Raw genomic sequence first — 69,486 nt, forward strand, 5'->3', positions numbered from 1 at the left:
AAACGGAACCCCCTGTAAAACATTAAGGCCTAGATTTAGAGTTCGGCGGTAGCCGTCAAAACCAGCGTTAGAGGCTCCTAACGCTGGTTTTGGGCGCCCGCTGGTATTTGGAGTCAGTGATTAAAGGGTCTAACGCTCACTTTTCAGCCGCGACTTTTCCATACCGCAGATCCCCCTACGCCATTTGCGTAGCCTATCTTTTCAATGGGATCTTTCTAACGCTGGTATTTAGAGTCGTTTCTGCAGTGAGCGTTAGAGCTCTAACGACAAGATTCCAGCCGCCTGAAAATAGCAGGAGTTAAGAGCTTTCTGGCTAACGCCGGTTTATAAAGCTCTTAACTACTGTACCCTAAAGTACACTAACACCCATAAACTACCTATGTACCCCTAAACCGAGGTCCCCCCACATCGCCGCCACTCGATTAAAATTTTTAACCCCTAATCTGCCGACCGCCACCTACGTTATACTTATGTACCCCTAATCTGCTGCCCCTAACACCGCCGACCCCTGTATTATATCTATTAACCCCTAACTTGCCCCCCACAACGTCGCCGCAAGCTACTTAAAATAATTAACCCCTAATCTTCCGACCGCAAATCGCCGCCACCTACGTTATCCCTATGTACCCCTAATCTGCTACCCCTAACATCGCCGACCCCTATATTATATTTATTAACCCCTAATCTGCCCCCCACAACGTCGCCGACACCTACCTACACTTATTAACCCCTAATCTGCCGAGCGGACCTGAGCGCTACTATAATAAAGTTATTAACCCCTAATCCGCCTCACTAACCCTATCATAAATAGTATTAACCCCTAATCTGCCCTCCCTAACATCGCCGACACCTACCTTCAATTATTAACCCCTAATCTTCCGACCGGAGCTCACCGCTATTCTAATAAATGGATTAACCCCTAAAGCTAAGTCTAACCCTAACACTAACACCCCCCTAAGTTAAATATAATTTTTATCTAACGAAATAAATTAACTCTTATTAAATAAATAATTCCTATTTAAAGCTAAATACTTACCTGTAAAATACATCCTAATATAGCTACAATATAAATTATAATTATATTATAGCTATTTTAGGATTAATATTTATTTTACAGGCAACTTTGTAATTATTTTAACCAGGTACAATAGCTATTAAATAGTTAAGAACTATTTAATAGTTACCTAGTTAAAATAATTACAAATTTACCTGTAAAATAAATCCTAACCTAAGATATAATTAAACCTAACACTACCCTATCAATAAAATAATTAAATAAACTACCTACAATTACCTACAATTAACCTAACAATACACTATCAATAAATTAATTAAACACAATTGCTACAAATAAATAAAATTAAATAAACTATCTAAAGTACAAAAAATAAAAAAGAACTAAGTTACAGAAAATAATAAAATATTTACAAACATAAGAAAAATATTACAACAATTTTAAACTAATTACACCTACTCTAAGCCCCCTAATAAAATAACAAAGCCCCCCAAAATAAAAAATTCCCTACCCTATTCTAAAATACAAATATTACAAGCTCTTTTACCTTACCAGCCCTGAACAGGGCCCTTTGCGGGGCATGCCCCAAGAATTTCAGCTCTTTTGCCTGTAAAAAAAAACATACTATACCCCCCCCCCCAACATTACAACCCACCACCCACATACCCCTAATCTAACCCAAACCCCCCTTAAATAAACCTAACACTACCCCCCTGATGATCTTCCTACCTTGTCTTCACCATGCCAGGTTCACCGATCCGTCCTGGCTCCAAGATCTTCATCCAAGCCAAGCGGGGGCTAGACATCCACTGAAGAAGTCCAGAAGAGGGTCCAAAGTCTTCCTCCTATCCGGCAAGAAGAGGACATCCGGACCGGCAAACATCTTCTCCAAGCGGCATCTTCTATCTTCTTCCATCCGATGACGACCGGCTCCATCTTGAAGACCTCCAGCGCGGATCCATCCTCTTCTTCCGACGACTAGACGACGAATGACGGTTCCTTTAAGGGACGTCATCCAAGATGGCGTCCCTCGAATTCCGATTGGCTGATAGGATTCTATCAGCCAATCGGAATTAAGGTAGGAATTTTCTGATTGGCTGATGGAATCAGCCAATCAGAATCAAGTTCAATCCGATTGGCTGATCCAATCAGCCAATCAGATTGAGCTCGCATTCTATTGGCTGATCGGAACAGCCAATAGAATGCGAGCTCAATCTGATTGGCTGATTGGATCAGCCAATCGGATTGAACTATATTCTGATTGGCTGATTCCATCAGCCAATCAGAAAATTCCTACCTTAATTCCGATTGGCTGATAGAATCCTATCAGCCAATCGGAATTCGAGGGACGCCATCTTGGATGACGTCCCTTAAAGGAACCGTCATTCGTCGTCTAGTCGTCGGAAGAAGAGGATGGATCCGCGCTGGAGGTCTTCAAGATGGAGCCGGTCGTCATCGGATGGAAGAAGATAGAAGATGCCGCTTGGAGAAGATGTTTGCCGGTCCGGATGTCCTCTTCTTGCCGGATAGGAGGAAGACTTTGGACCCTCTTCTGGACTTCTTCAGTGGATGTCTAGCCCCCGCTTGGCTTGGATGAAGATCTTGGAGCCAGGACGGATCGGTGAACCTGGCATGGTGAAGACAAGGTAGGAAGATCATCAGGGGGGTAGTGTTAGGTTTATTTAAGGGGGGTTTGGGTTAGATTAGGGGTATGTGGGTGGTGGGTTGTAATGTTGGGGGGGGGTATAGTATGTTTTTTTTTACAGGCAAAAGAGCTGAAATTCTTGGGGCATGCCCCGCAAAGGGCCCTGTTCAGGGCTGGTAAGGTAAAAGAGCTTGTAATATTTGTATTTTAGAATAGGGTAGGGAATTTTTTATTTTGGGGGGCTTTGTTATTTTATTAGGGGGCTTAGAGTAGGTGTAATTAGTTTAAAATTGTTGTAATATTTTTCTTATGTTTGTAAATATTTTATTATTTTCTGTAACTTAGTTCTTTTTTATTTTTTGTACTTTAGATAGTTTATTTAATTTTATTTATTTGTAGCAATTGTGTTTAATTAATTTATTGATAGTGTATTGTTAGGTTAATTGTAGGTAATTGTAGGTAGTTTATTTAATTATTTTATTGATAGGGTAGTGTTAGGTTTAATTATATCTTAGGTTAGGATTTATTTTACAGGTAAATTTGTAATTATTTTAACTAGGTAACTATTAAATAGTTCTTAACTATTTAATAGCTATTGTACCTGGTTAAAATAATTACAAAGTTGCCTGTAAAATAAATATTAATCCTAAAATAGGTATAATATAATTATAATTTATATTGTAGCTATATTAGGATTTATTTTACAGGTAAGTATTTAGCTTTAAATAGGAATTATTTATTTAATAAGAGTTAATTTATTTCGTTAGATAAAAATTATATTTAACTTAGGGGGGTGTTAGTGTTAGGGTTAGACTTAGCTTTAGGGGTTAATACATTTATTAGAATAGCGGTGAGCTCCGGTCGGAAGATTAGGGGTTAATAATTGAAGGTAGGTGTCGGCGATGTTAGGGAGGGCAGATTAGGGGTTAATACTATTTATGATAGGGTTAGTGAGGCGGATTAGGGGTTAATAACTTTATTATAGTAGCGCTCAGGTCCGCTCGGCAGATTAGGGGTTAATAAGTGTAGGTAGGTGTCGGCGACGTTGTGGGGGGCAGATTAGGGGTTAATAAATATAACATAGGGGTCGGCGATGTTAGGGCAGCGATTAGGGGTACATAGGGATAACGTAGGTGGCGGCGGTTTACGGAGCGGCAGATTAGGGGTTAAAAGTGTAATGCAGGGGTCAGCGATAGCGGGGGCGGCAGATTAGGGGTTAATAAGTGTAAGGTTAGGGGTGTTTAGACTCGGGGTACATGTTAGAGTGTTAGGTGCAGACGTAGGAAGTGTTTCCCCATAGGAAACAATGGGGCTGCGTTAGGAGCTGAACGCTGCTTTTTTGCAGGTGTTAGGTTTTTTTTCAGCTCAAACAGCCCCATTGTTTCCTATGGGAGAATCGTGCACGAGCACGTTTTTGATGCCGGCCGCGTCCGTAAGCAACTCTGGTATCGAGAGTTGCATTTGCGGTAAAAATGCTCTACGCTCCTTTTTTGGAGCCTAACGCAGCATTTGTTTGAACTCTCGATACCAGAGTTAAATTTATGGTGCGGCCAGAAAAAAACCCGCGGAGCGTTAACAGCCCTTTTACCGCCGAACTCTAAATCTAGCCGTAAGAACTAAGTTCAAACTCCATGGTGGAGCAACAGTTTTAAACACAGGCTTGATCCTAGCTAAAGCTTGACAAAAAGCTTGAACGTCTGGAACTTCTGACAGACGTTTGTGTAAAAGAATGGACAGAGCTGAAATCTGTCCCTTTAAGGAACTAGCGGATAAACCCTTTTCTAAACCTTCTTGTAGAAAAGACAATATCCTCGGAATCCTAACCTTACTCCATGAGTAACTCTTGGATTCGCACCAATATAAGTATTTGCGCCATATCTTATGGTAAATCTTTCTGGTAACAGGTTTCCTAGCCTGTATTAAGGTATCAATAACTGACTCAGAAAAACCACGTTTTGATAAAATCAAGCGTTCAATTTCCAAGCAGTCAGCTTCAGAGAAATTAGATTTTGATGTTTGAAGGGACCCTGGATCAGAAGGTCCTGTTTCAGAGGTAGCGACCAAGGTGGACAGGATGACATGTCCACTAGATCTGCATACCAAGTCCTGCGTGGCCATGCAGGCGTTATTAGAATCACTGATGCTCTCTCCTGTTTGATTCTGGCAATCAATCGAGGAAGCATCGGGAAGGGTGGAAACACATAAGCCATCCCGAAGGTCCAAGGTGCTGTCAAAGCATCTATCAGAACCGCTCCCGGATCCCTGGATCTGGACCCGTAACGAGGAAGCTTGGCGTTCTGTCGAGACGCCATGAGATCTATCTCTGGTTTGCCCCAACGTCGAAGTATTTGGGCAAAGACCTCCGGATGAAGTTCCCACTCCCCCGGATGAAAAGTCTGACGACTTAAGAAATCCGCCTCCCAGTTCTCCACTCCCGGGATGTGGATTGCTGACAGGTGGCAAGAGTGAGACTCTGCCCAGCGAATTATCTTTGATACTTCCATCATTGCTAGGGAGCTTCTTGTCCCTCCCTGATGGTTGATGTAAGCTACAGTCGTGATGTTGTCCGACTGAAACCTGATGAACCCCCGAGTTGTTAACTGGGGCCAAGCCAGAAGGGCATTGAGAACTGCTCTCAATTCCAGAATGTTTATTGGTAGGAGACTCTCCTCCTGATTCCATTGTCCCTGAGCCTTCAGAGAATTCCAGACAGCGCACCAACCTAGTAGGCTGGCGTCTGTTGTTACAATTGTCCAGTCCGGCCTGCTGAATGGCATCCCCCTGGACAGATGTGGCCGAGAAAGCCACCATAGAAGAGAATTTCTGGTCTCTTGATCCAGATTCAGAGTAGGGGACAAGTCTGAGTAATCCCCATTCCACTGACTTAGCATGCACAATTGCAGCGGTCTGAGATGTAGACGTGCAAAGGGTACTATGTCCATTGCTGCTACCATTAAGCCGATCACCTCCATGCATTGAGCTACTGACGGGTATTGAATGGAATGAAGGACACGGCATGCATTTTGAAGCTTTGTTAACCTGTCTTCTGTCAGGTAAATCTTCATTTCTACAGAATCTATAAGAGTCCCCAAGAAGGGAACTCTTGTGAGTGGAAAGAGAGAACTCTTCTTTTCGTTCACCTTCCATCCATGCGACCTTAGAAATGCCAGTACTAACTCTGTATGAGACTTGGCAGTTTGAAAGCTTGAAGCTTGTATCAGAATGTCGTCTAGGTACGGAGCTACCGCAATTCCTCGCGGTCTTAGTACCGCCAGAAGAGCACCCAGAACCTTTGTGAAGATTCTCGGAGCCGTAGCCAATCCGAATGGAAGAGCTACAAACTGGTAATGCCTGTCTAGAAAGGCAAACCTTAGATACCGGTAATGATCTTTGTGAATCGGTATGTGAAGGTAAGCATCCTTTAAATCCACTGTGGTCATGTACTGACCCTTTTGGATCATGGGTAAAATTGTCCGAATAGTTTCCATTTTGAACGATGGAACTCTTAGGAATTTGTTTAGGATCTTTAAATCCAAGATTGGCCTGAAAGTTCCCTCTTTTTTGGGAACCACAAACAGATTTGAGTAAAACCCTTGTCCTTGTTCCGACCGCGGAACCGGATGGATCACTCCCATTAATAAAAGATCTTGTACGCAGCGTAGAAACGCCTCTTTCTTTATTTGGTTTGTTGACAACCTTGACAGATGAAATCTCCCTCTTGGGGGAGAGAATTTGAAGTCTAGAAGGTATCCCTGAGATATGATCTCTAACACCCAGGGATCCTGGACATCTCTTGCCCAAGCCTGGGCGAAGAGAGAAAGTCTGCCCCCCACTAGATCCGTTCCCGGATCGGGGGCCCTCGATTCATGCTGTCTTAGGGGCAGCAGCAGGTTTCCTGGCCTGCTTGCCCTTGTTCCAGGACTGGTTAGGTCTCCAGCCTTGTCTGTAGCGAGCAACAGCTCCTTCCTGTTTTGGTGCAGAGGAAGTTGATGCTGCTCCTGCTTTGAAATTACGAAAGGAACGAAAATTAGACTGTCTAGCCTTAGGTTTGGCTCTGTCTTGAGGCAGGGCATGGCCTTTACCTCCTGTAATGTCAGCGATAATTTCTTTCAACCCGGGCCCGAATAAGGTCTGCCCTTTGAAAGGTATATTAAGCAATTTAGATTTAGAAGTAACGTCAGCTGACCAGGATTTTAGCCACAGTGCTCTGCGTGCCTGAATGGCGAATCCGGAATTCTTAGCCGTAAGTTTAGTTAAATGTACTACGGCATCTGAAATAAATGAGTTAGCTAACTTAAGGGCTTTAAGCTTGTGTGTAATCTCATCTAATGGAGCTGATTCAAGTGTCTCTTCCAGAGACTCAAACCAAAATGCTGCTGCAGCCGTGACAGGCGCAATGCATGCAAGAGGTTGCAATATAAAACCTTGTTGAACAAACATTTTCTTAAGGTAACCCTCTAACTTTTTATCCATTGGATCTGAAAAGGCACAGCTATCCTCCACCGGGATAGTGGTACGCTTAGCTAAAGTAGAAACTGCTCCCTCCACCTTAGGGACCGTTTGCCATAAGTCCCGTGTGGTGGCGTCTATTGGAAACATCTTTCTAAATATCGGAGGGGGTGAGAACGGCACACCAGGTCTATCCCACTCCTTAGTAACAATTTCAGTAAGTCTCTTAGGTATAGGAAAAACATAATTTATGTAAGAACTTACCTGATAAATTCATTTCTTTCATATTAGCAAGAGTCCATGAGCTAGTGACGTATGGGATATACATTCCTACCAGGAGGGGCAAAGTTTCCCAAACCTCAAAATGCCTATAAATACACCCCTCACCACACCCACAATTCAGTTTAACGAATAGCCAAGAAGTGGGGTGATAAAAAAGTGCGAAAGCATATAAAATAAGGAATTGGAATAATTGTGCTTTATACAAAAATCATAACCACCACAAAAAAAGGGCGGGCCTCATGGACTCTTGCTAATATGAAAGAAATGAATTTATCAGGTAAGTTCTTACATAAATTATGTTTTCTTTCATGTAATTAGCAAGAGTCCATGAGCTAGTGACGTATGGGATAATGACTACCCAAGATGTGGATCTTTCCACACAAGAGTCACTAGAGAGGGAGGGATAAAATAAAGACAGCCAATTCCTGCTGAAAATAATCCACACCCAAAAAATAAAGTTTAACGAAAAACATAAGCAGAAGATTCAAACTGAAACCGCTGCCTGAAGTACTTTTCTACCAAAAACTGCTTCAGAAGAAGAAAATACATCAAAATGATAGAATTTAGTAAAAGTATGCAAAGAGGACCAAGTTGCTGCTTTGCAAATCTGGTCAACCGAAGCTTCATTCCTAAACGCCCAGGAAGTAGAAACTGACCTAGTAGAATGAGCTGTAATTCTTTGAGGCGGAGTTTTACCCGACTCAACATAGGCAAGATGAATTAAAGATTTCAACCAAGATGCCAAAGAAATGGCAGAAGCTTTCTGGCCTTTTCTAGAACCGGAAAAGATAACAAATAAACTAGAAGTCTTACGGAAAGATTTCGTAGCTTCAACATAATATTTCAAAGCTCTAACAACATCCAAAGAATGCAACGATTTCTCCTTAGAATTCTTAGGATTAGGACAAAATGAAGGAACCACAATTTCTCTACTAATGTTGTTGGAATTCACAACTTTAGGTAAAAATTCAAAAGAAGTTCGCAACACCGCCTTATCCTGATGAAAAATCAGAAAAGGAGACTCACAAGAAAGAGCAGATAATTCAGAAACTCTTCTGGCAGAAGAGATGGCCAAAAGGAACAAAACTTTCCAAGAAAGTAATTTAATGTCCAATGAATGCATAGGTTCAAACGGAGGAGCTTGAAGAGCTCCCAAAACCAAATTCAAACTCCAAGGAGGAGAAATTGACTTAATAACAGGTTTTATACGAACCAAAGCTTGTACAAAACAATGAATATCAGGAAGAATAGCAATCTTTCTGTGAAAAAGAACAGAAAGAGCAGAGATTTGTCCTTTCAAAGAACTTGCGGACAAACCCTTATCTAAACCATCCTGAAGAAACTGTAAAATTCTCGGTATTCTAAAAGAATGCCAAGAAAAATGATGAGAAAGACACCAAGAAATATAAGTCTTCCAGACTCTATAATATATCTCTCGAGATACAGATTTACGAGCCTGTAACATAGTATTAATCACAGAGTCAGAGAAACCTCTTTGACCAAGAATCAAGCGTTCAATCTCCATACCTTTAAATTTAAGGATTTCAGATCCTGATGGAAAAAAGGACCTTGTGACAGAAGGTCTGGTCTTAACGGAAGAGTCCACGGTTGGCAAGAGGCCATCCGGACAAGATCCGCATACCAAAACCTGTGAGGCCATGCCGGAGCTACCAGCAGAACAAACGAGCATTCCTTCAGAATCTTGGAGATTACTCTTGGAAGAAGAACTAGAGGCGGAAAGATATAGGCAGGATGATACTTCCAAGGAAGTGATAATGCATCCACTGCCTCCGCCTGAGGATCCCGGGATCTGGACAGATACCTGGGAAGTTTCTTGTTTAGATGGGACGCCATCAGATCTATTTCTGGAAGTTCCCACATTTGAACAATCTGAAGAAATACCTCTGGGTGAAGAGACCATTCGCCCGGATGCAACGTTTGGCGACTGAGATAATCCGCTTCCCAATTGTCGATACCTGGGATATGAACCGCAGAGATTAGACAGGAGCTGGATTCCGCCCAAACCAAAATTCGAGATACTTCTTTCATAGCCAGAGGACTGTGAGTCCCTCCTTGATGATTGATGTATGCCACAGTTGTGACATTGTCTGTTTGAAAACAAATGAACGATTCTCTCTTCAGAAGAGGCCAAAACTGAAGAGCTCTGAAAATTGCACGGAGTTCCAAAATATTGATCGGTAATCTCACCTCCTGAGATTCCCAAACTCCTTGTGCCGTCAGAGATCCCCACACAGCTCCCCAACCTGTGAGACTTGCATCTGTTGAAATTACAGTCCAGGTCGGAAGCACAAAAGAAGCCCCCTGAATTAAACGATGGTGATCTGTCCACCATGTTAGAGAGTGTCGAACAATCGGTTTTAAAGATATTAATTGAGATATCTTCGTGTAATCCTTGCACCATTGCTTCAGCATACAGAGCTGAAGAGGTCGCATGTGAAAACGAGCAAAGGGGATCGCGTCCGATGCAGCAGTCATAAGACCTAGAATTTCCATGCATAAGGCTACCGAAGGGAATGATTGTGACTGAAGGTTTCGACAAGCTGCAATCAATTTTAGACGTCTCTTGTCTGTTAAAGACAGAGTCATGGACACTAAATCCATCTGGAAACCCAGAAAGGTTACCCTTGTCTGAGGAATCAAAGAACTTTTTGGTAAATTGATCCTCCAACCATGATCTTGAAGAAACAACACAAGTCGATTCGTATGAGATTCTGCTAAATGTAAAGACTGAGCAAGTACCAAGATATCGTCCAAATAAGGAAATACCACAATACCCTGTTCTCTGATTACAGACAGAAAGGCACCGAGAACCTTTGTAAAAATTCTTGGAGCTGTAGCTAGGCCAAACGGCAGAGCCATAAACTGGTAATGCTTGTCCAGAAAAGAGAATCTCAGGAACTGATAATGATCTGGATGAATCGGAATATGCAGATATGCATCCTGTAAATCTATTGTGGACATATAATTCCCTTGCTGAACAAAAGGCAAGATAGTCCTTACAGTTACCATATTGAACGTTGGTAGTCTTACATAACGATTCAATATTTTTAGATCCAGAACTGGTCTGAAGGAATTCTCCTTCTTTGGTACAATGAAGAGATTTGAATAAAACCCCATCCCCTGTTCCGGAACTGGAACCGGCATAATTACTCCAGTCAACTCTAGATCTGAAACACATTTCAGAAATGCTTGAGCTTTTACTGGATTTACTGGGACACGGGAAAGAAAAAATCTCTTTGCAGGAGGTCTTATCTTGAAACCAATTCTGTACCCTTCTGAAACAATGCTCTGAATCCAAAGATTGTGAACAGAATTGATCCAAATTTCCTTGAAAAAACGTAACCTGCCCCCTACCAGCTGAGCTGGAATGAGGGCCGCACCTTCATGTGGACTTAGAAGCAGGCTTTGCCTTTCTAGCTGGCTTGGATTTATTCCAGACTGGAGATGGTTTCCAAACTGAAACTGCTCCTGAGGATGAAGGATCAGGCTTTTGTTCTTTGTTGAAACGAAAGGAACGAAAACGATTATTAGCCCTGCTTTTACCTTTAGATTTTTTATCCTGTGGTAAAAAAGTTCCTTTCCCACCAGTAACAGTTGAAATAATGGAATCCAACTGAGAACCAAATAATTTGTTACCCTGGAAAGAAAAAGATTTAGAAGCCATATCAGCATTCCAAGTTTTAAGCCATAAAGCTCTTCTAGCTAAAATAGCTAGAGACATAAACCTGACATCAACTCTGATAATATCAAAAATGGCATCACAGATAAAATTATTAGCATGCTGTAGAAGAATAATAATATCATGAGAATCATGATGTGTTACTTGTTGCGCTAAAGTTTCCAACCAGAAAGTTTAAGCTGCAGCAACATCAGCCAAAGATATTGCAGGTCTAAGAAGATTACCTGAACACAGATAAGCTTTTCTTAGAAAGGATTCAATTTTCCTATCTAAAGGATCCTTAAACGAAGTACCATCTGACGTAGGAATAGTAGTACGTTTAGCAAGGGTAGAAATAGCCCCATCAACTTTAGGGATTTTGTCCCAAAATTCTAATCTGTCAGACGGCACAGGATATAATCGCTTAAAACGTTTAGAAGGAGTAAATGAATTACCCAATTTATCCCATTCTTTGGAAATTACTTCAGAAATAGCATTAGGAACAGGAAAAACTTCTGGAATAACCACAGGAGCTTTAAATACCTTATCCAAACGTTTAGAATTAGTATCAAGAGGACCAGAATCCTCTATTTCTAAAGCAATTAGTACTTCTTTAAGTAAAGAACGAATAAATTCCATTTTAAATAAATATGAAGATTTATCAGCATCAACCTCTGAGACAGAATCCTCTGAACCAGAAGAGTCATCAGAATCAGAATGATGATGTTCATTTAAAAATTCATCTGTAGGGAGAGAAGTTTTAAAAGATTTTTTACGTTTACTAGAAGGAGAAATAACAGACATAGCCTTCTTTATGGATTCTGAAACAAAATCTCTTATATTATCAGGAACATTCTGCACCTTAGATGTTGAAGGAACTGCAACAGGCAATGGTACTTTACTAAAGGAAATATTATCTGCTTTAACAAGTTTGTCATGACAATCAATACAAACAACAGCTGGAGGAATAGCTACCAAAAGTTTACAGCAGATACACTTAGCTTTGGTAGATCCAGCACTAGACAGTGATTTTCCTGTAGTATCTTCTGGCTCAGATGCAACGTGAGACATCTTGCAATATGTAAGAGAAAAAACAACATATATATAAAGCAAAATTGATCAAATTCCTTAAATGACAGTTTCAGGAATGGGAAAAAATGCCAAAGAACAAGCTTCTAGCAACCAGAAGCAATGAAAAATGAGACTTAAATAATGTGGAGACAAAAGCGACGCCCATATTTTTCGCGCCAATAAGACGCCCACATTATTTGGCGCCTAAATGCTTTTTGGCGCCAAAATGACGCCACATCCGGAACGCCGACATTTTTGGCGCAAAATAACGTCAAAAAATGTCGCAACTTCCGGCGACACGTATGACGCCGGAAACGGAAACAAATTTTTTGCGCCAAAAAAGTCCGCGCCAAGAATGACGCAATAAAATGAAGCATTTTCAGCCCCCGCGAGCCTAACAGCCCACAGGGAAGAGTCAAATTTTTGAAGGTAAGAAAAAATGATTAAATCAAATGCATTATCCCAAATATGAAACTGACTGTCTGAAAATAAGGAAAGTTGAACATTCTGGGGGGTAGTTATCAAGCCGTCAACCTCAAATACGCTGCGTATTCCGCAGCGTATTTGTGGCGAGGCTGATACGCCTTAGTTATCAAAGGCTCGAGACCGGCAAAAGTAGAATTTTGTGACGTCAGCTTCGATCCGCCGGACTCAGTCCGACACAGATCGATTCTTACGTCACTCCAGATGTTCCGCACACAAGTGCGGCACATTCTCACTACTTTTGCTAGCTATCAAAAAACTAGCAGGTACGCTCGGCACTTTTACGGCCCAGCGTACCTGGTTTTCAAAGCGCCAGCCTGGAGGCGGCGGATCCCATAGGAATCAATGGGAGTCTGACCATAGCGAAAGTACAAGTTCGCTGCTGACAGACATCCCATTCATTCCTATGGGAGCTGTCTACACCTAACACCCTAACATGTACCCCGAGTCTAAACACCACTAATCTGACCCCCCTACACCGCCGCAACTAAATAAAGTTATTACCCCCTAAACCGCCGCTCCCGGAGCCCACCGCAAGCTACTCTATACATATTAACCCCTAAACCGCCGCTCCCGGAGCCCACCGCAACTATAATAAATGTATTAACCCCTAACCTGCCGCTCCCTGAACCCGCCGCAACCTATATTAAATGTATTAACCCCTATCCTGCCCCCCCTACACCGTCGCCACCTATAATACATTTATTAACCCCTAATCTGCCCCCCCTACACCGTCGCCACCTATAATAAATTTATTAACCCCTATCCTGCCCCCCACTACGCCGCCGCCACTGTAATAAAATGATTAACCCCTAAACCTAAGTCTAACCCTAACCCTAACGCCCCCCTAACTTAAATATTAATTAAATAAATCTAAATAAATTAACTCTTATTAACTAAATGAATCCTATTTAAAACTAAATACTTACCTTTAAAATAAACCCTAATATAGCTACAATATAAATAATAATTATATTCTAGCTATCTTAGGATTTATTTTTATTTTACAGGTACCTTTCAATTTATTTTAACCATGTACAATAGCTATTAAATAGTTATTAACTATTTAATAGCTTACCTAGCTAAAATAAAGAGAAATGTACCTGTGAAATAAATCCTAACCTAAGTTACAATTACACCTAACACTACACTATACTTTAATAAATTATTCCTATTTAAAAATAAATACTTACCTGTAAAATAAACCCTAAGATAGCTACAATGTAATTAATAATTATATTATAGCTATCTTAGGATTTATATTTATTTTACAGGTAACTTTGTATTTATTTTAGCTAGTTAGAATAGTTATTAAATAGTTATTAACTATTTAATAACTACCTAGCTAAAAGAAATACAAAATTACCTGTAAAATAAATCCTAACTTAAGTTACAATTAAACCTAATACTACACTATCATTAAATTAACTAAATAAACTACCTACAAAGAACTACAATGAAATACAATTACATAAACTAACTAAAGTACAAAAAATAAAAAAAGCTAAGTTACAAAAAATAAAAAATTAAGTTACAAACATGTTAAAAATATTACAACAATTTTAAGCTACTTACACCTAATCTAAGCCCCCTAATAAAATAACAAACCCCCCCAAAATCAAAAAAATCCCTACCCTATTCTAAATTACATAAATTTCAAAGCTCTTTTACCTTACCAGCCCTTAAAAGGGCCATTTGTGGGGGCATGCCCCAAAAAGTTCAGCTCTTTTGCCTGTAAAATAAAAATACAACCCCCCCCCAACATTAAAACCCACCACCCACATACCCCTAATCTAACCCAAACCCCCCTTACAAAAACCTAACACTAATCCCCTGAAGATCATCCTACCTTGAGTCGTCTTCACTCAGCCGAGCCACCGATGGAACTGAAGAGGACATCCGGAGCGGAAGAAGTTAATCCTCCAAGCGGCGCTGAAGAAATCTTCCATCCGATGAAGTCATCATCCAGGCGGCGCTGAAGAAGTCTTCGATCTGGCCGATGTCATCTTCAAAGAGGCGCTGAAGAGGTCTTCTATCCGGGCGAAGTCATCTTCCAAGCCGGGTCTTCAATCTTCCTTCCGCCGACGCGGAACCACCTTCTTCACCGACGGACTACGACGAATGACGGCTCCTTTAAGGGACGTCATCCAAGATGGCGTCCCCTCAATTCCGATTGGCTGATAGGATTCTATCAGCCAATCGGAATTAAGGTAGGAAAATCTGATTGGCTGATGGAATCAGCCAATCAGATTCAAGTTCAATCCGATTGGCTGATCCAATCAGCCAATCAGATTGAGCTCGCATTCTATTGGCTGATCGGAACAGCCAATAGAATGCGAGCTCAATCTGATTGGCTGATTCCATCAGCCAATCAGATTTTCCTACCTTAATTCCGATTGGCTGATAGAATCCTATCAGCCAATCGGAATTGAGGGGACGCCATCTTGGATGACGTCCCTTAAAGGAGCCGTCATTCGTCGTAGTCCGTCGGTGAAGAAGGTGGTTCCGCGTCGGCGGAAGGAAGATTGAAGACCCGGCTTGGAAGATGACTTCGCCCGGATAGAAGACCTCTTCAGCGCCTCTTTGAAGATGACATCGGCCGGATCGAAGACTTCTTCAGCGCCGCCTGGATGATGACTTCATCGGATGGAAGATTTCTTCAGCGCCGCTTGGAGGATTAACTTCTTCCGCTCCGGATGTCCTCTTCAGTTCCATCGGTGGCTCGGCTGAGTGAAGACGACTCAAGGTAGGATGATCTTCAGGGGATTAGTGTTAGGTTTTTGTAAGGGGGGTTTGGGTTAGATTAGGGGTATGTGGGTGGTGGGTTTTAATGTTGGGGGGGTTGTATTTTTATTTTACAGGCAAAAGAGCTGAACTTTTTGGGGCATGCCCCCACAAATGGCCCTTTTAAGGGCTGGTAAGGTAAAAGAGCTTTGAAATTTATGTAATTTAGAATAGGGTAGGGATTTTTTTTATTTTGGGGGGGTTTGTTATTTTATTAGGGGGCTTAGATTAGGTGTAAGTAGCTTAAAATTGTTGTAATATTTTTAACATGTTTGTAACTTAATTTTTTATTTTTTGTAACTTAGCTTTTTTTATTTTTTGTACTTTAGTTAGTTTATGTAATTGTATTTCATTGTAGTTCTTTGTAGGTAGTTTATTTAGTTAATTTAATGATAGTGTAGTATTAGGTTTAATTGTAACTTAAGTTAGGATTTATTTTACAGGTAATTTTGTATTTCTTTTAGCTAGGTAGTTATTAAATAGTTAATAACTATTTAATAACTATTCTAACTAGCTAAAATAAATACAAAGTTAACTGTAAAATAAATATAAATCCTAAGATAGCTACAATATAATTATTAATTACATTGTAGCTATATTAGGGTTTATTTTACAGGTAATTTTGTATTTCTTTTAGCTAGGTAGTTATTAAATAGTTAATAACTATTTAATAACTATTCTAACTAGCTAAAATAAATACAAAGTTACCTGTAAAATAAATATAAATCCTAAGATAGCTATAATATAATTATTAATTACATTGTAGCTATCTTAGGGTTTATTTTACAGGTAAGTATTTATTTTTAAATAGGAATAATTTATTAAAGTATAGTGTAGTGTTAGGTGTAATTGTAACTTAGGTTAGGATTTATTTCACAGGTACATTTCTCTTTATTTTAGCTAGGTAAGCTATTAAATAGTTAATAACTATTTAATAGTTATTGTACATGGTTAAAATAAATTGAAAGGTACCTGTAAAATAAAAATAAATCCTAAGATAGCTAGAATATAATTATTATTTATATTGTAGCTATATTAGGGTTTATTTTAAAGGTAAGTATTTAGTTTTAAATAGGATTCATTTAGTTAATAAGAGTTAATTTATTTAGATTTATTTAATTAATATTTAAGTTAGGGGGGCGTTATGGTTAGGGTTAGACTTAGGTTTAGGGGTTAATCATTTTATTACAGTGGCGGCGGCGTAGTGGGGGGCAGGATAGGGGTTAATAAATTTATTATAGGTTGCGGCGGGTTCATGGAGCGGCGGTTTAGGGGTTAAACTATTTATTTAGTTGCGGAGAGGTGCGGGATCAGCAGGATAGGGGTTAATAATTTTATAATAGAGGGCGACGGTATAGGGGGGCAGGATAGGGGTTACTAGGTATAATGTAGGTGGCAGCGGTGTCCGGGAGCGGCGGTTTAGGGGTTAATACATTTATAAGACTTGCGGCGGGGTCTAGGAGCGGCGGTTTAGGGGTTAATACATTTATAAGACTTGCGGCGGGGTCTAGGAGCGGCGGTTTAGGGGTTAGTAACTTTATTTAGTTGCGGGGGGCTCCGGGGGCGCCGGTATAGGGGGTAGAACAGTGCAGTTTAGTGTGAGTGCTTAGTGACAGGCTAGCAATAAAGCTGGGAAAAAGCCGAAGGGCAGCGAGATCGGATGAGTGATAACTGTCACAGTCCGCTGCTCATCGCCCCGCGGCTTTTTGACAGCTTTATTTGATAACTTAGGCGAACGTATTCAAGGTCCGCGGCGGCGAAGGTAGGCGAGCTTAGGCGGACGTATTGGGCCGGCGAAGCCAGAAAAGTAGACGGCTTGATAAGTAGCCCCCTCTGAGTCAAGGCAAATAAATGTTTGAATACATATATTTAGAACTTTATAAATAAAGTGCCCAACCATAGCTTGGAGTGTCACAGAAAATAAGATTTACTTACCCCAGGACACTCATCTACATGTTTGTAGAAAGCCAAACCAGTACTGAAACGAGAATCAGCAGAGGTAATGGTATATATAAGAGTATATCGTCGATCTGAAAAGGGAGGTAAGAGATGAATCTCTACGACCGATAACAGAGAAACTATGAAATAGACCCCGTAGAAGGAGATCACTGCATTCAAATAGGCAATACTCTCCTCACATCCCTCTGACATTCACTGCACGCTGAGAGGAAAACTGGGCTCCAACTTGCTGCGGAGCGCATATCAACGTAGAATCTAGCACAAACTTACTTCACCACCTCCATCGGAGGCAAAGTTTGTAAAAACTGAATTGTGGGTGTGGTGAGGGGTGTATTTATAGGCATTTTGAGGTTTGGGAAACTTTGCCCCTCCTGGTAGGAATGTATATCCCATACGTCACTAGCTCATGGACTCTTGCTAATTACATGAAAGAAAACGTCAGTACTCGCCGGTACCGCAAAATATTTATCCAACCTACACATTTTCTCTGGTATTGCAACTGTGTTACAATCATTCAGAGCCGCTAACACCTCCCCTAGTAATACACGGAGGTTTTCCAGCTTAAATTTAAAATTTGAAATATCTGAATCCAGTTTGTTTGGATCAGAACCGTCACCTGCAGAATGAAGCTCTCCGTCCTCATGTTCTGCAAATTGTGACGCAGTGTCTGACATGGCCCTAATATTATCAGCGCACTCTGTTCTCACCCCAGAGTGATCACGCTTACCTCTTAGTTCTGGTAATTTAGCCAAAACTTCAGTCATAACAGTAGCCATATCCTGTAATGTGATTTGTAATGGCCGCCCAGATGTACTCGGCGCTACAATATCACGCACCTCCCGAGCGGGAGATGCAGGTACTGACACGTGAGGCGAGTTAGTCGGCATAACTCTCCCCTCGTTGTTTGGTGAAATATGTTCAATTTGTACAGATTGACTTTTATTTAAAGTAGCATCAATACAGTTAGTACATAAATTTATATTGGGCTCCACTTTGGTTTTAGCACATATAGCACAGATATCTTCCTCTGAATCAGACATGTTTAACACACTAGCAAATAAACTAGCAACTTGGAAATACTTTTCAAGTAATTTACTATAATATGAAAACGTACTGTGCCTATAAGAAGCACAGAAAAAGTTATGACAGTTGAAAATTAATAAACTGAAAAGTTATAGCATCAAATCTTTGTAAAAAAACACAATTTTAGCAAAGGATTGCTCCCATTAGCAAAGGATAACTAACCCTGATAGCAGAAAAAAATAAAAAAATAAATAAAAAAAAAATACAGAAATAAACGTTTTTTTATCACAGTCAACTACAATCTCACAGCTCTGCTGTGAGTGATTACCTCCCTCAAAACAAGTTTTGAAGACCCCTGAGTTCTGTAGAGATGAACCGGATCATGCAGGGAAGACAATAAACTTCTGACTGAATTTTTTGATGCGTAGCAAAAGCACCAAAAAAGGTCCCTCCCCCTCACACATAACAGTGAGAGAGATCAGTAAACTGTCATAAATTAAATAAAACGACTGCCAAGTGGAAAAAAATAGTGCCCAAAACATTTTTTCACCCAGTACCTCAGAAAATTAAACGATTTTACATGCCAGCAAAAAACGTTTAACATTAATAAATTGAGTGTTATTAAAAAGCCTGTTGCTAGTCCCTGCAAATTAGGCTAAAGTTTTATGCATACAGTATAATTCCAGTGAAGTGCCATTCCCCAGAATACTGAAGTGTAAAATATACATACATGACAGCCTGATACCAGTTGCTGCTACTGCATTTAAGGCTGAGTTTACATTATATCGGTATGGCAGAATTTTCTCATCAATTCCATTGTCAGAAAATAATAAGCTGCTACATACCTCTTTGCAGATTAATCTGCCCGCTGTCCGCTGATCTGAAGTTTACCTCTCCTCAGATGGCCGAGAAACAGCAATATGATCTTAACTACTCCGGCTAAAATCATAGAAAAACTCAGGTAGATTCTTCTTCAAATTCTACCAGAGAAGGAATAACACACTCCGGTGCTATTATAAAATAACAAACTTTTGATTGAAGGTATGAAACTAAGTATAATCACCACAGTCCTCTCACACATCCTATCTATTCGTTGGGTGCAAGAGAATGACTGGTAATGGCAGTTAGGGGAGGAGCTATATAGCAGCTCTGCTGGGTGAATCCTCTTGCACTTCCTGTTGGGGAGGAGTTAATATCCCATAAGTAATGGATGATCCGTGGACTGGATACACTTAACAAGAGAAATGATTATGCTAAAAAAGCTTAAATGAAAATAAAATCAAAGAGCAAACATCATAGCCCTCTAAACAAATGAGAGCAGAGAGCAAGAGAGGGAGAGACTTAATATAACAAATTTTTTGGCACCAATAATGACGCAAAGATGACGCAAATGCAGAGAAAAAAAAACTTTTGGTGCCTAAGTTAACAAGAAATGAAACAATTTGCGTCATAATAAGCGCGACTTCGTGCCAAAAAAATGTGCATTACCAAAGACGCAAGAAATTACATGACTTGCGTCACAACAAACACAACCTTCGCACCAAAAATATTCGCGCCAAGAATGCATTTTGCGCCACCGCAAGCCTAATTTGCCCACGAAAATTTGAAAAAAGAAGTCCGAAGTTACAACTGGCTGGAACCTCAGGTAAGAAATTTTTTTTACTAAATTACTCCCAAAAACATAATTTCTATGCTGAAACTGTTAGGGAAATAAACAAAGACCTGACTAATACCAAATATATGCAATATATATTAAAAGTTTAAAATATAAAGTGCCAAACATAGCTGAGAGTCTTAAAAAAACTAATATACTTACCTATCCACTTATCCACAAATAGCAGACAGCCAAACCAGTACTGAAACATATCAGCAGAGGTAATGGTAGAGGAGTATGATGTCAATCTGTAAAGGGAGGTGGCAGATGAATCCCTACGACCGAATTTACAGAGAGCCATAGAATAGATTTCCCATAGGTGAAAACATGGCATCATTAGGCAAATACTCCCTTCATATCCCTCAGACAAACACTGTACTTTGAGAGGAACTGGGCTTCAAAATGCTTAGAAGCGCCTTTCACAGAAGAAATGAAGCACGACTTGCTTCACCATCCTCCAACGAAAGGCAAAGTTTGTAAAACTGAGGTATGAGTGAGGTGGGAGGTGTATTTATAGGCATTTTGAGGTTTGGGAAACTTTGCCCCCTCCAGGTAGGAATGTATATCCCATACGTCGCTATCTCATGGACTCTTGCCACTTGCATGAAAGAAAGCATTTATGCAATATTTATTTTTACTAAAAGTTTTATGTATTTAGTGTAAATATTTCACATTTCAATGTTTTGCATATAGCAAAATATGTTCTATGTATTTTTAAATAGATATTCCTATATATATATATATAAAATCATATATTTATATAGGTATAGATATATATTTGACCAAAAACATCAGCTATATGAAGAAATATGTATTTATGATCAAATAGAACATATTCTGCTACTGTATGTGCAGAACATTGGAATGTGAAATTCATATCATCATGTCCGGTCAGCACAAATGAGAATATACAATCATGTTCCCTCAAGAGTGGTGTGTTTTTTCCCCCCCATTGACTTCTATGGGGAAATACATGAACGCGCATGCGATTGTGAGGTTAACATGATAGCAAAAACAGTTTACTTTCAACTCTTAATACGAGAGCAAAAATCTTACTTTAACACTTGTAATCTGGCCCTTAATGGGCACACCACCCAGCTGATTTTACTGACCACCTGGCTAAAATGAGCCAATATCATTTTTTTCATTGTTGCATTATCATTACATCAATTAATGTTAAATTTCACAATTAATTGGTGCTTTTGATAACTTATTTAACATTAGACATGTGCGGTTCGTTTCGGATTAATTCGGAAATTCGGTAAATTCGGAGATTCGGATCGATTCGGATTTCCGAATTAAAATACTTCCGAATCTACCGAATGAATCTGAAATAGCTGCCGTATCACCGAATAAATCCGAATTAGCTCGTTAAAATTCGGCATTTCCCCATAGGAAACAATGGGAGTTTCGGCTGAAAAAAAACTAACACCGCAGCCCCATTGTTTCCTATGGGGAAACACTAAGTCTGCACCTAACACCCTAACATGTACCCCGAGTCTCTAAACACCCCTAATCTGACACTTATTAACCCCTAATCTGCCGCCCCCGCTATCGCTGACACCTGCATTATTTTATTAACCCCTAATCTGCCGACCGAATATCGCCGCCGCCTACATTATAACTATTAAAGGGACAGTCTAGGCCAAAATAAACTTTCATGATTCAGATAGAGCATGTAATTTGAAACAATTTTCCAATTTACTTTTATCACCAATTTTGCTTTGTTCTCTTGGTATTCTTAGTTGAAAGCTTAACCTAGGAGGCTCATATGCTAATTTCTTAGACCTTGAAGCCCACCTCTTTCAGATTGCATTTTAACAGTTTTTCACCACTAGAGGGTGTTAGTTCACATATTTCATATAGATAACACTGTGCTCGTGCACGTGAAGTAATCTGGGAGCTGGCACTGATTGGCTAGACTGCAGTCTGTTAAAAGAACTGAAAAGAGGGGCAGTTTGCAGAGGCTTAGATACAAGATAATCACAGAGGTTAAAAGTATATTATTATAACTGTGTTGGTTATGCAAAACGGGGAAATGGGTAATAAAGGGATTATCTATCTTTTAAAACAATACAAATTCTGGTGTAGACTGTCCCTTTAACCCCTAATCTGCTGTCCCTAACACCGCCGACCCCTACATTATAGTTATTAACCCCTAATCTGCCTCCCCCAACGTCGCCGCAATCTAACTACAAGTATTAACCCCTAATCTGCCGACCGAATATCGCCGCCGCCTACATTATAGCTATTAACCCCTAATCTGCTGTCCCTAACACCGCCGACCCCTACATTATAGTTATTAACCCCTGATCTGCCCCCCCCAACGTCGCCGCAATCTAACTACAAGTATTAACCCCTAATCTGCCGACCCGATATCGCCGCCGCCTACATTATAGCTATTAACCCCTAATCTGCTGTCCCTAACACCGCCGACCCCTACATTATAGTTATTAACCCCTGATCTGCCCCCCCCAACGTCGCCGCAATCTAACTACAAGTATTAACCCCTAATCTGCCGACCCGATATCGCCGCCGCCTACATTATAGCTATTAACCCCTAATCTGCTGTCCCTAACACCGCCGACCCCTACATTATAGTTATTAACCCCTAATCTGCCTCCCCCCAACGTCGCCACAATCTAACTACAAGTATTAACCCCTAATCTGCCGACCACAAATCGCCGCAACTATAATAAATGTATTAACCCCTAAACCGCCGCACTCCCGCCTCGCAAACACTATAATACATTTTATTAACCCCTAATCTGCCCTCCCTAACATCGCCGCCACCTACCTACAATTATTAACCCCTAATCTCCCGCCCCCAACGTCGCCGCTACTATAATAAGGTTATTAACCCCTAAACCTAAGTCTAACCCTAACACTAACACCCCCTAACTTAAATATAATTTAAATAAAACGAAATAAATTTACTATAGTTAAATAAATGAATCCTATTTAAAACTAAATACTTACCTGTAAAATAAACCCTAAGATAGCTGCAATATAACTAATAGTTACATTGTAGCTATTTTAGCATTTATATTTATTTTACAGGCAACTTTGTATTTATTTTAACTAGGTACAATAGCTATTAAATAGTTATTGACTAATTAATAGCTACCTAGTTAAAATAATTACAAAATTACCTGTAAAATAAATCCTAACCTAAGTTACAATAAAACCTAACACTACACTATCATTAAATAAATTAACTACAAGTACCTACAATTATCTACAATTAAATAAACTAAAGTACAAAACCCCCCCACTAAATTACAAAAAATAAAAAAATATTACAAGAATTTTAAACTAATTACACCTAATCTAAGCCCCCTAATAAAATAACAAAGCCCCCCAAAATAAAAAAAAATGCCCTACCCTATACTAAATTACAAAAGTTAACAGCTCTATTACCTTACCAGCCCTGAACAGGGCCCTTTGCGGGGCATGCCCCAAAGAAAACAGCTCTTTTGCCTGTAAAAAAAAAAACCACAACCCCCCCCCCCCCACATTACAACCCACCACCCACATACCCCTACTCTAACCCAAACCCCCCTTAAATAAACCTAACACTACCCCCCTGAAGATCTCTCTACCGTGTCTTCACCCAGCGGGCCGAAGTCTTCATCCAAAACGAATTTATTCAAATTTTGCCGAATCCGATTCGATCCGAAACAAAATTCGAAAAGTCCGAATCGATCCGAACCGAATTTTTTAGCCGTGCACATGTCTATTTAACATTTATAAATAACATAAAATGCTATGTTATAATGTTGCAAAGTATTACACTGACCCCCAGCCGGGTAATTCATAATGGCACCCCGCTGGCAGCCTTTACTTTGGAGAACACTGTACTTCTGCAATATCTGCTTTAACCCTAAACTGCGGGAGCAGGAATCACGTACCAAGGTTTCATTGGATTTAATTAAATTTACACTTTGTAGCAAGGATAAGATTTAGAATCGTGCAATGCAGCAAGAAGTTATTTAGCAAAACTAGCACCAAAAATCTGTTCAATAGATATCGTAGTTTAAACATTTTTTTTTTTTTATCTCAGAAATGCACACTGCTTAAGGCTACCTCTGCTACATAGCTTTCCCTATTTGGTCGTTTTAACTGGTAACTACTACAAAACAATGCACTCAATACTAACATTATGATCATGGCTACCCTTGTTGTCTGCAGACTCAAGCCTGGATTGGTGCCTCCAAATAAGGCAAGTGGTGGGTGGAGTTTAGTTATTAAAAAACTATTGTAGCAAATAAGAAGTTAGTTTTAAGTCTATATAGCTCCTCCCTTAGCTCCACCCCCCAGGCATTCGACCGAAGGTACGGGAAGGAAAAGGAGAAACTAAAAGGTGCAGAGGTGACTGAAGTTTAAATAAAAAAAATATAATCTGTCTTAAAATGACAAGGCGGGCCATGGACTCGTCATACATAGAAGAAATTAATTTATCAGGTAAGCATTAATTTACTTTTCTTCTATAAGGTACGACGAGTCCACAGATTCATCCTTTACTTGTGGAATACCAAAGCTATAGGACACGGATGAATGGGAGGGACAAGACAGAAGCCTAAACAGAAGGCACCACTGCTTTAAGAACTTTTCTCCCAAAAATAGCCTCCGAAGAAGCAAAAGTATCAAATTTGGAAAAGGTATGAAGTGAAGACCAAGTCAAAGCCTTACAAATCTGTTCAACAGAAGCATCATTTTTTAAAAGCCCATGTGGAATACACCGCTCTAGTAGAGTGAGCTGTAATTATTTCAGGAGGCTGCTGTCCAGTAGTCTCATATGTCAAACGGATGATGCTATTCAGCCAAAAAGAAAGAGGTAGCCATAGCTTTTTGACCTCTACGCTTTCCAGAATAGACAACAAACAGCGAAGATGTTTGACGGAAATCTTTGGTCGCTTGCAAGTAAAACTTCAAAGCACGAACCACGTCCAAGTTGTGCAACAGACGCTCCTTCTTAGAGGAAGGATTAGGACACAGGGAAAGAACAACAATTTCCTGAATTAATATTCTTATTAGTAACAACCTTAGGAAGAAATCCAGGTTTGGTACGCAAAACCACCTTATCAGAATGAAAAGCAAGATAAGGCGAGTCGCATTGCAATGCAGATAGTTCAGAAACTCTTCGAGTCGAAGAGATAGCAACTAAAATCAGAACTTTCCAAGATAGAAGCTTAATATCTATGGAATACATAGGTTCGAACGGAACCCCTTAAAGAACTAAATTCAAACTCCATGGTGGAGCCACAGGTTTAAACACAGACTTGATTCTAACTAAAGCCTGACAAAAAGACTGAACATCTGGAACATCTGCCAGACGCTTGTGCAGTAAAACTCACAAAGCAGATATCTGTCCCTTTAGGGAACTAGCTGATAACCCTTTCTCCAATCCTTCTTGGAGAAAGGACAAAATCCTAGGAATCCTGATCTTACTCCATGAGTAGCCTTTGGATTCGCACCAATAAAGATATTTACGCCACATATTATGATAAATTTTCCTAGTGACAGGCTTTCGAGCCTGAATCAAGGTATCTATGACCGACTAAGAGAATCCCCGCTTGGATAAAATCAAGCGTTCAATCTCCAGGTAGTCAGCCGCAGAGAAACTAGATTTGGATGCTAGAACGGACCATGAATGAGAAGGTCCTGTCTCAGTGGCAGTGTCCACGGTGGTAGAGATGACATGTCCACCAGGTCTGCATACCAAGTCCTGCGTGGCCACGCATGTGCTATCAAAATCACTGAAGCTCTCTCCTGTTTGATTCTGGCAATCAGACCAAGGAGAGGGAATGGTGGGAACACATAAGCCAGGTTGAACGACCAAGGTACTGCTAGAGCATCTATCAGTACTGCTTGAGGGTCCCTTGATCTGGACCCGTAACAAGGAAGTATGGCATTCTGACGAGATGCCATCAGCAGATCCAATTCTGGTGTGCCCCATTGATGAATCAATTGTGCAAACACCTCCGGATAGAGTTCTCACTCCCCCGGATTAAAAGTCTGACGGACTTAGAAAATCCGCTTCCCAGTTCTACACTCCTGGGATATAGATTGCTGATAGATGGCAAGAGTGAGTCTCTGCCCATCAAATTATTTTGGAGACCTCTATCATCGCTAGAGAACTCTTTGTTCCCCCCTGATGATTGATATATGCTACAGTCGTGATATTGTCCGACTCGAATCTTATGAATCTGGCCGAAGCCAGCTGAGGCCACGCCTGAAGCGCGTTGAATATCGCTCTAAGTTCTAAAATATTTATCGGGAGGAGAGCCTCCTCCTAAGTGCACACACTCTGTGCTTTCAGGGAATTCCAGACTGCACCCCAGCCCAATAGGCTGGCGTCCGTCGTCACTATGACCCATGCTGGCCTGCGGAAACACATTCCCTGGGACAGATGATCCTGTGACAACCACCAAAGAAGAGAGTCTCTGGTCTCTTGATCCAGATTTATCCGAGGAGATAAATTTGCATAATCCCCATTCCACTGTTCGAGAATGCATAGTTGCAGTGGTCTGAGATGCAAGCGAGCAAATATAACTATGTCCATTGCCGCTACCATTAATCTGATTACCTCCATACACTGAGCCACTGACGGCCGAGGAATGGAATGAAGAGCTTGGCAGGTGGTTAAAATCTTTGATTTCCTGACCTCCGTCAGAAAAATTTTCATGTCTACCGAATCTATCAGAGTTCCCAGGAAAGGAACTCTTGTGAGAGGGGTAAGTGAACTCTTTTACGTTCACCTTCCACCCGTGACAACTTAGAAAAGCCAACACAATGCCCGTGTGAGATTTGGCTAGTTGGTAAGATTGACGCCTGAATTAAGATATCGTCCAGATAAGGCGCCACTGCTATGCCCCGCGGCCTTAGGACCGCCAGAGGGGACCCTAGAACCTTTGTGAAAATTCTGGGAGCTGTGGCCAACCCGAAAGGAAGAGCCACAAACTGGTAATGCTTGTCCAGAAAGGCAAACCTGAGAAACTGATGATGATATTTGTGGATAGGGATGTGCAGATACGCATCCTTTAAATCCACAGAGGTCATATATTGACCCTCCTGGATCATTGGTAAAATTGTCCGAATGGTCTCCATCTTGAAGGATGGGACCCTGAGGAATTTGTTTAGGATCTTGAGATCCAAAATTGGTCTGAAGGTTCCCTCTTTTTTGGGAACCACAAACAGATTGGAGTAGAACCCTTGCCCCTGTTCTGTTTTCGGAACTGGGCAGATCACTCCCATGGTATATAGGTCTTCTACACAGCGTAAGGACGCCTCTCTTTTTGTCTGGTTTACAATTGAGAAAGATGGAAGCTCCCCCTTGGGGGAGAATCTTTGAAATCTAGAAGATACCCCTGGGTTACTATTTCTAAAGCCCAGGAGTCCTGAACGTCTCTTGCCCAAGCCTGAGCAAAGAGAGAAAGTCTGCCCCCTACTAGATCCGTTCCCGGATGGGGGGCTACCCCTTCATGCTGTCTTGGTGGCAGCAGCGGGCTTCTTGGCCTGTTTACCCTTGTTCCAAGTCTGGTTAGGTCTCCACACTGACTTGGATTGAGCAAAATTCCCCTCTTGCTTTGCGGCAGGGGAAGAGGTAGAGGGACCACCTTTGAAGTTCTGAAAGGAACGAAAATAATTTTGTTTGGTCCTCATCTTATTCGTCTTATCCTAAGGAAGGGCATGGCCTTTCCCTCCAGTGATGTTTGAAATGATCTCTTTCAGTTCAGACCCGAATAGGGTCTTACCCTTGAAAGGGATGGCTAAAAGCTTAGCTTTTGATGACACATCATCAGACCAGGATTTAAGCCATAACGCTCTATGCGCTAAAATGGCAAAACCTGAATTCTTTGCCGCTAATTTAGCCAATTGAAAAGCGGCATCTGTAATGAAAGAATTAGCTAGCTTGAGAGCCCTAATTCTATCCAGAATATCATCTAATGGGGTCTCAACCTGAAGAGCCTTGAACCAAAAGGACGCTGCAGTAGTTACAGGAACAATGCACGCTATAGGTTGGAGAAGAAAACCTTGGTGAACAAATATTTTCTTCAGACGAACCTCAAATTTTTTATCCATAGGATCTTTGAAAGCACAACTGTCCTCGATAGGTATAGTTGTACGCTTAGCCAGAGGAGAAATAGCTCCCTCCACCTTAGGGGGCGTCTGCCACGAGTCCCGCACAGTGTCAGATATGGGAAACATTTTCTTAAAAGTAGGAGGGGGAGCGAACGGAATACTTGGTCTATCCCACTCCTTAGTAACAATTTCCGAAATCCTCTTAGGGACCGGAAAAAACAGTGTAGGCAGGAACCTCTAGGAATCTGTCCATTTTACACAATTTCTCTGGAACTACAATAGGGTCACAATCATCCAGAGTCGCTAAAACCTCCCTGAGCAATAAGCGGAGGTGTTCTAATTTAAATGTAAAAGCCGTCATATCTGAATCTGTCTGAGGGAACATATTTCCTGAATCAGAAATCCCTCCCTCAGCCAGCAAATCCCTCACTTCAGAACATTGTGAGGGTACATCGGATATGGCTAATAAAGCGTCAGAGGGCTCAGCGTTTGTTCTCACACCAGACCTACTGCGCTTCCCCTACAACCCAGGCAGCTTAGATAAAACCTCTGTGAGGGTAGTATTCATAACTGCGGCCATATCTTGCAGGGTCAAAGAATTAGACACACTAGAAGTACTTGGCGTCGCTTGTGCAGGCGTTAATGGTTGTGACACTTGGGGAGAATTAGATGGCAAAACCTGATTCTCTTCTGAATGAGAATCATCCTGCAACATACTTTTAGTAGCTAAAATATGTTCTTTACAATTTATTGACCTTTCAGTGCATGAGGGACACATTCTAAGTGGATGTTCTAAACATATTGAACATTGACTTTCCTCAATGTCAGACATGTTTAACAGGCTAGTAATGACTACAAACAAGCATGAAAACACTTTATTTAGTGAAAAAAATAATCTTAAAAAACGGTACTGCGCCTTTAAGAGAAAAAAAAGCATACACGTTCTGCAAAACAGCCTAAACATGCACCAAATTTTTCAAAATTTTGTATGTAGACACAATATAGGTAGTTAATATTGCAAAACAAAAATTTTTAACGATTAACCCCTTAATTTGCAAACCGGATCGAAAATAGGCCCAGATCCGGAAAAAAAAACAATTTATGCTTACCTGATAAATTTATTTCTCTTGTGGTGTATCCAGTCCACGGATCATCCATTACTTGTGGGATATTCTCATTCCCAACAGGAAGTTGCAAGAGGACACCCACAGCAGAGCTGTAATATAGCTCCTCCCCTAACTGTCATAGCCAGTCATTCGACCGAAAACAAGCCGAGAAAGGAGGAACCATAGGGTGTAGTGGTTACTGTAGTTTAAATTTAAAAATGACCTGCCTTAAAATGACAGGGCGGGCCGTGGACTGGATACACCACAAGAGAAATAAATTTATCAGGTAAGCATAAATTGTGTTTTCTCTTGTAAAGTGTATCCAGTCCACGGATCATCCATTACTTGTGGGATACCAATACCAAAGCTAAAGTACACGGATGAAGGGAGGGACAAGGCAGGAATCACTGCCTGTAAAACCTCTCCCCCAAATATAGCCTCCGAAGAAGCAAAAGTATCAAATTTGTAAAATTTTGAAAAAGTATGAAGCGAAGACCAAGTCGCCGCCTTGCAAATCTGTTCAACAGAAGCCTCATTTTTAAAGGCCCAAGTGGAAGCCACAGCTCTAGTGGAATGAGCTGTAACCCTTTCAGGAGGCTGCTGTCCAGCAGTCTCATAGGCTAAGCGGATTAAGCTTCTTAGCCAAAAAGAAAAAGAGGTTGCCAAAGCCTTTTGACCTCTCCTCTGTCCAGAGTAGACAACAAACAAAGCAGATGTTTGACGAAAATCTTTAGTAGCTTGTAAGTAAACTTTAAAGCACAGACCACATCCAGATTGTGTAACACAAGGATGGAACCACAATCTCTTGATTGATATTCTTGTTAGATACCACCTTAGGTAAGAACCCAGGTTTGGTACGCAGAACTACCTTGTCTGAATGAAAAATCAGATAAGGAGAATCACATTGTAAGGCAGATAGCTCAGAGACTCTACGAGCCGAGGAAATAGCTACCAAAAAGAAAGAAAAAAAAAGAACTTTCCAAGATAAAAGTTTGATATCTATGGAATGAAGAGGTTCAAACGGAACTCCTTGAAGAACCTTAAGAACCAAGTTTAAGCTCCATGGTGGAGCAACAGGTTTAAACACAGGCTTGATTCAAACTAAAGCCTGACAAAATGCCTGAACGTCTGGAACATCTGCCAGACGCTAGTGCAAAAGAATAGACAGAGCAAAAATCTGTCCCTTTAAGAAACTAGCTGACAATCCTTTTTCCAAACCTTCTTGGAGAAAAGATAATATCCTAGGAATCCTGACCTTACTCCATGAGTAACCCTTGGATTCACACCAATAAAGATATCTACGCCATACCTTATGGTAAATTTTCCTGGTGACAGGCTTTCGTGCCTGTATTAAGGTATCAATAACCGACTCGGAGAAGCCACGCTTTGATAAAATCAAGCATTCAATCTCATTTGGATGGTTGAAAGGACCCTGAAGTAGAAGGTCCTGTCTCAGAGGCAGAGACCATGGTGGAAAGGATGACATGTCCACTAGATCTGCATACCAGGTCCTGCGTGGCCACGCAGGTGCTATCAGAATCACCGATGCTCTCTCCTGCTTGATCTTGGCAATCAGTCGAGGGAGCAGAGGAAATGGTGGAAACACATAAGCCAGGTTGAAGGACCAGGGCGCTGCTAGAGTATCTATCAGTGTCGCCTTGGGATCCCTGGACCTGGATCCGTAACACGGAAGCTTGGCGTTCTGGCGAGACGCCATGAGATCCAGTTCTGGTTTGCACCAACGGAGAATCAGTTGTGCAAATACCTCCGGATGGAGTTCCCACTCTCCCGGATGAAAAGTCTGACGACTTAGAAAATCCGCCTCCCAGTGCTCTACACAAGGTATATGGATAGCTGATAGGTGGCAAGAGTGAATCTCTGCCCTGTGAATTATTTTTGAAACTTCTAACATCTCTAGGGAACTTCTTGTTCCCCCTCAATGGTTGATGTAAGCTACAGTCGTGATGTTGACCGACTGAAATCTGATGTACCTCAGAGTTGCTAACTGAGGCCAAACCTGAAGAGCCTTGAATATCGCTCTTAGTTCCAGAATATTTATTGGAAGGAGAGACTCCTCCTGAGTCCACGATCTCTGAGCCTTCAGGGAGTTCCAGACTGCACCCCAACCTAGAAGGCTGGCATTTGTTGTTACACATTTGTTGTTACAATAGTCCAATCTGGCCTGCGAAGGTCATACCTTTGGACAGATGGACCACCAGGGAAGAGGATCCCTGGTCTCTTGGTCCAGATTCAGTTGAAGGGCCAAATCTGTGTAATCCCCGCTCCACTGACTGAGCCTGCATAGTTGCAGCGGTCCGAGATGTAAGCGTGCAAACAGCACTATGTCCATTGCCGCTACCATTAAGCCGATTACTTCCATACACTGAGCCACCAAAGGGCGCGGAATGGAATGAAGAACCCGACAGGAATTTAGAAGCTTTGATAACCTGGACTCCGTCAAGCTAAATTTTCATTTCTACAGAATCTATCAGAGTCCCTAGAAAGGAAACTCTTGTGAGTGGGGATAGAGAACACTTTTCCTCGTTCACTTTCCACCCATGCGACCTCAGAAAATGCCAGTAATACGTCCGTATGAGACTTGGCAATTTGGAAGTTTGACGCCTGTATCAGGATGTCGTCTAAATAAGGGGCTACTGCTATGCCCCGCGGCCTTAGGACCGCCAAAAGCGACCCTAGAACCTTTGTAAAGATTCTTGGGGCTGTAGCTAATCCAAAGGGAAGAGCTACAACTGGTAATGCCTGTCTTGAAAGGCAAACCTAAGAAACCGATGATGATCTTTGTGTATCGGAATGTGAAGATAAGCATCCTTTAGATCCACTGTAGTCATATATTGACCCTCCTGGATCAGTGGTAGGATGGTACGAATAGTTTCCATCTTGAACGACGGAACTTTGAGGAATTTGTTTAAGATCTTTAGATCCAAAATTGGTCTGAAGGTTCCCTCTTTTTTGGGAACCACAAACAGATTTGAGTAAAAACCCTGTTCCTGTTCCTCCTTTGGAACTGGATGGATCACTCCCATAACTAGGAGGTCTCGTACACAGTGTAAGAATGCCTCACTCTTTATCTGGTTTGCAGATAATTGTGAAAGGTGAAATCTCCCTTTTGGGGGGGAAGCTTTGAAGTCTAGAAGATATCCCTGGGATATAATTTCCAACGCCCAGGGATCCTGAACATCTCTTGCCCATGCCTGGGCGAAGAGTGAAAGTCTGCCCCCTACTAGATCCGTTACCGGATAGGGGGTTGTTCCTTCATGCTGTCTTAGAGGCAGCAGCAGGCTTTTTGACCTGCTTACCTTTTTTCCAGGTCTGGTTTGGTCTCCAGACCGTCTTGGATTGAGCAAAAGTTCCCTCTTGTTTATTATTAGAGGAAGTTGATGCCGCACCTGCCTTGAAGTTTCGAAAGGCACGAAAATTAGACTGTTTGGCCCTAGATTTGGACCTGTCCTGAGGAAGGGCACAACCTTTTCCTCCCGTGATATCAGCAATAATCTCCTTCAAACCAGGCCCGAATAGGGTCTGCCCCTTGAAGGGAATGTTAAGTAGCTTAGATTTTAAAGTCACGTCAGCTGACCATGATTTAAGCCATAGCGCTCTGCGCGCCTGTATAGCAAAACCAGAATTCTTAGCCGTTAGTTTATTCAAATGAACAATGGCATCAGAAATAAAATAATTGGCTAGCTTAAGTGCTCTAAGTTTGCCAAGTATGTCATCCAATGGAGTCTCTACCTGTAAAGCCTCTTCCAGAGACTCAAACCAGTACGCCGCAGCAGCAGTGACAGGGGCAATGCATGCAATGGGCTGTAGGATAAACCTTGTTGAATAAATATTTTCTTAAGGTAACCTTCTAATTTTTTTATCCATTGGCTCTAAAAAAGCACAACTGTCCTCGACAGGGATAGTAGTACGCTTTGCTAGAGTAGAAACTGCTCCCTCCAACTTAGGGACTGTCTGCCATAAGTCCCGTGTGGTGGCGTCTATTGGAAAACATTTTTCTAAAAATAGGAGGGGAAGAGAACGGCACACCTGGTCTATCCCATTCCTTATTAATAATTTCTGTAAACCTTTTAGGTATTGGAAAAACATCAGTACACACCGGCACTGCAAAGCATTTATCCAGTCTACAAAATTTCTCTGGCACTGCAATAGTATCACAGTCATTCAGAGCAGCTAAAACCTCCCTAAGTAACACGCGGAGGTGTTCAAGCTTAAATTTAAATGTAGAAATATTAGAATCAGGTATCTTTCCTGAGTCATTAACACCACCCACTGACTGAAGCTCTCCTTCCTCAGCTTCTGCATATTGTGAGGCAGTATCAGACATGGTTCTTAAAGCGTCAGTATGCTCTGCATTTTGTCTCACCCCAGAGCTCTCTCGCTTACCTCTAAGTTCAGGTAGTCTGGCTAATACCGCCGACAGTGTATTATCCATGACTGCCGCCATGTCTTGTAAAGTAAACGCTATGGGCGCCCTAGATGTACTTGGCGCCATTTGAGCGTGAGTCCCTTGGGCGGGAGTCAAAGGGTCTGACACGTGGGGAGAGTTAGTCGGCATAACTTTCCCCTCGTCAGATTCCTCTGGTGATAATTTTTTAAAAAACAGAATATGATCTTTATTGCATAAAATGAAATCAGTACATTTGGTACACATTCTAAGAGGGGGTTCCACCATGGCTTTTAAACATAATGAACAAGGAGTTTCTTCTATGTCAGACATGTTTATACAGACTAGCAATGAGACTAGCAAGCTTGGAAAACACTTTAAATCAAGTTAACAAGCAAATATAAAAAACGGTACTGTGCCTTTAAGAGAAACAAATTTTGTCAGAATTTGAAAAACAGTGAAAAAATGCAGTAAATCAAACGAAATTTTTACAGTGTATGTAATAGGCTAGCAGAGCATTGCATCCACTTGCAAATGGATGATTAACCCCTTAGTTAAAAAAAACATAAAAAAAAAAAAAAAAACGTCTTTCGTTTTTTTGAACAGTCACAACCAACTGCCACAGCAAGCTGTGGTCCTACCTTCCCCAATAAACGACTTTGGAAAGCCTTTGAGCTCTTTAGAGATGTCCTATAGCATACAGGGGACTCCTGAGGGAAGCTGGATGTCACAGTTTGTAATTTTAACTGCACCAACTGTAACTTTTATACTATAACAGTGGAAAGCCTCAGTAAAACTGTTTCTAGTCACAATTTAAGCTAGCCATGTGGAAAAAACTAGGCCCCAATAAAGTTTTATCACCAATGCATATATAAAAACGATTAAACATGCCAGCAAACGTTTATATTGCAATATCATAAGGGTATTACCCCTGGGAGTAAGCATGATACCAGCCGTTATTAAATCACTGTATTCAGGCTTAACCTACATTAATCCGGTATCAGCAGCATTTTCTAGTGTTTTCCATCTCTAGAAAAAATTATAACTGCACATACCTGATAGCAGAATAAACTGAATGCCATTCTCTCGCTGAAGTTACCTCATCTGTGTAATCCCCTCAGACATATGTGAGAATAGCAATGGATCTTAGTTACAACCTGCTAAGATCATAGAAACCTCAGGCAGATTCTTCTTCTATTTACTGCCTGAGATAAAATAGCACAACTCCGGTACTATTTAAAAATAACAAACTTTTGATTGAAGAAAATAAACTAACTATATTTAACCACTCTCTCCTACAACATCCTAGCTTGTTGAGAGTTGCAAGAGAATGACTGGCTATGACAGTTAGGGGAGGAGCTATATTACAGCTCTGCTGTGGGTGTCCTCTTGCAACTTCCTGTTGGGAATGAGAATATCCCACAAGTAATGGATGATTCGTGGACTGGATACACCTTACAAGAGAAATCCTCTCAGCACCTTGCCACAGCCCTGCTGTGGCCCTACCTGCCCTCAGGGATCAAAAATGTGGGGTAAAAGATCAGATTTGGCTCAAAACATACACCAGGGCCCTCAAGAGTTAGAGCTTGCTGCTAAAACTAACTGTGCATCTGAGGCGCGAAAATAGGCCCCACCCATCTCACTTGATGTCTCCACAGCCTTACAGAACCACACCAGAGCGGTAATAACTAGCTATGTGGGTTCTGAGACCCAAAAGTTAAGCCATGTGTGCCCTTAAAGCTGCCCAAAACATTATTGCCCACAAAAATGTCTGTAATTGGCCCCATGTGCAAGATAAGTAAATGCCCTTCTTTTAGCTCTAGGATTACTGCTTACCTTTCTGGGTATAATGTCAGCCTTTCTGAAATACACAGTCTCTCCAGAAAAATATGACTCAACATACCTCATTGTTGCATAGCATGAAACCGTTCCTCACACTGAAGTTTCCTGTACTCCTCAGCCTTTGTGGGAACAGCAATGGATCTTAGTTGCAAATGCTAAGATCATCATCCTCCAGGCAGCAGTCTTCATCCATCTGCTGCCTGAGAGTAAATAGTACACACCGGTATCATTTAAAATAAACTCTTGCTTTAAGAAATTAAAAACTAATATTTTATCACCTCTTTCACTTTACCCTTCCTAGTACTTAAGAGTAGGCAAAGAGAATGACTGGGGGGTGAAGGTAAGGGAGGAGCTATATAGACAGCTCTACTATGGCGCTCTTTGCCACTTCCTGTTAGCAGGAGGATAATATCCCACAAATAAAGGATGAATCCGTGGACTCGTCGTACCTTATAGAAGAAAAGTAGGTTTCAGCAATTTTCATCAGGTGTTTAATGTCCCTTTAAAGGGACATCACATTGTTAGCTAATTAAGAACATCTTACAAATAAGAGTGAATTATTCAGGTGGTAATTATATTTAATCGTGGTGGGTTTATTGTGGCATATATTTTGCGCACACAGAAAAACAAAAAAATGTAATGGTGTGTGCTATGATTACAATAGGGAATAAGATCACTAAAAGGTATTAGCTCACCAAAAACCTTTACAAGGGTTTGTATTTTGCGAATGCTCCTAGAACGTAAGGTACAATGTTGATGAACTGTATTTATCTTATCTAAAAGGAACATAGGCCTCCTTTCAATAAACTCACGTGCAAAATTTAGGATGCAAGAACCTGTTAAATCCTTCCACACTGCCAATCATAAAGATGTTTATTACATATATCTCTATCTCCACACACACACACACACTTTAAAGGAACAGTAAAGTCAAAACATTCAGATAGAGTATTCTCTTTTAAAAAAACTTTCCAATTTACATATATTATCTAACATGCTTTGTTCTCTTTGTTTATTGCCATAAACATTGTTGCAAACACTGCTGCCAGATGGCTAGACACGTGCACAATCCCATAGTCACCTAGGATTACTCTAACAAAAATTTAAAAATTTCACAATCTTTCCAATTCATTTATGTTTAATTTGCAATTTACAATTCCTTTAAAAAACACAATGTAAATCTGCAATGGCTTACTGCATTGCAATATATAAATAAATGGATAAACTACAGCTTTGGGGATAACAGAACAATGTTAGCTTTCTTTCAGCCAATTACAGAATCCCCAAACAAGTTTAAATCAGATTAAAAAAAAATGTTTTTTTGCAAAAAGCTCACTTGCACATAAGTTGCGAACCAACTGGCATTCTAGATTGTGCACAATGTACATTGTAGTAAAATGATGAGTAAGCAACCTTCAACAAGTGCCTTCCTTTTTATGGCCTTCTCTTTAGAACAGGAGAAATGGGGGGGGGGATCTTAATATATTTTTGCAGTGTTTTAGTCAAGTCAATATAAAGCTTTTGTAGTGTCTGGGTGGAGAGACATCTCAGAAAACCTTGGGGGGCTTTTTTTTTTTAGCATTATAGTGCAATGTAGGTGCCTCCCCTTCACATCCGGAAAACAGCATATAGCAAGATGAACAGCTATAAAGATAAAATTTGCTGTTCAATGATTCTTTGAGGGACCTCGCAGTACTGACAAGAAATTTAAGATCATCTCTCCAGAACAGAGAGCTGTAGATCCCATCGAGCCCTGAAAAAGAAGCTTTATAGTAACAAACTGAAAAAGTACAATTCACAGAAAAAGTTACTTTAATATTCACCGGGATTCACCGTGAATACAAAAAGACAGGTTACTTCCATTTGATAAAGGACCTAACACCATCTAGTTTGTCCTTAGAATGTGTATTTGCAAGAGCTGAATTAACCAAAGATAGATCAGCATGCAGAAAAAATAAGTCATGGGAAAAAAAAATGCAAGTGAAAGAACTCCTTAGTAGTAGGATAAAGTGGTATATTTATATTATGTACATGAGGCAGAATTCAACTATACTACTTGTTAATTAACTGAAAGAAGAAGAAAAATCTGGAAACAACTCAAAGCAAAGACTTTGCAGCTGGGTAAACACCATTTGTTCAGATATTGGGAGGGAGTGATGCCTTCTAGTCATCTTTTTGCCTTTAGTCGTATGATATTCCACATCGCTATTTTGGTTCTTTTTTCTCACTCGCCTTCTTTTGTTTCTCCTGCATTATCTGAGCATCTCTGCAAGAAAAGAACAGAAATGTTACATAAAACAACCGTTTACAAGAAAGTGAAAAAACTACTAATTATTATTATATGTGTTCCAGTCTGAAGAGAGGCAAACAGTTAGTGCAATTTCACTTGAAAGTTCCTGAGATTAAAAAAGAATGCAAACACTAAAATTGTGAAGTGAAATAATAGGTTTTTGTGATTAACAGGGGTCAGTTTTCATTAAATACTAAGGGCTTAATTTATCAAGTTCTTCTCTCCCGGTTGACTGCAGGATCGCACAAGTGGGGTGGGGTTGCATATTAGCAAACAGGAGCGATTGTGTGCAATGGTAAATGCGGACAGCAATCAAGCTGGGCAGACAGGTGCGAATATGTACACTCCTGTCTGCCACGGGATGATATATGGAGCCCTAAATGTGGCGAAAAAAGAAAAATATAAAGAATTTGACAGAGGGTAGAACTTTGAACACAATTTAATAAGAAGCATTATTTACATAGATCCGTGTCAAAACATTACAAGAATGTACTGCTGCAAATGCAAACTACAAAAACAATATCAATTTTGCCACATGTAGTAATAACTTTGTGATTTGTTTTAATTTGCTGTAATTTACTTTTAAGAGTGGACTTATCCTAGTTATAAGATAATTTTATTTTGGTAAATGAGCTGCAGTGGTTTTCAGTTAAAAACTCCCATCAGGTTAAAGGGACACTGTACCCAAATTTTTTCTTTCGTAATTCAGATTGAGCGTGACATTTTAAGCAACTTTCTAATTTACTCCTTTTATAACATTTTCTTCATTCTCTTGGTATCTTTATTTTAAATGCAAAAATGTAAGTTTAGATGCTGGCCCATTTTTGGTGAACAACCTGGGTTGTCCTTGCTGATTGGTGGATAAATTCATTCACCAATAAAAAAGTGCTGTCCAGAGTACTGAACCCAAAATAAGCTTAGATGCCGTCTTTTTCAAATAAAGATAGCAAGAGAACGAAGAAAAATTGATAATAGGAGTAAATTAGAAAGTTGCTTAAAATTGCATGTTCTTTCTGAATTACAAAAGAAAATTTTTGGGTACAGTGTCCCTTTAACAGAAAGCCATTTAGTATTTATTATTAGACTTAACAGTCCCCCCCCCCCCCCATATCTACTGAAAAAGCAAAGAATGGACAAAAAAGTAATACCAGAGTTTATTCAAATGTACACGGGTCAGAAACTTTCTTGTGCAAACTACTTTTAAAACAGAAAATAGAATGTTTAACCCTTTGGTTGCTAAGCTGTTTTTGAGCTTTTTGTTGCAGTTCCAATTTAAAACACTTTTAGAAGTAAAGTTTGTGTGAATAAACTATACAAACTATATTTTGTTTTTTTCAGCAGACCTAGCAGATTCTAAATATACCATTATACTGTGTATGTCTCAACAGGTTTTAAAAATAAAGCATAAAATACGAAGAGTATTTTTTTTACTCCACACAATAAAAATTAGTTTGTAATTTTATTTTTCTAAACTATCATCAAAATCTGTTTTGCTAAATATTTGCAGTAGGTAACCTGTCTAAAAGCAGCAGAAATTGAGAACATTTCACTGTGTTTTTCTACTGTTTTATTGCCGATGTGTCAATTTGATAGACCTTAAAGGGACAGTACACTGTAAAATTGCTTTTCCATTAATGTATTTTAAATAAATTGTTATACCAACTGCAGAGTATAAAATATTTGAGAAATTGCATTTTCATGCTTATTTGTGTATATGAAGTAGCTGATTTTGTGCTTTGAAACCACAGCTTATTACAATGGGTTGTGATATCAGATCTCATTATGTTATAACTTTGTGTACACAGACTTGCTTCCTTATCTTTTATTTGGCTGGAACACCAAAGCTCAATACATTGAGAGAACAAAGGATAATTATCATTGTATTACTTAAAGGGACACTGAACTCAATTTTTTTCTTTTGTGATTCAGGTAGAGCATGCAATTCTAAGCAACTTTCTAATTTACTCCTATTATCATTTTTTCTTCGCTCTCTTGCTATCTTTATTTAAAAAAGAAGGCATCTAAGCTTTTTTCTTGGTTCAGACTCTGGGCAGCACTTTTTTATTGGTGGATGAATTTATCCACCAATCAGCAAGGACAACCCAGGTTGTGCACCAAAAAATGGGCCGGCATCTAAATTTACATTCTTGCATTTCAAATAAAGATACCAAGAGAATAAAGAAAATTTGATAATAGGAGTAAATTAGAAAGTTGCTTAAAATGTCATGCTCTATCTGAATCATGAAAGAAAAAATTTGGGTTCAGTGTCCCTTTAACTATCCTGCATCCCACAGAGTGTAACTTCTGCTAGCTGTGTTTACTTAGGCTTGTAAATAGCATATACTCCAGTATCGGTGGCTATACCACAGGCTAAATCAGCTATTTCAAATGCTGAAATAGTAGTAAAGGAGCTACTTGTAACCAATTTAATAGCAGGTAAAAAGGATCATTGGGAATAATTTAAAGGGGATACAATTTTTGGGTGAACTGTACCTTTAGCAAAAAAGCATCTTTAAATTTAATGTATTGCTGCCAGCAATTAAACAGTTTCAGCTGCCTGGGAAACATGTATTTCGAACACAAAAGTGCGTAAAAATTTACGGAATATGGTGCTTTGGTTAGAAAATATTTTTTTCTAAGTGACATGTTCAGCTATTTCTTCCGCACTCAAATTTTGCGCTATATAATATTATATATATATATATATATATATATATATATATATATATATATATATATATATACAGGGAGTGCAGAATTATTAGGCAAGTTGTATTTTTGAGGATTAATTTTATTATTGAACAACAACCATGTTCTCAATGAACCAAAAAAACTCATTAATATCAAAGCTGAATAGTTTTGGAAGTAGTTTTTAGTTTGTTTTTAGTTACAGCTATTTTAGGGGGATATCTGTGTGTGCAGGTGACTATTACTGTGCATAATTATTAGGCAACTTAACAAAAAACAAATATATACCCATTTCAATTATTTATTTTTACCAGTGAAACCAATATAACATCTCAACATTCACAAATATACATTTCTGACATTCAAAAACAAAACAAAAACAAATCAGTGACCAATATAGCCACCTTTCTTTGCAAGGACACTCAAAAGCCTGCCATCCATGGATTCTGTCAGTGTTTTGATCTGTTCACCATCAACATTGCGTGCAGCAGCAACCACAGCCTCCCAGACACTGTTCAGAGAGGTGTACTGTTTTCCCTCCTTGTAAATCTCACATTTGATGATGGACCACAGGTTCTCAATGGGGTTCAGATCAGGTGAACAAGGAGGCCATGTCATTAGATTTTCTTCTTTTATACCCTTTCTTGCCAGCCACGCTGTGGAGTACTTGGACGCGTGTGATGGAGCATTGTCCTGCATGAAAATCATGTTTTTCTTGAAGGATGCAGACTTCTTCCTGTACCACTGCTTGAAGAAGGTGTTTTCCAGAAACTGGCAGTAGGACTGGGAGTTGAGCTCGACTCCATCCTCAACCCGAAAAGGCCCCACAAGCTCATCTTTGATGATACCAGCCCAAACCAATACTCCACCTCCACCTTGCTGGCGTCTGAGTCGGACTGGAGCTCTCTGCCCTTTACCAATCCAGCCACAGGCCCATCCATCTGGCCCATCAAGACTCACTCTCATTTCATCAGTCCATAAAACCTTAGAAAAATCAGTCTTGAGATATTTCTTGGCCCAGTCTTGACGTTTCAGCTTGTGTGTCTTGTTCAGTGGTGGTCGTCTTTCAGCCTTTCTTACCTTGGCCATGTCTCTGAGTATTGGACACCTTGTGCTTTTGGGCACTCCAGTGATGTTGCAGCTCTGAAATATGGCCAAACTAATGGCAAGTGGCATCTTGGCAGCTGCACGCTTGACTTTTCTCAGTTCATGGGCAGTTATTTTGCGCCTTGGTTTTTCCACACGCTTCTTGCGACCCTGTTGACTATTTTGAATGAAACGCTTGATTGTTCGATGATCACGCTTCAGAAGCTTTGCAATTTTAAGAGTGCTGCATCCCTCTGCAAGATATCTCACTATTTTTGACTTTTCTGAGCCTGTCAAGTCCTTCTTTTGACCCATTTTGCCAAAGGAAAGGAAGTTGCCTAATAATTATGCACACCTGATATAGGGTGTTGATGTCATTAGACCACACCCCTTCTCATTACAGAGATGCACATCACCTAATATGCTTAATTGGTAGTAGGCTTTCGAGCCTATACAGCTTGGAGTAAGACAACATGCATAAAGAGGATGATGTGGTCAAAATACTCATTTGCCTAATAATTCTGCACTCCCTGTATATATATATATATATATATATATATATATATATATATATATATATACATACACACACACACACACACACAAACATACATATACACACACACATACATACATACACACACACGTAGCCCCTTATTTGAGGCGCCATGGGGTGCACTTTCCAAAAATGTGCATCAGGGACAAAGCCGCTATCAGAATCTTCTCTAGCAGATCTAGCGTCATCCAAGAAGGAAACAAAGTCGGAGTTCATACGGAACTCGGCTGCTTCCTCGTCACTCAGGCGCTCAGCCATAAGTGTCTTTACAAAGCGAATAGATATTTTGAAAGAAATTATGCTGCTAGAAAAGATATAATTTTGCAAGTGTTTGCAAAAGCATTTATAGCAATGTTATACATAGTTGCAGACACTATTGCCATAGACTGCTAAAGGAATGTTCATGCTCCAAGCTTACCTAGGTCTACTCTTCAACAAAGTATACCAAGAGAATAAACCAAATTTGATAAGACATAAAATTGGAACAATGTTTAAAATTGCATGTTCTATCTGAATCATGAACATTTCATTCTGACTTTACTATCATTTTAGCAGCTGCCTGATTGATAAGTCAGTATGTAAGGACACCTACTGTACTATAGGAGTAAAAGTGTGTCTCAGCTAATATGCTATTTTAGGCCTGTTGAATACATGTGTATATTACTATGCATTGTTTGATTACTAGAGTATTAGTGTGCCCTATAAAACATATGCAAATAAAGCATATGCAGTGTGCTAAAGAGGAATACAACAGAGCAAAATAAATATTTTCAAATATAACAATAAAATCCAAACCCGAGTGTCGTCTTTTAGTAATGGATATGCTGAAAACTTAGCCTGATATACCGTATTGTTCCGCATATAGGCCGCACTTTTTTCCCTTGATTTGTAGCTTTAAATGTGCAGTGCGGCCTATATGCGGGGTGCGGCCTATAATCGGGTGCTTATCGGCAAATTTGTACTTGTGCAGTACAGCCGAACTTCCGGTGCACCCTGTGGCCTTATGGGGATTGTAGTCCGCTGGAGTTGGATAGTTTTGCAACATTTTGCAAAGGTAATTGGTTTGGATAATGAGCAGGACGCTCATATGCAGGAGCCGCCACTGTGAAGGTGTGTAATGATGAATAATGCGGTGTAATACTGTGCTGAGCACAGTGTAATTTGGAGCTTGGGCTTATGAGGGAGGAAGTGAGTGGAGCACACAATGTCCCATATGAGTCCGTTTTGCTACTGATATTGTCAGGTAAGAAAGTGCTTTTATCCCCATCACATCGTACCTGCTAAAAATGTACCAGTACATACAAAATTATTTAATATGTTAAAATAAAAAAAGGAAAGATGCTGTACTCCTTAGTACTGGTAATTTCAAATGTGAAAAAAGCCTTTATTCAGCCATTACAGCTTTAATGGCTGAATAAAGTTTTTTTTGACATTTGAAATTACTGAGGAGTGCAGTATCTTTCCTTGTTTTTCTTTTTTCTATACACTTGGGGAAGTTTAAAAGTATCCCCTGGGAGCTGACACCCTGCATTGGGACTCATTGCTTGCACATTTTGTGCGTTTTCTTTAAAATTTTTATTTCTTCAAAATGGCACCCAAACTTTAGGGGTGCGGCCTATAATCAGATGCGGCCTATATGCGGCACAATACGGGTATATAGGTTATAATCATCTACAAGTGTATCCAGATGCTCAGGTCATGAGTGTTTACAGATCTAAAACAAACATTTATACCTCTCCTTGCGAGCAGCTGCAGACAAGCCATCTTCCTGCTTTTTTTGCTTCTCCTGATTCTTCTTCATATTCTTTGCCCGGGCAAGTTCTCGCTGGTTCCCACCTGCAAAGAGACCAATGATTGAGCACCAATACCAGCAAACATTCTTTATCATACTACGTACACAAAACAAGCGCAGTGGATCAATAAAGATTATGCTTTAAACTCTGTGCTCCACGGAATGGGTAGATTATACTGCAACTGGATATATTGTGCATGTAAACACTAAAGATTAACACGCTATTCCAGCAGCGTACCCCATATTTATCATATCAGAATTATGCTGCTTCAGATACATTATAGTCCACATATTATCTATCATGAAATAATTCATTAGCTTTTAGCGACGCTGAATATCATCATTGCTCACAGGTTTAATGTTTTGGAAAATGAATTCCACTAATACATTCAAAACATAGGTTTCTGCAATGTTTTTATCTAGAAGATATCACAGATGCTTGGTTTTGCAGTTCTCAAAGCTATAAATTTGTGTCTGCAGAGATTAAGATTACCCAAACATTATGAACAAACAAGAAAAAGAAGTTCTCTCTCAATCTCTATCCCTCTCCATAAATCAATTAGCATCTCTCTCTAAATATACTTACAATTATTCATATAGAATTATTGAATAGAAAATTAGTCTTGATACATACACAAAAAAATATATGCTTGGCTGATCAATTTCTCTCTTTCCAGATATGAAGAGACCACAATGTCATTCAATTACTAGTGGGAATATCACTCCTGGCCAGCAGGAGGAGCCAAAGAGCACCACAGCAAAGCTGTTAAGTGTCACTCCCCTACCCATAATCCCCAGTCATTCGACCGAAGGGAAATGGAAAAGGAATAACAAAAGGTGTAGAGGTGTCTAAGGTTTAGTAAAAAATAACTGTCTTAATAAAGGGTGGGGCCGTGGACTCTCCATATCCGGAAAGAAATTTATCAGGTGAACATAAAATTTTGTTTTCTTTCCTAAGATATGGAGAGTCCACAACGTCATTCAATTACTAGTGGGAACCAATACCCAAGCTAGAGGACACAGAATGAACAGGGAGGGAGAACAAGAAAGGCAGACCTAAACAGAAGGCACCACCGCTTGAACATTTCTCCCAAAAGAGGCCTCAGCCGAGGCAAAATAATCAAATTTTGAGAGAGGACCAAGTTGCAGCCTTGCAAATCTGTTCCACAGAAGCTTCATTTTTGAAAGCCCAAGAAGAGGAGACAGCACTAGTGGAATGAGCTGTAATTCTCTCAGGAGGCTGCTGTCCAGCAGTCTCATAAGCAAATCATACTTCTCAACCAAAGGGAAAGAGAAGTAGAAGTAGGCTTCTGACCTTTATGCTTTCCTGAAAAACAAACAGGGCAGAAGACTGGCGAAAATCCTTAGTCGCCTGTAGGTAGAATTTTAGAGCATGCACAACATCCAAGTTGTGCAACAGACGTTCTTTATGAGAAGGACTGGGACAGAGAGAAGGAACAAAAATTTCCTGATTAATATTTCTATCCAAAATCACTTTAGGAAGAAACCCCAATTTAGTACGAAGAACCGCCTTATCCGCATGAAAGATAAGGTAAGGCGAATCACACTGCAAAGCTGAGAGTTCCGAAACTCCGAGCAGAAGAGATAGCAATAAGAAACAAAACCTTCCAAGATAGCAACTTAAGATCTATGGAATGCATTTGCTCAAACGGAGCCTGCTGCAAAACTTTAAGAACAAGATTAAGGCTCCAAGGAGGAGCAACAGGTTTAAACACAGGCCTGATTCTGACCAGGGCCTGACAAAAAGATTGAACATCTGGCACATCCGCCAGACGCTTGTATAACAAAATAGTCAATTCTCTAAAAGGTCAGATTTCTGCATAGACAACCCTTTCTCCAGACCTTCCTGGAGAAAAGACAAAATTCTAGGAGTTCTGACCCTACTCCAAGAGTAGCCCTTAGATTCACACCAATAAAGATATTTACAAAATTTTTCGAGTAACAGGCTTGCAAGCCTGGGTCATGGGCTCAATGACCAACTCAGAAAATCCACAGAACTAAGCCTTCATTCTCCAAGCAGTCAGCTTCAGAAAAACAAGATTTGGATGGAGGAATGAATGGACCCCGAGTTAGAAGGTCCTTCCTCAGAGGCAACCTCCAAGGCGGCCGAGATGACATTTTCACTAGGCCTGCATACCAGATCCTGCAAGGCCATGCAGGAGCTTAGAATTACTGATGCTCTCTCTTATTTGATATGAGCAATGACTCGTGGAAGGAGTCCACAAGGAGGAAACAGGTATGCTAGACCGAAATCCCAAGGAACCGACAGAGCATCTATCAAGGTGTTCAAGCTTAAATCTGAAGTTTACTTATTCAGTATAACATGAAGGAACAATACTGTCCGTATCTGAGATTTCACCCTCAGGGGCTACCGACGTATCCTCCTCACCAGACTTATGAGGGAGGGCAACCTGCGTAGCAGTAGGCGGAACAGAAACCTTACTATCTGAATGTAATTTTCCTCTTGCGTTTTCCCAGCATAGGAAAAGCAGACAATGCCGCAGAAGATACCTGTGCAGCAAAATCTGCAGGCAAATAAATAAACTCCTCCAGAAGGCTGAGAGGAACTGCAGGGCACTGTATGTGACACCATAGAGGCTTGGGACGTTTGAGGAGAAAGCTGTGGCATTGCCTGAACAGCATCATCCTGAGAGACATTGGGCTCAAAGGGCAACAATTTAGGTTTAAATTGAAGTGTTCTAGCTAAGCATGCAGCACAGAAATGCATAGGCAAAACAATTTGTGCCTCAAGGCATAACAAGCATTTGTCAAAAGACACAGAGTCTTGGTCCATGTCCATAATACTAAATAAAACTCCTCAAATTGTAGACATTTTTAAAATACACTGTCACTGTAAGAATTTATAATACCACAGCCGCTTAACGGCTGTGGTGCCCTACCGTAACACATACACAATTTGGCTGCCTGAAGTCCCTAAAACAATCATAGAGTAGATCGACACTGAACAGACTGAAATTTAATGACGCTGCTCCGCTTCGTGAATATCCGACAGCAGAGAGAAGTCACATGACCGACAGAGAGAAAACTATGCAGCAAGTAAAAGGCACGCGTTTCCCTCTGCCTACAACACCGGAGCTTAATTTACACAAACGCTCAAGCTGTCTGTCAGTTAGTCTGTTCTAGCTAAGCAAGCACAGAAAACCAACTGCCAAATTTTAAGTTTATATATAAATCCCTGTATAAAACATAAGCCACACACATAATAAAGTATTTCAACAAAATTTGTCCAAAGAGGAAAAATGTCCCAATAAAGGGAAGATTAACCCCTAGTCTCAACATACATCATGTCCCCATATACTGCATATAACATATTCTTCTGAAGTGCAAGTCTCCAAGACCTAGAAGACAAAAGCACTTACTTGCAGTCTAGCTGTCCGGCAGGAAGACAGCTCACAAGGCGTGAAAAGGACACATACTCCTTACAGAGACCTGTAGAAAAAGAAAGAATAGAGTAACCAACTCTGGCTTTCTGTACCATGGGCAGCAATGTGTTAGGAATTTGTGAGGTAGTCCTTGCTTTGTTTCCTAACTGCTTAAAAGCCACCACTACTCTACTGAAGAGATTGACGAGGACTCAGCTAAACCCAAATCTTTGCTTGCAGGGAAAAGTACTCGAAAAAGGAATTAATTTCTTCAGACACCAAACCTTGCCTCCTCCATTGACAGAGGCAAAGAGAATGACTGGGGATTATAGGTAGGGGAGTGACACTTAACAGCTTAGCTGTGGTGCTCTTTGCCTCCTCCTGCTGGCCAGGAGTGATATTCCCACTAGTAATTGAATGACGTTGTGGACTCTCGATATCTTAGGATAGAAAAACACATATATACTCACACACATACAGTATACAACAGAAGTGAGTACACATAGTGCAGAATTATATAACATTATATTAGCATCAGCTTTATGCAATCTAATATTGCCTGAATTTTTATTAAAAAATACTTTTTTCAGACCCGCTCTCTGTGCTCTTCTGAGCGGGTCTGTTTTTATCACAGAGCGCATCTGGCCAGCTGTCTAGTCACAGCCCGGCTGCGCCATTAGACTCGCTCCTGCTCTGTCTGACAGCGGGAGCAAGCTGCACTGAGTGTAATGGCGCGGTCGGGACGGGCTGTGACTAGACAGCTGGCCATGATGCGCTTTGTGATAAAAACAGACCCGCTCAGAAGAGCACAGAGAGCGGGTCTGAAAAACAGACTTTTTTAATAAAAATTCACAGGCAATATTAGATTGCATAAAGCTGATGCTAATATAATGTTATATAATTCTGCACTATGTGCAGAATTATACAACATTATTTTATAGGTTTACTGGCCCTTTAAATATCAAATGATTTCAAATTATATCACCTTACAGTAACTGCATTACTAGGGTATTTGCTCTTATGTCAAAATAAAAAGCCTATTCTTATAAATAAAAAGCTAATTCTCATACATTTTATACTCTGCAGTTGGTAAAAAAACAATTAAAAAAAAAAACAAAATAAAAAAACAAGTAATCCACAGGCATTCATTGTACCATCTATAAATGTCATTTCCCCAACACCTTTTGCATTCATGCAGCCCCATAGTATCACACTCCCACCTCTGTGCTTCACTGTTGGGACTATGTATTCACTGTGGAAGTCCTGACCAGGTTCACTCTAAACATGCTGGACCCCCATCTGAGCCAAAAAAAATGTTTTTATCTTGTTCTCATCTGACCAAACAATGTGCTCCAAATAGACTTCTTTTCATATGCTCTTTAGCAAAGTTTAATCTTGCAGTTTTGTGCTGAAGAGCAAGCAAGGGTTTTTTCTTGGACACCATCCATAGAGGCAGACGTTAACGTCCTTTGCACTATATGAGCTGTCACAGAAACTGATTTCCATTGATAACCCCTGAGCCAAGTATGAGGCACTTGGTTGTCTGTTTTTCAGAGCTAGATTGTGCACGTAGCTGAAGCGCACTGTCCGTGGCATCATTTTAGGACGACGGCCACTGTCGCTCTGACTAATGGTACTATGGCTTGCTCTATACCTCCCGAGTACCGCTGCAACAGTGTTTCAACTTTTTCTTAGTTAGTTACAGAATTCCTATATCATTTTCGATTTACTCACAATCAGATTTTTCAATTCCTCTGGCAAAAGTATTTTACATGTGGAGACAGACATGCAGACAAAGCCCATAGGTCCAAAACTGAGAAAAGTTCTAGTGTTTACAGGTCATTTTAAAACCATGTCCATGCAATTAAATTAATTAGAAAATAACAGATTTACTACACACACACACACGTAAAAATCCCCAAATCCAAAACTATTCTGAAATCAAAACTATTGTAAAACCAGACTTCTCCTAAACAGACACTATTCACCCTGTCCTCCAATTGGTCTGGAGTAAAGTGATGGGTGGAGGGGACAACACCGTCAACCCCATTACTCTGCTGTAACCCTGCGCAGTGTACACTGGCACTGTATGTTTGCCAAAGGCCATAAAGCACACTGAAACAGCATGGCTTGTGAACTATAGTTCTGATATGTGCACGAGAACTACTATTCTCATCATGCCGTGTACAATCAACAAAGTACAAGGAGATTATCTTTGGTTTTAATACTCCGGGCATAGCTGAGCATGGGCACTTTGGCAATATGCAAACCACAGCCCAGAAATCTGAATGCAGATAATAGCAACGTTGTTTTTCTTGGACCGTTATGAGTTACACATGCTACAGGGCATGCAATATGGAACATAAATAGTGCTGCCAGGGGGCACAGTGTAATTCCTTCTACACACACTGCAGCATGTGTAAATCATAACGGCCAAGGAAAAAATTGCCAAGGAAAAGTGGCAACCTTAGTGTATGGTACAACCAGGGCTCGACAAACCCAGGAGCCTGGGAGCCACTGGCTCCTAGAATTTTACCCCTGGCTCCTAACTTTTTGGGTTATTCTCCATATATCTATATACAAATCCAACTGTCTGGCTCCTAAAAAATAAGTCTGGCTCCTAATTTTTGAACATATTCGTCAAGCACTGGGTACAACAATGTTACTAACAAATCCTACAGATAGTCAGCTTCACATGACTGTGGTCCAAATATTATACAGGTAAGGACTGGGAGAGAATAGGCCACAGTAACCAACATAATTGGTTTAAAATGTGCAGAATTTAGGGAAAGAATGGAAAGTGCATGAACACACATAGCCATTATGACTTCACTATCTGGCTAAAGCATAGTGTATGATAACACTGTCACTATGGATGAGTTGCAATTACGACATCAGACAGCAATACTACCAAATGGTTAACACTCCAGCCACTAGGTTTGCACTTGCCTTTCTATCCTACTGCTTCTTGTTAGTTACTTCACATGGACCACCATTATGTATAGCTGTCAGAACTAGCAGCAGGATTAGCACAAATTATAAAGAAAAGACTCTGTATTCAATCATCTATAGGAACTAGATAACTGTTTATATTTTTCCATTCACCGTTAAAAATGGATTTCTATCACCCTCTAACAGACAGTACATGTCCGTGGAACCTTCAAAAGCCAAAAAACACATGCTGCAAAAAGGATTTCAGCTTGCTGAAACAGACTTTCCAGGAAAAATGTGAAACTTGGTTAGAGTTTGTATCAGAGGTAGACCAGAAACTAGCTGTTGAGATTTCAAGGACCTACCAGGGTTTACAAGAACAACAAAAAACACACAAGTTATTTCAAATGGTAAAACATAGCAAACAGTTCTTGTATTCAATTATTGAGGATGGGCAGTGCATACTTGACCAAGCTCAAGTGGAAAACAGAGATACATTTCACCTGAAACTGTCCCTACTTAGAATCCAGTGGGAAGCAGTGACCATTCTTGCTCAGCAAAGGATAGAAATGATTGACCATCAGATAAGTAAAGAGCTGTATTCCAGGGAGAAAACTGAGAGGCTAAAGAATATCTTTAATGAAAAATACAAGGAGTTTTGTATGTGGCTAGCACAGATGAAGAGCAAAGTATCCCAAAATGTGAATATTTATACAGAGGAAATTATTCAAAAACTTGAAAAGGATTATCAAGATGAAATGTCCGTAGCTCTGGTAAAAAAGAATCAACTGCAACAAATAGTTGAGAGTCTGGCCAAATCCAGCAATGAATGCAAAGAATTTGAAATACATAACAAAGTTGACAAGGTAAATTACCAATGGCAGCAACTCCTGGTTCTAATAGGTGAGAGAGTCAAAGAACTGAAGATGATGTTCATGATACAACAGCTGGATAAGAACATAAGCAAATTAAGAACATGGCTGCTCAACACAGAATTTGAGCTGCCCCAGCTTATGAAGTATAAAACTAATGATACTGGAATGATAAAAAGAAAGCTAGAAAAGCAGCAAGAGCTGCAGAGAGAAATAGAGAAAAAGAGTACTGCGGTTGCACCTGTCCCGAATCTGTGTCAAGTCCTTCTACATCACTGTAAAGCGTGCGCCACCAGTACACAGAGGGACTCAATTCAAAAGGCTATGCACAACCTTGTTCATAGATGGAGAAACATCTGTGCAATGTCAGAAGAGAGGAGGCTGCAAACTAAACAGCAGCACTGTACCAGCAACTCAATTGCAGAAATGGCACCTCTGAAAGTTGATAAAGCAGTCTTTGATACGAATTTCATCCAATCAGAATGGGACAATAGTAACAAGAGCACTCAAGAACTTGAGATTTTGATTTGTCAAACATTACATTTAGATGGAGAAAATGAAAGAAGTAACTTTTATTTGTTTGATGAAGATGTAAATAACATAACTGGGGAATCTGATATGGAACCACTGATTTCTCAACTGTCTCAAGTTCAGGTCAACAGCAACCTCTATCTCCAGGAAACAGGAAGCATAAGCAGTAAAACACCTTGGTTAGATGCAAGTTCTTTGAAGGTGGTTAGGAAGTGTCGGATGAGCACAGAAACAAGGAAGGAGTGTAAGAAAATGAAAGAGATAATATTGTGTGGTATCCTTAAAGTAACTACCATAGAAATAGAATCATACAAAAAAGCAAACAAGACCCTTCCAATCAAACTGAAAGTTGTCCAAGACACCTTTCAAGCCCGCAAGCTCCTGACACAAAACAAATGTGAATCATTTAAAGAAATGCCCAACCACAAACTATTTAATGCAGATAATTTCCTTGAAGCAAGAGTGTGTGTCATTTGTAAAACACAAAGTGTGATGCTGAAGGAGATTACGCGTAATGTAGAAGAAATAGAAAAATTAATAGACATTGCAAGTAAAAAACCTGGATTGTCTTCAGAGTCATGGAGTCTTGCATGTGTCAGAAAGACACAAAGCAAACTAGAAATGCCACAGAGTATTGGAACTCTCCTACAGATTCTTCTTCAACTGCTGATTTTACTTGCCTTTCTTGTACCCCCGATTGGAGAGGACTTCGGCTGCACTCAAATAATTTTGCCTGATCCATTTGCATATATTATGGCAGCTTTATTTACTTAAACCAACAATTGCACTATAGGGAATACTTCATAAATCATTTATAAAAAGATCTTTCAAATCACACCGAAAATGATGAGTAGCCATTATTGTCCGAAGTTACTAAAACAAGCTGCCAATTCACCAGCTAGAAAGGTTAATATACTTAAGGCTTGTAAAATAAAAAATAAAAAATCTGATTAAAACTAATGTTTTCATGGAATTTGTTAAGCAAGCTAACTAACCACTGACATAGATTTAGTACAAATAAGCACTTGTGGAGGTAATAAAGAAAGTCAAACCCAATGTTAAAGGGACATGAAACCCAAAAAAATTATTTCATGATTCAGATAGAGAATACAATTTTAAAAAGCTTTCCAATTTACTTCTAATATTACATTTGCTACATTCTCTTGGTATTTATTGTTGAAGGAGCAGCAATGTTCTGCTGGTACCTGGATAAACCCATTAGGAGGACCAATGACAAGAAAAATGTGTACAGCCAGCAATCAGCAGCTAGCTCCCAGCAGTGCATTGCTGCTACTGACCCTACCTAGGTATGATTTTCAGCAAAGGATACCAAGAGAATGAGGTAAATTATATAATAGGAGTAAATTAGAAAGTTGTTTAGAATTGCATGCTCTCTCTGAATCATAAACATTTAATTTTTACCTTACTTTCCCTTTAATGGGACACAAAATTTATCCCCCCCCCCCACACACTATTCAGATAGAAGTAAATTGTTTTTTTTTTAAATTGCATGCTGTATTATCAAATTGACTTTATTCTCTTGGTATTAATTTGTTAAAATGATCCTGTGCTTACTATTCAATAAAGGACACAAAGAACAAAGTATATTTGACAACAGAAGCAAATTGGAAAGTTTTTGTTTTTTTATTGTCCACTATCTAAATCATGGTGTGTGTGGGGTAGGGGGGGATAGGGTTCCATGGCCCTTTAAAAAAAAAGTTATATTAGTGCAGGACAATAAAAAGCCTATTTATGAAATTGTGTGTTATTACACTAACACAGGGCTCTACAAATCCATGTGTCAGATTTCCCAGACTGCCTTTCCCGATATTGTCTTTATTCATTTTACCTGCTGTATAGTGCTGCAGAATCCACTGCTGCTTACAAATAAAGATAATTATAACAGGTCCTGGTGCTTGGATTTGGGAACCGTGTTCCTTACATTCTACCATATTTCCTGTAAAATTCTACCACATTTTATGGGCAGTGACTTTGGTAGTTAAAGGGACATGAAACCCAAATTTTTTCTTTCATGATTTAGAAAGAACATGCAATTTTAAACCACTTTCTAATTTACTTCAATTATCTAATTTGCTTCATTCTCTTGATATCCTTTGTTGAAAAGCATATCTAGATAGGCTTAATTGTTGGTGATTGGTGGCTGCACACAGGTGCCTCCTGTGATTGGCTCACTCATGTGCACTGCTATTTCTTTAACAAAGGATATCTAATGAATTAAGCAAATTAGATAATAGTAGTAAATTTTAATGATGTTTAAAATTGTATCCTATGTCTGAATCATGAAAGAAAAAAATTGGGTTTAATGTCCCTTTAAGGGGACAGTCTAGTCAAAATTAAACTTTAATGATTCAGCTATGGCATGCAATTTTAAACAACTTTCCAATTTACTTATTGTATCCAATTTATTTTATTGTTTGTTGAAAGCTAAACCAAGGTATGTTAATATGCTAGTTTCCAAACCTGTGAAGGCTCTTATGTCAGTGCATTTTGACAGTTGTTCACAGTTAGTGCTAGTTCATGAGTGCAATATAGATAACAGTGTGCTCACTTTGGTGGAGTTACTTATGAGACAGCACTGATTGGCTAAAACGCAAGTCTGTTGAACGAACTGGTATAAGGGAACGAACTGGTATAAGGGGGTAGTTTGCAGAGGTTTAGATACAAGGTAATCACAGAGGTAAAAAGTGTATTAATTAAACAGTGTTGGTTATGCAAACCTGGGGAATGGGCAATAAAGGGGTTATTAAAGGGCCACTGTAAGTAAATATTTTCTATGCCTGTTACTAACTAACTACCCCAAATATGCTTTTTCTCAATAGCATTTCATTAACATATCTCTACCGTATATCAGAAATCTTGTCTGCAAATTTAATTGTTTTCCAAACCCACTCCGTGGGTATCCTTTGCTCTGTACCAATCCGTTTACAATACCTAGGTTCCAAAATGGCGCTTTAAACACAAAGTTATTGGTTTAAGTATTTTGAACACTCAGTGCTGAAAATAGCAGGCAGGATAACTAGACATCATCGGCGAATAAAAGATATAACTTTTAGAACGTTATGAAACTTTGTTTTGGAGAAAATATAGGTCAGTAGGTTTTAATTAATGTTTATTAACTTTAATATGTTAGTTTTTTGGCTTAAAAATTATAACAGAAAGTAATCCTTTAATATTTTTAAACAATTACAATTCTGGAGTAGACTGTTCCTTTAAACCTACTGCATCTCCTGAAAGCAACACTTAGTAGCTACAACTACCAGCATAGCTCAAGCCCAGAGTCCATTTAAACTGGGACCAAGCCCACAGCACTAGGGTTCTGTCCCGTATACTTCTCTGCTGAACATGAAAAATAATGCAACATTACTAGCACTGTAAATAGGAGTAATACCTCCTCTACAACAGGATAACAGCATTCTACTTTCTAATATGTAGTGAATATGCCACTATTAATGCTGATCTATGGTAAATAAGTGAATGTGCTACTTAATATAATATGAATATGTCATAATGTTATTACATATTAGATTTCTACATACATTTTAATCTGCATCATCCTGATAAACAGATTTTCATGTTTAGGAATTACTCCTATGAATTCATTTTTTTTTTTTTTTTACTTTTGAGAAGTAATTGCACACCATGTGGGTGTGTTTTTATTAGAAATACTGTGATTGGTTCACAAATCTATTTAAACATGTAGGCTAATGAGGCCAGCTGCACCTTTGCAAAAGCTCTGGTGAAATTGCTGTCAGACGTGTGGGTCTGCTGAGGTATGGCTGAATAATTTGTGTACACTTTAATTTTGTTATATTTTGATTGCACTAGTATCCATCCTGAGTAAGACTAACCCTTAAACCTTTTTGTGACAATAATTGTGGTCATTTATTCTGTGAGTGTGTGTATATATATATATATATATATATATATATATATATATATATATATATATATATATATATATATATATATATATATATATATGTCCCAACAATTACCCACATTTGTGGAGCTCACCTAATCATAGTGGTAATTACTACAGGGATCTTTTTTTATTTGCAGTGTGCTACAATGTGCTTTTTAGTTGTAGGACAGTTACCCCGTTGGGACTAGTGTGTTAGTGAATTTTGATCCACTTGTATGGAACATTCATTGATATTCTCAGACACCTCAGCAGTCCTGATGAGTTTTTTGTACTATAAAAATTTAAAATGCTTTTGAATGGATACTAAACCCAAAATTTGTCTTTCATGATTCAGACAGAGCATGCAATTTAACAACTTTCTAATTTACGCCTATTAATTTTTCTGCGTTCTCTTGCTATATTTCTTCAAAAAGCAGGAATATAAAGCTTTGAAGACAGCCCATTTTAAGTTCAGAACCCTGGATAGCACTTGCTTATTGGAGACTACATTCAGCCAACCAATAAGCAAGTGTAACCCAGGTTCTGAACCAACAATGGGACGGCTCCTAAGCTTTACATTGTTGCTTTTTAAATGATAGCAAGAGAACAAAAAAGTTTTATAGGAGTAAATTAGAAAGTTGCTTAAAATTGCACGCTCTATCTTAATCAATAAAGAATTTAGTATACCTTTACTGAATACCCATTTTTTTAAAATCTGGGTGAATTAAAGGTTACTTTTTTTCCCCTCTTTTTGGTCTCATCTACATGTACAATTTGCACTGCTATTTAGCATCAACAAGTGGGTGCCTAAAAGGTTTCTTTTTTTGTATTAACTTTATATATACTACCCCCCACACACACTCTTATTTACATTGTATGAATTGGACAAATTGGGTCTCAATAGTTAGTGATATAGCACTATTTGCTGGTACTCATTACCTCTTTTTTTCTGTTCTTTAATCCATATACTTATCTGTTGAGTGTGGTCCTCATTTCTGGGAAGCCAACCCAGCTCTACAGTCCCCTGTGCAACTAAGTACTGTGGATCCTGTCTGCATGATTAAAGGGACAGTCTAGTCAAAAATAAACTTTCATGATTCAGATAGGGCATGTAATTTTAAACAACTTTCCAATTTACTTTTTAGACCTTGAAGGCCGTCTCTTATCTGAATGCATTTTTCACAACTAGAGGGCATTAGTTCATGTGTGCCACACAGATAACATTGTGCTCATACCAGTGGAGTTACCTAGGAGTCAGCACTGATTGGCTAAAATGCAAGTCTGTCAAAAGCACTGAAATAAGGGGGTAGAATGCAGAGGCTTAGATACAAGGTAATCGGAGGTAAAAAGTAACAACTGTGCTGGTTATGCAAAACTGGGGAATGGGTAATATAGGGATTATTTTTTTAAAACAATTAAAATTCTGGAGTAGACTGTCCCTTTAGGTATTATTTATAAATAACAGAAAATGTAATGCTGCATAGTATTATAAGGTCCACACCTGGCAACTTCATAATGCCTGCCAGCTGGAAACACTTTCTAGGGAGAACAATGAAAATATTACTAGGAAGGCTCAGGAGCAGGAATGCACCACGGCAGAGCTCGACAAACCCAGGGAGCCATTGGTTCCTAGAATTTTAACGCGACACTGACTCCTACAATTTTGGGCGATTTCCCGTATATGTATATACAAATACCACCGTAAATTTATCAGATTTGACAACCACTGCACAACTGGAAGCAGACTCATTAAAGCTAGTAATTTTAAGACCAGTGAACATGCACCTCTGTTTAACTCTTGCAAAGGGGGTAAACACACAGAAGTAGTACCTATTAGGACCTGCAGAACACTGCTAATCCTAATTGGTACTTCTATGTGCTTATCACCCTTGCTGGTTAACAAATTTGAGCATGTAATTCAACTATTAATGGTCTTTTAACTCCCCACAACAGGATAAAACACAGATAACCAGGACCCACAGAGAACTGCAAGTCCACAGCCGGGTTGTGCAACTTGTACTGCTGATTGGCTCGGCGACAGTTTCCACTCAGGACCAGCAAACACAGATGTGCGTCGTTAGTCTTAAATCACTAAATCCAACAAATCAGTGCATGTAATTTTTTTACAATAGCCCTTTAAAGAGGTATTAAACCCACATTTTTTCTTTCATGATTCAGATAGAGTATGTAATTTAGACAACTTTCTCATTAACTCCTATAAAATTGTTTGTTCTCTTGCTATCTTTATAAAAAATAAGCAGTAATGTAAATCTTTGGAGCCGGTCCATTTTTGGTTCAAAATCTGGGTTACGCTTGCTTATTAGTGGCTAAAAGTAGCCACCAATAAGCAAGCGCTATCCAGGGTGCTGAACCTAAAATGGGCCGGTTCCTAAGCTTTTACATTCCTGCTTTTTAAATAGATAGCAAGAGAATGAAGAAATATTGATACTAGGAGTAAATTAGACAGTTGCTTAAAATCGCATGCTCTATCTTAATCATGAAAGAAAAAAATTGGGTTTAGTATCCGTTTGAGTATATGCGAACCAGTGTGCATAATAGATTTGAAATAAAAAAAAAATTGTATTTGTAAAATTAACTAAGGGCCCGCAAAAAGAATACATCTCATACACTATGTATTAAAACAAACTCCTGACTCTGGGGATATCAAAGAATCCTTAGCAGACAACTAATTTAAAACCATTAGCTAAGGTATAACACTGCAAAAACGTTTGTACAAACTTGTGGTAACATTGAAAAGCAGGGACCGGAATGAGTACCCTCAGGTTCTATGTGATAATACGACCACCATCTAATTATACGGACGAGGCCTGATCGACGTGGCAATACAGGCCGCAGCCTCCGGCCTAAAGCGAGCTCCCAAGCCCAGACCAACAGTTAGGACCGGCTGCTCTTATAGCTTCACCTGCGTTTGTTTACAAAAAACCCGCTCCTTCACGGGTCTATTTACTTACGAGTCATCGCTCCCGTCTCCTTTCACTCGCTCCCCGACTAACACTAACTTCTCACCAGCGCAGTTAGCACGTACTGATTTGCTATTCTATAACATGTGACCCAGCAAACGAGAACCCCGGAACAATAACTACTATAGTTTCTTACGAGCACGCCACGCCTTCACGCGAGAGGCGGAGCTACGGACGGTGGTTTATCCAATGGGGTCAATAGGGTGTTGCACAATGCGTGGCATGCAACGGGTTTCTCCTTACAATAACAGTTTATCTTGGCGCGGGTGTCCGGAACTGCTGTGTGCACTCGGGGCTAGATTGTCTAATTTAAAATGTGCTGAATGACCAGCAGAGGATTTAACCCGGGAATAATAGTGCTCCGTGACGACACTTCTACTCTGTGTTTAATCGAAAGCCATACTATGACATGCTCTTGTGGCCGCAATGTACTTTTTCTGTGTTTAACCTCTTTGTGGGGTTATTAAACACACAGTAGAGCAGGGTCAATAGTTCTAAAGTAGGGCAAACATGTATAGGGACCAGATTATATAACGCTCTCTAAATCATGGCGTGTGAGATTCTGGACTAGATTACAAGTGGAGCGCTATTTAGCGATCTCACGCGTTAAAGGGACACTGAACCCAAAACAATTTTCTTTTGTGATTCAGATAGAGCATGCAATTTTAAACAACTTTCTAATTTACTCCTATTATGAATTTTTCTTCATTCTCTTGCTATCTTTATTTGAAAAAGAAGGCATCTAAGCTTTTTTTTGGGTTCAGAACTCTGAACGTCATTTTTTTATTGATGGATGAATTTATCCACCAATCAGCAAGAACAACCCAGGTTGTAAACCAAAAATGGGCCGGTGTCTTAAAATAAAACGTCTACCATAGGAATTTGTATACTACGTCACTTCTGGTGACGTATAGTCAGCTGGTGGAGGTTTGTAGCGCTCACTGCACATGTGCTAGAGGCACAAACTCCTTACAACAGCTGATGATGAGAATTCAATCAATTATGTGACGTGCATGTTACTAATCATTGAACATTGGTGGAGTTATGTGTCTGCCTGTCAGGGGAGTGGATGCAGGATATGTTGAGCATAATGACACTACGAGTGTATAGTAAAACAGCATTGTAAACTATGCATTTGTATTTTAGACGTTTTAATTTAAGACACCAGAGCTCTATTTTAGGCTTTGATCTCTGTAATGTGCGTCAGTACAGAACCTGGGTATGGATTGGGATGGGTGTGAGAGAGGCCGAATCAGTGATATTAATGTTTTCCAGCGCTTGTCGATTTCCAGCTGTCTGTTAAGAGTCCAGCCCTTTAGGGAGAAGAAGTCCGGTGTCTTAAATGAAAACGTCTACAATACAAATGCATAGTTTACAATGCTGTTGTTTTACTATACACTCGTAGTGTCATTATGCTCAACATCATATCCTGCATCCACTCCCCTGACAGGCAGACACATAACTCCACCAATGTACCCAGACTCCCTTAACCAAACATGGAATAGCTACTCAATGTTCAGCTATCACCCTAGCTGGTTCAATGATTAGTAACGTGCGCGTGCCACATAATTGATCGTATTCTAATCAGCTTTTGTAAGGAGTTTGTGCCTCTAGCGCAGGCGCAGTGAGCGCCACAAACCTCCACCAGCTGACAAACGTCATCGGAAGTGACGAGGTATACACATTCCTACGGAGTAGACGGATTCCTTTAGAACACCGGCATCTAAACTTACATTCTTGCATTTAAAAAAAAAAGATATCAAGAGAATGAAGAACATTTGATAATAGGAGTAAATTAGAAAGTTGCTTAAAATGTCATGCTCTATATCTGAGTCACGAAAGAAAAATTTGGGTTCAGTCTACCTTTAACGTCGCTAGATAAGGTTTTTTGTGTGCGAGTCGGGTGTCGTTCGTATAACAAGTTGAAAGTTAAAAATTTGCGTGCAAGAGTAAACCCAACGGAAAAAAATCTTCCATAGAAATAAATAGAATGTGAAAACCTAAAAAAATAAACACACCAATACTCCTGCGCTAACCCAACCATATATATATTCAAGAGCACTTAACCAGACTTAAAATATTTTAACATTCCAATGTTCTTAACATAGAAGAATATGTTCTATTTATTCTTAAAATATATATATATTTATTGAAAATTTTATTTGTTGCTCTCCACTTTATTGCACTTCACAGATATTGTTCTTTTACCAATTGAAAGTTTGTAGCAACCCTTTGTTGAGCAAGTCTATCAGCACTATTTTTCCAACATCTTCTCTTTCAGACACAGAACGCTTTACACGGCGTGGGAATCCAGGAGGTTGTTAATATTGCAAGGCAAGTGTACTCCCCAGAAAGGCTAAGGAGGGTAACCTTCCGGTTTGTGAAGCACTCCTCGTCTCTCATAGAGCTGCAGAAGCGGTAGTTGGGATAACGTGTGGAAGATTGCTCAGAGCGCCTGGATGTAAGTTTTTACCCTTATCCTGAGGGAGTGTTTTCCAGCCTTCCTTCGTGATTCATTTCAAGTCCTGTTTAGTCTCCTTTCTTCTGGTACTATAACTATTTGACAGCTTGTAGTTTAGAGTACAGGCTCACAGGGGAACTTGACTTTTGTGTGTATATACTGTATATGTGTGTATGTATATGTAAACAGGGGAATAATCAGTACTCGCCTGATTTAACCTCATTGACTATGAGGTATTTATATGGCACTGTATTAGTAGATATTGTCTCCTTTTTCTGGAATCCTTCTGTCTCCCTTGAAGCGGCCCAAATACTTTCACAGTCCTTATAACTGAGTATCATTCAGTGCTGTGGAACTCTATTTAAGGGCTCTAAGGGGTTAAAAATGTCCTCCTGCAGTTTTTGCAGGTATGCAGTTTGTATTGCAAAGAAAGGAGTGTATTAACACGTATATATAGTATTTTTAAAAGTGAAAGAAGTTTAATATACAAATACAATTATAAAATGCATATAAAATTGCAGATATACCAGTTTCTTTCTTATTCCCAAACCTGTGTTTTAGTTGGGATCACAAAAAGAGCCGTAGTCAAAGACCTAATACAGGGTACAAGGTTTAGAACTGTCACAATGTGCAGCAGCTGTTACCTTTTTGTGCTCCGTGTGATTGCAGAGTAGATGGTGACATGCGGCAGGGGGCAGATCCTAACGCGTTTCACAACCAGTGGGTTGCTTCTTCAGAGGTAAGGTCCGCCCCCCTAACCTGAATAATTAATGCGTAAGTGCTGCTGGCAATTAGCCTCTTATGGCCCCTCGGACGCCATCTTTGATTTGGGTATAATGTTTATCAGTACCTGATAGAAGCGGACTTAAGGGATTTATTATGAATCCACTCTAACAGCCTCATATTTTAAAACCTGTATAAAACGTGTGTAAAATATCAAACCCTATACAATATATATTATTTACAAATACATAATAAGGTAATAAAGTTATATAAATACCATAAAAATTCTGTCATAAAAACGTATCATGAAAAACCATTAATCACATCTTCAGTGTTTCCAAATAGTTTCATATATGTAGATATAATACAAATAAAATATCTATATATTTGTATTGTGAACTTGATAAGATAAATTGGAAAGTCACCATTTCAGAGTAAAGTAAAAAAACATAAAACAATCCTCCTGCATATATGCCTCTAAAAACCTCTCAGTATATTTACTCTTATAAATGATGTCATATTATATACCACATTACACCACAGTAATATAACCAGGATTTTCATTGATAGGGAAAATAATCTAGAAGTGGAGAGGAGATAGAAAACTGCAGGAATGCAGCAAGATCAATATCTTTTACCCTTTTGGTTCTAAAGTGTTTATTGTATGTATCCAAAAGGTTTCTCTTTTGTGCAGCGCTAAAAGTCTGCTGCCACCTCTGTTTCCCTTTTGAACCTGTTCAATAGCTTTGATGAAAAACTTTCTTATTTTTTCCATGTACCTTAGAAAAATGATTTATCAATGGATTTTTTAAGGTACCATCTTCAATGTTTTTCATGTGTTCTAGATAGCGTATCTTTAGGCTTCTTTTATCAATTGATTTCCTGGACGTTACCTTGTATACATTAGATGATGGTATACAGAGCAAACTGTATAGGAAAGCCACTGACCTAGATGTCAGAAGTGCCCATCATCCGAATTGGATAAAAAAAATATCCCTTTCGGAAAGTTTCAAAGGCTCAGGAGAAATTGTACCGAATTAGGTAATTTTGAAGTGGAGGCAACAACTCTACAGGAAAAAATTGCAGAAAAACATTATCCAAATAAGATAGTACAAGGGGCATATAGAGAGGCAAAAGCAATAGACAGAAAAATACTGGTTCAAGGAAAACAGGAACAGACAGATACTTTAAGTGCCAATGAAAAGAAACAGACGAGAGAGAGAGTGAATTTCGTGACAACCTTTAATGACGGTCATTGGAAAATAAAAAATATATTACAAAAAAATTGGTCAGTACTACTGAACGATCCAATATTGAAGAATGTTTTAGGGAACAGACCAAACATCACGTATAAGAAAAACAAAAATCTAAAAAATCTGTTGGCTCCTAGCATGATAAGAGCCATTGACAAGAAGACAAACAAAATAGGGAGGCTGACTGACATTAGTGGTTTCTTTAAATGTTCACGAAAAAATTGCGTGTTGTGCACATACTCATAAAACCAAAAAATGTAATTTATAGACAGTGGAGAAAAGGGAGACATTTTCCCAATTAAAAATATGCTTAATTGTAAATCAGACTATGTTGTTTATATGTTGGAATGTATCTGTAACACTCCGATGAGGTACATAGGGCGTACTAAAAGAAGCCTAAAGTTACGCGGTCTAGAACACATGAAAAACATTGAAGATGGTACCTTAAAAAACCCATTGATAAATCATTTTTCTAAGGTACATGGAAAAAATAAGAATGAGTTTTTCATCAAAGCTATTGAACAGGTTCAAAAGGGAAACAGAGGTGGCAGCAGACTTTTAGCGCTGTACAAAAGAGAAACCTTTTGGATACATACAATAAACACTTTAGAACCAAAAGGGTTAAATAAAGATATTGATCTTGCTGCATTCCTGTAGTTTTCTATCTCCTCTCCACTTCTAGATTATTTTCCCTATCAATGAAAATCCTGGTTATATTACTGTGGTGTAATGTGGTATATAATATGACATCATTTATAAGAGTAAATATACTGAGAGGTTTTTAGAGGCATATATGCAGGAGGATTGTTTTATGTTTTTTACTTTACTCTGAAATGGTGACTTTCCAATTTATCTTATCAAGTTCACAATACAAATATATAGATATTTATTTGTATTATATCTACATATATGAAACTATTTGGAAACACTGAAGATGTTATTAATGGTTTCTCATGATACGTTTTTATGACAGAATTTTTATGGTATTTATATAACTTTATTACCTTATTATGTATTTGTAAATAATATATATTGTATAGGGTTTGATATTTTACACACATTTTATACATGCTTTAAAAAAAATATGAGGCTGTTAGAAGCCGACTTAAGGGATCTATTATGAATCCACTCTATCAGGTACTGATAAACATTATACCCAAATCAAAGATGGCGTCAGAGGGGCCATAAGAGGCTAATTGCCAGCAGCACGTATGCATAAATTATTCAGGTTAGGGGGGCGGCTCTTGCCTCTGAAGAAGCAACCCATTGGTTGTGAAACGCGTTAGGCTCTGCACCCTGCCGCACGTCACTATCTACTCTGCATTCACACAGAGCACAAAAAGGTAACAGCTGCTGCACATTGTGACACAGTGCAGTGGCAGTTCTAAACCTTTATCGCTCCATAGTTGTTAATGTTTTGAGCACACAGAGCACATTAGTCTGCAACATACAGGATTAAGTATTAACCTGTATTAGGTCTCTGATTACGGCTCTTTTTGTGATCCCAACTTAAACACCGGTTTGGGAATAAGAAACTGGTATCTGTAATTTTATATGCATTTTATAATTGTATTTGTATATTAAAGTTCTTTCACTTTTAAAAACACTATATATACTAAACTGCAGGAGGACGTTTTTAACCCCTTAGAGCCCTTAAATAGAGTTCCACAGCACTGAATGATGCTCAGTTATAAGGACTGTGAAAGTATTTGGGCCGCTTCAAGGGAGACAGAAGGATTCCAGAAAAAGGAGACAATATCTACTAATACAGTGCCATATAAATACTTCATAGTGAATGAGGTTAAATCAGGCGAGTACGGATTATTCCCCTGTTTACATATACATTCTAGTTAAAAACGTATTACACTAGGAGTGCCTCTGCGCTTGTCTACCTCTACAATTTTATATATATATATGTTTGTAACAGTCCCTGGGTTATCCTTCTGTAAAAGAAAAATAGTGTAGATTGTTTTAAAATCAATATAATCCACAATATGATTATATATACACACTGCACAATAAACGGTAAACATCAGGATGTCTTCAAAAGAATAACAAATTTATTATTATTATTATTAAAAAGAAAAATACATTTGCTATTCTTTTGAAGAAATCCTGATGTTTACTGTTTATTGTGCAGTATTTATTAATATTTGAAACAGTAACTCAGGTTGGTGTCCCTGGAGAGCAGATTCTCATATTGTGGATTATATTGATTTTAAAACAATCTACACTATTTCTTTTACAGAAGGATAACCCAGGGACTACAAACATTTGCCAAGAAGATAGAATATGGTTTGAACACGGCTTTTGGGCATTGACACTGACATACAGCACTTACATTGGGATTACTATTACTATCGCTTTCAAGGATTCACAAACTTTTTAAACATTCGCATTCTTCTTAAAGGGACATACAGCCTATATTGGTTTATTAACTAAACATATTTAAATCTTTTGGATAATCCACTATTTGAACACATCACACTAACTTCAGATATTTTGATTTTGTATTTGTGATTTTTTGGAAATTTTTGATTGAAACATTACCATTTTTGTTTTTGTTCTCATTATTATCCTTTATTCCAAGCATTTTTTAATAACTCATCCACGGTTATATATTTTTGTATATTCAATTTGCCAATCACGTTCCACCTGGTTTTACCTATGTGTTAAATACATAGTTAAAGGTTACACTGAGAGTTATACATACCTTTATGATTTTTTGCGAGTTTGCAATTTGTGATAAATTACATTTTTAGGTGACTCTTTGTGCAATTGTTTGTCCACCTTAAATTGTTTCACCCGATTTTTAATCGCTACATGGTTTTATCATCTGTTTTAATAACAATCTGTTTTAATACAATCTGTTTAGTTACAATTGTTGTATAAATTTGACTGTTTATACATGGATCCATGTTTTTAACTTGTTTGTTTATCTAATAAAATAATGATAATTTTAACTTATTGACATTACTGTTATTAGTTCAGACCCAGCCTTCACTAAGTTGGCGCTTTGGTATACCTTTCATTAGTTCAATGTCTTTCTTAGCATACCCTCTAGCCTGTAGTTTCGTACACATAGTGTCTAGCTGAGATTGGAGGATGGTAGAATCAGAATTGTTACGAACCACTCTCGTCAACTGAGAGGCAATTATACCCAACTTTTGGTGTTCAGGGTGACAGCTAGTAGACAGGAGAAGAGAGTTCCTATCTGTAGGTTTGGTAGAGCAGTGCCAAACCTACACACACCTTCAGTAAGGACCTTGAATACATAAAGGTCCAAGAAGTGTACATTTTGTACGCTGCACTCCATTTTAAATTTAAGGGGTGAATCAGTGTGATTCAATTCAGACACCCAATTTTGAAGGTGTTAAACTTTCCCTGTCCTAACCAAAAAATAAGTCATCTATGTAGTGAGTGTAAAAAGAGATACATGGATGTGTTAGGGGTTTCATAATGGCAGACTCATAACCCAGCATATACAGGGGCCATATTAGACCCCATGGCCATGCCTGACAATTGAAGATAAAAAGCACGTTCAAATTTGAAATAGTTTTTCTTTAAACAATGTTCCATTAATTCTATTATGAACTCTAGTGGTGGACCCTTATAATCGGGATTCACCCACAATAGTTCTAACGGTATCTAATCCTGCCTCATGGGGCATAACAGTGTATAAACTGTCAACGTCCATGGTAACTAGAATGTCATCAGGATGTAAACATGTATGTTGTTGTAGTTTCCGAATCATGGATGTGGTGTCCTGTAAATATGAGAAAAAATTACGTATCACTGACTGCGAGTGATAAGACGTCATATAGTTAAATTCATTCTCATCAATATACTGCATTTGTAAGCCGCAAGAGGGTCAGATCAACTAGTTTTTTATATTTTGCAGTAGGATTATTATCAAGTTTCATGTAAGTGTATGTATCACCCAATTGTCTAATGGCCTCTAATTTGTAGTCACTATAATCTTGGACCACAATGGCTCCACCCTTATCAGCCGGACGCACAATGATATTGGGGTCATTAGAAAGGGTGGTCAGAGCTTTGCGTTCATTGGGTGGAAGATTAGAAAAAATATGTATCATTTGGCATAGTACAATCATTACGTATTAAACATGTAAAGCTTTTAATGGAAGGATTAGTGGTCTGTGGATCAAATTTTGATGGAGGTTTAAATCTGTTACTGGGTATAGGTCTGTCATCCTTGAAAACTTCCTTAATGTTTAAAGTTCTCTGAAATTTATGTATGTATTGTCAACCAATGTTCAGAAATTGTCACATTTGGGAGTTGGGATAAACGATAGGCCCCTATTAAGGAGATGACTTTCACTGTCAATTAACGGTCTAGTGCTTAAATTATATACTATGTTAGCCATTTCATGGCCACGTTTGTCTTTTTCTTTGTTCCCCCCTTGTCTGATGTGGGGCCTTCCCTGTTTTTTGACTGAAGGTGTGACAGTTTATAATCGCTACAAAATACAACAGAGTAACTTGCAGTAGTACGTATGTTTATATCCTGATATGTCTGTGCTCCCTTTTCTATGTAGGGAAAACAATTACAACCTTCCGTGAAAGGATGGCCAACCATAAACACTCCATTAGGGATGCCATCAAGAAGGGCACTTCAGATCAGCCAGTGGCACGCCACTTTGCGCAATTAAAACAGTGTCTCCAGTCTGAGTACCATGATCATAGACCATATACCACCTCTAATTAGGGGAGGCGACCGTGGCAGAATCGTACTTCAACGTGAGACAAAATGGATTTATATTCTGGGCACGTGGAGCCCAGGGGGCTCAATATGCAGCTGGACTATGGCCCCTTCATAGGATGAAGATTGACATCACATGTTTGTGTTCCAACTATAGCTCGTATAGTGTCCAACTCGAATGAACTGCCAGTTTGACACTCATTCCCCTGACATGGTCACACTTTATTTTTATTGGCTGACTGGATTCAACCCCTATGAAAATACTAATGTCTGATATGTGTCTACGTCCTATGTACCATCAATACCCTCCAAACCTGAATTGAATTTACTACTTTTATACATTTAACATTATCTGACAAGGTCTCATTGTGTCCATTGCATACAGTGTTGCTTTTAACATCGTTTTTGGATTTCTGCAGTTTTACATAGACGCTCCCCTGATCGCATAAGTCACGCAGCATCAGACATGCTAATTAGCCGTGTGCTACACTCAACTCCGGAACAAAGAATCTAAATTATGATGGTGCCGGTTGCACCTATTACAGTTCACTGCAAATCCGGAAGGGGTGTGGCCTAAGTGACGTGCACACGGACGTGCAAACATGCATTTCTACCAGCTATCAATTGGGCTAGATACAATGTATATAAAGCTGCAGCATCCATATGGTTTTAACTTGTTTATCTTCGGATGTCAAGCTATGCCATCTGCCTGAAGGAACTGACTGATCGATTTGATAAAGGTGCTAGTTGGCACCGAAACCTCATGGGACCGTTTTTAATCTTTGATAGCTACAAATTAAAGCTGTTTTATCTTCTTACCCAGTGAGTGCTATCTTATGTGACAGTTTATACTTTGTGATACAGCACCCTGGTGGATGTTTGCTCAGTACATGGGATTTGGAGTGCAGGTCTCTACTTGCTACACTATATATGAACTTTGAACTTTGTGCACCCTAAACTGCTGCTTTATTTTGAGGAAATACCTGTTGCTGTTTATTACTACTATATTGAAGGCATTGACACTTTCTGACATCTTGTTTGGATTTTACTTGTTTTTTAAATCACTTTTTTCTCACTGTTTTTTGCAATGGACACTAGAACACTGATTGCTGCAAGTGCAGCTGGGATTTATGACTGTAATGAAGAGAATGTTAACACAGATATTTTTGTCTTTACTGAGGAGGATGCAGAAAGAATCTGTGCCACCACGGATGTCCGTGAACTGAGGGGGGATATACCCATCAATATCTATCATAAGTTATTGAACTTAAGGAAACGCAAGGTAGATCTTAATTTACATGCTGTCTCTCTAACTATCACAAGAATAAATTCATTCCCAGAGGCTTTAGAGTTAGTAATGTACCCACACTAGGAAGATCAAACCCTGAATTTTGCAGAAAGTGGTGTTGCATACTTAACAAGTGCTCTTGTGATTTAATACTACTTACTACAGAGGAAGTTAGCCGCCTAGAAAAGAAAATGCAGGCTGAGATTGATATCATTAAAGCCAATGGTTACCAAATATTAATTGATGACAAAACAGAGGACTGGGTGACTAAACTAGAGGGCTTAGTTACCAAATATCATAATGAGCTACTTGGTTTCAAGAACAGGAAACTCAACACGGTAGAAAATTACTATTGTGATTAACGCATTTACAAATAGCTCTATGGGAAGGATGATATCAGTAAGACCGTACAGACCTAGACAGCGAACACAGAGGAACAAAACAATAGATACTATAGACACTAGCGGTGGAGACTCCTCAGATGGGGATATTCTTAATACACA

General features: G+C 39.3%; 1 protein-coding gene across 1 annotated transcript; it reads right to left on the reverse strand.

Moving 5' to 3' along the window:
* Positions 1-37,276: 37,276 nt before the first annotated feature.
* On the reverse strand, positions 37,277-58,681 carry LOC128662193 (small EDRK-rich factor 2). Its single transcript, XM_053716015.1, has 3 exons — positions 58,527-58,681; positions 43,836-43,938; positions 37,277-37,748 (listed from the first exon to the last, which is right to left on the reverse strand). The coding sequence occupies exons 1-3, from the start codon at positions 58,531-58,533 to the stop codon at positions 37,688-37,690; spliced, it is 171 nt and encodes a 56-aa protein (XP_053571990.1). The 5' UTR covers positions 58,534-58,681; the 3' UTR covers positions 37,277-37,687.
* Between the last annotated feature and the right edge of the window lie 10,805 nt (positions 58,682-69,486).

This window comes from Bombina bombina, chromosome 6 (genome assembly GCF_027579735.1).
Source record: "Bombina bombina isolate aBomBom1 chromosome 6, aBomBom1.pri, whole genome shotgun sequence".
In the NCBI taxonomy this organism is placed as follows: domain Eukaryota; kingdom Metazoa; phylum Chordata; class Amphibia; order Anura; family Bombinatoridae; genus Bombina; species Bombina bombina.

What these genes read in the sequence shown, in the direction of transcription:
- LOC128662193 (XM_053716015.1), bottom strand. An exon ending in GCAGCTGCTCGCAAGGAGAG is followed by an intron (nt 37,749 to 43,835) that starts GTATAAATGTTT and finishes CTTTTCTTGCAG; the next exon opens with AGATGCTCAGATAATGCAGG.